The following is a 72089-nucleotide window of genomic DNA, read 5'->3' as shown; positions in this document are numbered from 1 at the left end:
TCTCTCTCTCTACTGTATATTTTAATATATGTATCGGTATACATACATTACGGTATATTATATGAATAAATACTGTGAATAAATACTGTATATACATACATACATATATATATATATATATATATATATATATATATATATATATATATATATATATATATATATATATACACACAGACACACACGAGTATATATGGGGAGGTGACTGTAGCACCAGTCGAACAAGGCGGTACTCCCAAGGTGGATGGCAAGCTAATGCCATGGATAGCTGGAGCTTCCATTTCACCAGCCCTCAGGGCCAGATCCTGACCATCCCCCTTTGTTGAACATTTTCAATGCTCTCATTTACACGGAGAGTAGGCCATCATACTGTCTTAATACATCTACCTTCAACTGTCTACACGACACCACATGCACAAAAGATATCAACTATTTCCATTCCCTCTTAGCAATGGCCTCTGCATCTGGTGTGCCACAAGGATCAGTTGTGGCGCCAGTCCTATTCCTCGTTTATATTAATGATCTGTAACCCACAATTCATTCCATTTACATGCAGATGACTCAAAACTTCACAGTTCATTCACACTCATTCACAAAGTTTAATATCTCTAACTCTCAACCGAGTGCAGCCATCTCCATTAATCAAGACTTATCTGAGATAACTGAATGGGAACAAAATAACCTTTCTCTATTTAATGCTAGTAAAGCCAGATATATGCAATTTTCTAATAGATATTGCTACATTCGTATATTACCTTCACTGCTACAAATATTCCTATCTCCAAAAGTATTGAAATTCTCGGAGTTTCACTTAACAATGCCCTCAGCTGTACCTCTCATGTCAGATCACTTGCTAAAAATGCCTCAGAGAAACTTGGATTATTGTACAGAGTCCGTAACTTCATCACTGATGAGCAGTTAGCTCTAATTTATAAGAGTCAAGTGTGCTATCAGCTAGAACATTGCTCACTCTTGTGAAATGGATGTGGAGAGGTTGCAGTAAAGTAACTAGACAAAATTCAAAACAAAGCTGTTGGAATTATTGATATACCTGCTATTACATTAAACCACCTCCCCGACAAGTAAGAAGTAATGCTGTCTCCCTTGCATTATTTTACAGATACTATTATGGCAAATGCTGAGACGAAGTTGCGTCCATCGTGCCACCTCTCCATGCCTTCCTTCGTGCTACACGGGCATCTGGTAGGTTTCGTGACTGGAATGTCACAGAGCCATATTGCAGAACTTTTGCCTATAAGAATTCTTTTCAAGTCCAATTATTACAGATTTTCTTTATGAATAAAGGACTCCAGTAATCTGGTGTATGGTTAATATTTTTATTCATTTGTTTTTCCTTCCTCTGTTCTGTTATCATATATATATATATATATATATATATATATATATATATATATATATATATATATATATATATATATATATATATATATATATACTGTATAGTATATGTGGGGAGCCTCTGTGGCACAGCGGTAAAGTGTGCGTTTTCGTACACTGAAGAACAAGGGTTGGCGCACCGCCAGGGTAATAAACTTTGGAAACATTCTTCCGACTACTTATTGCCTTGGCGGACATAAGGGGTGCTGTGGTTGAACCAGTGTCGCATACCATAAAGTATGCTTACACCCAGTCGGCTTGTGCGGGCCGATTACACGTGGTTCATAGACTATACACACATCCAAATCCATTCCAACACTACAATCACACTTACAATCACTTCTCACCTTACATACAGTCTCTACCAGACAACCTAAGCCACTTGGTAGAGATGCATAGGCTGTATCGTCTCCACTTCGGTCGGGATAGGCGGGTCCTGCAGTGGACTCTTAAACGGCTGAGGAGGAGTATATATATATATATATATATATATATATATCCAGAAAGAGAGAGAGAGAGAGAGAGAGAGAGAGAGTCATCCTTCATGAGAAATATACCCATTCCCCCATGGACATGCTACTCCTTCAATGAGTTTTGCATAATCAGCATGGAGCTATGTTCTCCTTACGGTAGGATTTAAAGATTGCCATGATGGACATCCTTCCTCTCCAAGGGATTACATACTCCCACCAAGGACCCACTGTACAGTCTTCGTGCGGCTGTTCACCAGTGAACCTGTTATCTCCGTACCCAACCACTATCAGCAACACATATAATACTGTATGTCCCAGCATTAGCAGTAGAACCATGATGTAACGGATTCGTTCCAGACATGGACACACACACACACACACACACACACACACACACACACACACACACATACGGATAAAGATACAGAGAGAGAGAGAGAGAGAGAGAGAGAGAGTAGTTCACAATGACTTCACCTAGTAACCTAATGATCCTCAATGTTTGTTTTTCCCCAGAGTGAGATTGGACTCAAATCTTACGAATTACTGTTTGATGAATGACTGTATAATCTTTCAACACTATGAACATCAAGTAATAATGAAAGTCGTATATTTACAGTTTTCAATATTTTCCCGAATAATTCGTTCGTTAAAATTATTGCCTACTGGACAACAAATCACAGAATCGTAGCGGAAATACGTCCATAACATGACTGAAATAAAGGATGAATGTCAAAGTTATGAGTCATTATACTGTGGAAGCTGCCATTAGAACAATATTGCACACCTTCTCATCTCATCCTCCCCTTTCACCTTTCCCAAATACTCCTTCCTCTTCCTCCCTCTTTTCCCACCCTTCCTCCTCGCCTTCCTGACTCATCTGCTTGTCTCAACTCTTACTTCAAAATCTCTTCGCACTCTTCAAATATTCTCAAGTTTCAATTCCTCCCTTACATAGCGAATCAACAGTGTTGTCTGCAATTAATCACTGATAAGAATGTTGATTTATACCCTCTTCTGTTTGCTTTACATAATGTTTAACTTTAAAGAGGATTTTTTTTTTCTTATGCATCCGACTTTGGGTGTAGAACAAACAACCTCTTGCCTGGGGCCCAGCAGTCTTACGTTTCACACATCGATAACCCCTTATGACATACGATTTCAATATTATTATTGTCGACACCTTTTATAAGCCTAATCATATATTAGCATAAGTTTTGACAAGTTTGTATATCTTGCCTGTCGACTCTTCAGAGTGCGAAACTATCCCAACATGATAACTATAAGAGGTGGGATATCAGCAGAAATTCAAAGGGTCTCTGAGGCTAATTCACCCGAAATAATGTTCAGTATGGTTCAATCAATAGCACAGTTGGCTATCACCTGAAGTGCTGACCACACGAGCTGCTCTCCCTCTGCCCGACACTAAGGACTGAACACAACTCCCCATCTCTAACTGCATGCTCATGATTGCCCTGTGCGGTATACTCTCATCCACATACGAAAGCGCGAACGAAATATTAACTTGTTTGATGTTTGCATTATAGTCTGTGTGTCTGTACATCCGTCCCTGTGTGTGTGTGTGTGTGTGTGTGTGTGTGTGTGTGTGTCTCTCTCTCTCTCTCTCTCTCTCTCTCTCTCTCTCTCTCTCTCTCTCTCACCCTGTGTGTGTGTGTGTGTGTGTGTGTGTGTGTGTGTTGGAGTCGGTTCGTTGGGTGGGTGTGGTGAATGAAATTGAGTTGGTGGATGTGGTTGTTCGGTGCATTGCAGGATGGGTAGGCAGGATGCTTGGTAAAGGTGGGGGAAGGGTTGTTGGGCGGGATGTGTGGAATGGCTTGGGGTGGGTTGTAGGGACAGATGAGTTAGTCAGTGGATGTGTGGGGTGGACTGGGTGGGTGAGTTGTTTGGATCGGTGGATGGTCGGGGAGGGTTCGGAAAGTTAGGTATGAATGAGCTGAGTTTGGTGAATGAGTGAGGCTCGAATGAGTGAATGGGATGGGGTTTATGGGGATGAGTAAGAAGGGTGGTTGGGCATGTGGGTGTGCGAATAGGTCGGTAGGAGGAGTGAGTGGATAGGATAGGTTGGTTCCCAGGGTGGGGTGGGTGAGGGTTCAGGGAGAGGTATAAATGGGTGCTGTGGGAGGGTGGTGTGGGTGGATGTGATCGATGGCATTGATGGGTGAGCATGGTATTTGGAATTCGCAGGTGAGGAGAGCGGGTGTTAGGGGTCTGTGGACAACATGAGTCGTCGGAATGTAGGGCTAGAGTGGGCCGCCAAGGTGAGTGGACACGTTGGATCGCCAAGGCCGGGGTGCTCTGGGCGGGCAGTTGGGTTAGTGGGTTGGGCGGCTGGATGGGTTCAGGGTGGGTAGGTGAGTGGTTGAATGTTTTGCTGGGCATTATTAGGTGAGCTTCGTGGGTGGGCAGGGTAGATGACGGAATCGGTAGGCTGGGTGGGTCGCTCAAGTGGCTGGGCAGAGTGAGTGGTTGGGGTGAGGTCGGTGGGTAGTGTTGTATGCGCTGAGTGGGTATGTGGACGAGTGGGTGGATGGATATGTTGGCCTCCAGATGGCAAAGCAGGAGAGGGACTTACGAGTATATGGCTAGAAAATTTGTCGCTGTTCCTTTTTAGTTCATCGTTAAGATGATGATGGATAAATATTCTGAAACCAAGCTCTATAGATCAGAATCAGTGTACTGAAATCTGCTATAGCTTCGATGTAATTACTTCTAATGGATCTGATGTATGATCAATGCACGTAATAATACACCTAACTGATGGATAAATGCAAGTAACATTACATGCGGCAACAAGTGAGTGATCCAAGCTTCTGATCTCCGATCCATCAGCATAAAAAAAAAAATCAGTGGATTGGTGAGGGTAAGGAGCGGGAGTTGGGTGGACGTATGCGATTAATCTTTCCTATAGCGGCAAACTACACTGTCACTTTATTACTGTTCATGACTGTACTATACTGTCTACTAGCCATCTTTCCTGTAATTTTTAGGTACTTTTCTTTACTTTTCAGGTGCTTTTACGTTAAGTGACAAGCCAGATAGTTTCCTAAAAGCAGGGATACCATATGGTAGCCTTATAGCCAACTGAAACGTTTTCATACATGTCAACAAATGGGTTCACTGAGGTTTAGTGCAACTTTCCGTAAAATAACTAACAAAATCAAATGACCATCCCTTACGGGATTCTGGCTTCTTGAACCAGATAAATATCTATTTCTACATCTATATCTATATCTATCTGTCCATCAATCTAACTATATCTATATCTATCTATCTATCTATCTATCTATATCTATATCTATATCTATCTATCTATCTATCTATCTATCTATCTATATATATATATATATATATATATATATATATATATATATATATATATATATATATATATATATAAATATAAAATATATATATATATATATATATATATATATATATATATATATATATATATATATATATATATATATATATATTATATATATATATATACACTGTATATATATATATATATATATATATATATATATATATATATATATATATATATATATATATATATATATATATATATATATATATATATATATATATATATATATATATATATATATGTGTGTGTGTGTGTGTGTGTTTGTGTAATTTGTACTCGTTTGTATGTATGTATGTATGTAGAACAGGAATATAAAGTTACTTGTAAAGTCTAGGGCTTGTTCTCTACTCTCTCCACAAGTACATTGCATTAACTTTTTTTTAGAGCAAATCATTCCTGAAAAACATAACTCTGGGAATAATTCGAGAACGGCACATTCAAGAACAAAACCGAGCATAGTTTCCATTTCTTTCATACTCTTTGCTAATTCTGTGTCCATCTATTGGCCACGTCTCATGAAGAATTCCCTATAAGTAGGTAGGTAATGTTTTTTTTTTTTTTTTTTGTTATCAGGCACTTATGAGTAAAAGAAATTAGACACTGAAACCTAGTTTAAACCCATAGTAGATCCACGTCAAGCAATTCTAATCCTGAAAAAACCACGATATCTGTCCAAAAAGGGGGGGGGGGCTGCTCAGGTAAAATAAAGGGGGAATAGTTATAAGCAAAGCCTACGAGCGTTTCACTCCTCCTTCAATAAGTTCCCGTTCATCTAAACCAGTCTTACTGGAATGTTGGTCTGGAAAAAAAAAAAAAAATGGGATATCTTGAAAATGGAGTATAATCATCACAGGGAAATAGGTTATGGGTAATTTTGTAAAAATATCTACTCTATGGGTATGTATAGGAAATACTCATTGATGATGAAACCCGCCACCAGTATGTATATGAATACTGATCATCAGAGACAACTAAGTCTATATCTGCGAGCTGCATAGGTTGAGTAGGGTTGACAAGAACCGCTGTTAAACTAGATGTGTGTACCCCTCGCTTCCTTGTATAATTATTCTCTGTCTAATCCCCTAACATTCGAGAATCTGGGGTTGAAAACAGTAAATGACAAATATTCGACACACACGCACACACACAGAAACACCTAGATACCCAAACACGCGATCAGAAGCACACCGCTCGTTGTCTCTGTCGTAACGTTCTCTCCTGCCATCTGGAAGACTGGAGTTCGTGCCTTGCTCGGGCTGCGAAAAGTTTCTTTGACGAACCGGGTGGTTACTGTCCGCCTTCAGCAAGGAGATGGGTGTGTGCGTGTGAGAAGGTCACAAGGCTTTCCCTTAGCTCGCATTATATGAACTCTCAGTTCTCTTCCGGGAGGGGAAAAGCTGGCGATTACGTTCCCATCACACGATCCTGGACAACCCGGTGAATTACACACATTATAATGCGTGCGGGCATCCACACTTATTAATTCCTCACACATAACCTCCCTCTACACACACACACACACACACACACACACACACACACACACACACACACACACACACACACACACACACACACACACACACACTGAGACACTGAAATTTCGCACACACTCTACAATTTTTGAAAATTAATTTGGTATGGTGGGCGAGATGGGTGGAGTGTAAGGGGTGGTTTGCTGGGTGGGGTGTGCTTATTGGGTGGGAGGATGGGGTGGGCTGGATGGGTTGGCAAATGAGATGGGTGGGGATGGTGGGTGGCTGGAGAAGGTAGGTGAGTGGAATGGGTAGGGCCATCAGATTTGTTGGGGTCGGTTGGGCGGGTGGGTGGTTAGGGTTGGTGGGTAAGGTGGGTCGGTGAAGATTGCCAGATGAGTGAGTGGAAGGAATGAGTGAGTTGGGTGAGTGGGCTGGATTGGATGGCAAGTGAGTTTACAGGCAAGGTGGGAGGAGTAGGGTGGAATGAATGAGAACACGGGATACGAGTACATGCATGAGTGTGAGAGACTGTTGGGAATGGCCATGTGTATGCATAGTAGTATGATAATTGTGTTGCTGGGTAAGAGTGTGGCGTCGGTGAATGGTGGGTGGGGAGTATGGGCGAGCAGAGAGAGAGGGTTTGCTGGTTGGGTGGGTGGATAGATGTTTTAGAGGCCAGATTATATGTGCGGAGTGGCTAGGGAGGGGTGTTTGAATGGATGAGATGGGCGTGTGACTGGATCGGATGAGTGGGTGGGTGAGGGGTGGTCAAATGAGTGCGTGGGTGAGTGGATGAAAGGAGTGGAATAGTGATTAAGGGAAAAGGGATAGGTGGGCGGATGGGTGAATGAGTGGACGAGGTGAGTGAGCTGGATGGGGAAGTCTGGTTGGTGAGTGCGTTGGTTTTTAGTGTCGGTGGGTGAGTGGATGAGCGAACAAGATATGGTTGAAGTGGGTAGAGTTGGGTTGGTGTTTGAAGTTTGGATTGGCTGGGTGGTGGGGATGATTTGGTGAATGGGTAAGTAATTTATAAAGCAGGGGATGTGTGTGTGTGTGTGTGTGTCTGTGTGTGTGTCTGTGTGTGCGTGTGTGTGTGTGTGTGTGTGTGTGTGTGTAAGCAGTTAATGTACCTAAGTGTTTGCTATGAGAGAGAGAGAGAGAGAGAGAGAGAGAGAGAGAGAGAATATATGTGCGTGTGAAAGTGTATGTTCTTACCTACCTAATTGTATCTTTACACGAATGAGTCAAGCTCGTACTGTCCCGTGTCTTAAACCATATTTATCGTACATATCCTTAAATTTGTGAATTGTTTTGGCACACACTATTTCATTCGGTAGTGCATTCCATTGATCAATTGCTCTGTTTGGGAAACCGAATTTCCTTACGTCTTTATCACCTCTCTTCTTATGCAGTTTTTTGCAGTGTCCTCTTGCTGGTCCTTCTCCATATGTTAAGTAATCATTTATGTCTATTTTCTCCTTTCCTGATATGCATTTATATAACATTATCATGTCACCTCTTTTCCTTCTCTCCTGTAGTGTTGGTAGATTCAGTTTAATTAGTCTTTCTTCGTAGCTTAGATCCCTTAAGCTTGGTATCCATCTTGTAGCGGCCCTTTGAACTTTTTCAATCTTGTCTATATGCTTTTTGAGATGAGGACTCCAGACTACTGATGCATATTCCAGGGTTGGTCTAATGAATGATGTTATTATCCTTCTTAGCATGTCTTCATTTATGTATGTGAATGCTATTCTCATATTTGCAAGCAGTGTATACATGTTCCGTACCTTCTCGCTGATGTGGTCAGCCGGAGATAGTCTGTTATTGATAATCACACCTAGGTCTTTCTCTCTTTCTGATGTGTATAGGGTTTTATTTCCTAACTTATAATCCCAATCTGGTCTTTTTCCACTTTTACCAAACTTGATTACATGACACTTGTCCACATTGAATTCCATTTGCCATGTATTACTCCATTCATGAAGTTTATTTAATTCTTCTTGTAGCTCTTTACAAGAGTCTGTGTTAGTAATTCTCCTTTGTATTTTTGCATCATCTGCAAACATATTCAGATAGCTCTCATTTCCAGTGTTACTGCTTATATCATTTATATACACTAAAAACATGATCGGTGCCAGCACTGAACCCTGTGGTACTCCACTAGTCACTTCTTTCCATGATGAGTAGTTTCTTCTTAGTACTGTCCTCATTTCTCTTTTTATGAGAAAGTCTTGCATCCAACAAAACAGTTTGCCTCGAATTCCTCCTTGATGGTACAGTTTCCATAAAAGTCTTTGGTGTGGTACTGTGTCAAAAGCTTTCTTGAAATCTAAATAGATACTGTCAACCCATCCTTCCCTTTCCTGTATTGTGTTTGTTACTCTGTCATAGTAGCTCAACAGATTAGTAACACATGATTTTCCTTTTCTGAAACCAAACTGTCTTTCTGTTATCATACTGTGTTCTTCTAGATGATTTACCCAAGCTTTTCTTATAAGTTTTTCAAATACCTTGCTTACAACACTGGTCAGTGATACTGGTCGGTAGTTGAGTGGATTTTGTCTATTTCCTTTCTTGAATAAGGGGACAATATTTGCTTTTTTCCAAATATCAGGTAGTTTGCCTTGACTCAAGGATTTCTTGAAAATTAAAAATAATGGTTTACTTAACTCCTTTGCACATTCTCGTAATACCGAACATGAAATTTCATCAGGACCACTTGTTTTTCCTCTGTCTAATCTAGTTAACTCCTCCTGTATTACTTTTTCTGCTATTTGTATATCTGGTAGTATGTGTGAACATGCGTGTTCCACACAGTCCCTCTCAAAATTTTTTTCTTCTGTAAAAACTAATTGGAAATTCTTATTTAGTGCTTCACAAATATCTTTCTCTTGTGTATAAGTGATTCCCTCGTCCGTAATGGATTGTATTATATCTTTTACTTTAGTTTTGCTTCTGATATAGCTGTAAAACAGCTTTGGTTGATCACTACTTTTATTTATTGTATCCTCCTCAAACTGTGTGTGTGTGTGTGTGTGTGTGTGTGTGTGTGTGTGTGTGTGTGTGTAACTTGCACAGTTGCAGATGTGACTGTGTACGGATGTGTATGTATAAATACACATAAGATTATGTACGAGAGGGGCACAAACAGCTTATAAACGTTACGGCTAGTCTTCTCCTATTTCGGTAAATATCTGGCATCTGAAGTATTTTAGGCCCAAATCATGATTGACAAGCTTAAGATTGTTAATATCTCAAAAACGATGCATCCAGCAGGAAATGAAGCGGAGTTGCCGCTCCATTTATCATTCATAACATGCTAATTCTTTCTTTTCCATTCAGCAGCCACGTCCCATCACGAAACATACTTAGGAAACTAGATAATTTGGACGCGTATATTTTAGAGGTGAACTATGGAGGTATTTGTTCCTGAGTTTCATACCAGCTGCACCCATCTCTTAACTACAACGGACAACAAGTCTGAGCCCTGGAGGTGGGATAGGTACAGTACCCACTGTAGAATAGGGCGTCTTCCACTGCTTGTAAATTAGCCTTCGTCTCCCGCCTCCTTCAAGAACGGATCCTTTACCCGACCCTGTCGCATTCTGGAATCTGATGCTGCAAACAGAAAACTTTGTACATCACACACACACACACACACACACACACACACACACACACACACACACACACACACACACACACACATATTGTAGAATTCGCTGAGCATTAGTTGGACAGGGTGGACGAGGTGGGTTTGGTGGGATGGGTGGTTGGATAGGTCGGGTGGGCAGGGTAGGGGAGATGGAAGAAGCGGCTGGGGAAGGTGAGTAGGTGGGCTGTCTGGGTTGGTCAGGTGAGCAGGTGGGTTGAGTGGGGTGGATGGGTAGGTAAGTGGGGACCAGGGGAAGGGTGGGTGAAGTGAATGATTTGAGTAGGTGGTGTAGATGGATGGGTGGGGATGGTGGGCAGGAACGATGCATGGGTGGGGATGGTGGGCAGGAACGATGGGTGGGTGGGTCAGTCCAGTGCGTGGGTTGGTAGGTGCGATGGGTGTGGGTGTGAATAAGTGAGTGGACAAGTGGGGTTGGTGGGAGGAGTAGCGTGGAATGGGTGTGCTGGATGGTTTGGAGACTGGACGGGATGAGAGGGTGGGTGGAAGAGTGAGAATGATGAGTAGGTGAGTGACTGGGGTGAGTAAACGAGAGATTTGGGTGGGTGGGTGTGGTGGAAGGAGTGGGCATGGTAGTCGGAGGGAGGGGATGGGTGTTTTGGATAGCCGAAGTGGGTTGAAGGATGGGAAGGGTGGGTCGCGTGAGTGGACAGATGGATGAGTGAGTGAGTTGGGTATGGTGGGTGGCATAACTTTGTGGGTGGGAGGGAAATTTGGATGGAAGGATCGGTGGATTGTGTGGGTACCTGGGTGGGCAAGGTGGATGGCGAATCGGGTAGCTGGACAGGCGGGGTGGGTGAAGGGAGTGGGGTAATTGAGTGGGCATGATGGTTGGATGAGTTGGTAGTATGGGTTTAAGGGTAGGTGAGTGTGTAAACAGGGTGAGTTGCGAGAGTGAAGTGCATGGTGTGCGTAGGTGGGTGCGTAGTGGGGGGGGGGTTGACAATGCTGTTGGGTAGGTGGGCAGTGAAGATGGGTGGAGGCTCGGTGTGGTGTGTGGGTTGGAAAGCAGGTGAGTGGATAGGTGGGATGGGTAGAATGAGTAAGTGGGATGGTTAAGCGCATGAGAAAGTTGTGAGGGTGGATGGATGGGTGGGTGAAGATGAGTCGATGAGTGAGTGAGATGGGTGGGTGGGTGTGGTGGGTTAGGTAAGCTGGGCAGATAAGTGGGTGGGTTGGGTAGAGTAAGCAGAATGTTTGGGGTGAGTGAGTGGTTTGGGTGGGAGGGGTGGGTCGGGTCGTGTTAGTTGGCCGGGTTATTGGAGTGGATGGGTAGATGGGTGGGGTCGGTGATGCCAATTGGTAGGCGAGTGGTGTGGGTAGATGGGTGGGTCAGTGCTGTGTCTGGGTAGCTGGGTATGTTGGGTGGGTGGGGGAGCGAGTAATTGGATAGGCAGGGTGGGCAGCTGAGTGAGGTATGGTGCAGGTCGAGTGGGGTGGGTTAACTGAGGTCAGTGGGTGGGGATGAGTGAGTTGGGCAAGGTGAGCTGATTGAGTGGGTGGGGTGAGTAGGTGGGAGGGAGGGATGGATGTCTAGGTAAGTGGTCAGATGTAGGGGAGGAGTGAGTGATGTGCAGTAAGTGAGTCAGTGGATGAATGTGTGGGGTGGGCATCAGGCAGGGTGGGTGGGGTCGGTGGATGGGCAGGGTTGGCAGGGTCGTTTGGGTGGGCAGAATCAACTGGGTGGGCAGGGCTGACAATGTAGGCAGTGGTTAAGGTGGGCAAGGTTGGTGTGTGGTTGAACTCAGAGGATGAGTTGATGGAGTGGCTGGGATGGTGTGGGTAGGTGGAATGGCTAGGATGGGGTGGGTGGGTGCAGTGCATATGATGGGAGAAGTGTTGCCAGAATGGGTGGGATGAATGGGTAGACAGAATGTATAGGTAGGTACGTGAGTTGGTGTGTTGATGGTGATGGTGGTGCTTGGGGAAAAGTGGAGTGGGCGGAGTGGCTGTGCAGGTTCGGCAGAGTTACTGGGGTGGGTGAGGTGGGTGTGTGGGTAGATGGGCAGGAGGGGTGAGTGGGTGGATGGATTGGTGAGGAGTCAAGGTGGGATGATTGGAATGGGTGGGTGAGAGAGTAGGTGAGGTGGCTTGTTGAGTGGACGAGGTGGGTGGGGTGGTAAGTGGGTGGGTGGGGTGTGGGGTGGTGAGTGGTTGGATGGGGTGAGTATTTATATGGATGTCGCGACATGTCAGGGTGTGTTCAATGAAGGACTACTGGGCTTCAGAGAACAGACTGTTAAATCTATGCACAGAGGCGAACGCTTTAAAAAAAAGAACTAAGTAAATGAAAGAAAAGTAAAATGCAGTATAGTATCACCGAGGGCAACCCAACACCTCCAGAAGGAGCCTACAGAGGAACAGATACAGCGCGACTGGACTTCGGGTGACGGGGACATAAGTCCGCCCAGGCCACGTGCCCCTATGACCCGGAGCTCACCCGCCATCACCATAGCAGGAAAGGGAGACTACCTTCTGGGCGAGCCACCCATCGACAACCACGGGGTGGAGCTATTACTCTAGCTCCAGTCAGCACCCCTGAGACGGCCAGTAGCTGCTCCTGCCTTTGTCAGGAGACGACCAGAAGCCGCTCTGAAGGTGCCCCTCAAGAGACAGCTGGTAGCCGCTCGACCCTCCTAAAGGAGATGGCCTGCAGCCGCTCCAGAGGTAATAAGGAGACGGCCGGTAGCCGCTCCGAAGGTGCCCTTGAGTTGGGCTGTAGCTGCTCCCTCCCCCAGGCCACGGCCAGTAGCCGGGCCTTTGCGATGGCTGGTAGCCGCGCCCCTAGAAGGCCATGGCCAGTAGCCGGGCCCTACGGCAGGAAACTGCCGGTAGCCACTCCTGCGTCAGGTGCTGACTCCTGCTTACCAACCTACGACCCAGAGGGAGACCACAGCCCGGAGGAATATTGGTGAGGGCTCTGTAACTACCACCGGGCTCTTCTCACTACAGCCTGTTCCCAAGAGGACACACCTGATGGACCGCAATGGAGGCCGACGCCGCAGCCCACTCCTGACGGTGTCCCCAACTGCCAGAGACTGCATGCCACCTGGGACGTCCTGACTGTCCCCAGGACCCCCGGGCAGGACATCCCTTCACCCCGACGCCGGAGATCTACGTCCTCCATCAGGTGCCCGAGCAAGAAGTTCAGGCAGCTGTTCGGCCCTAGCCCTGAGGGCCAGACTCCCGCCCCAAGCCCTGAGAGTGCGGGACCCTCCTCCACCAGCAGCCCCAGATGAGAGAGGACGCCCATACTCGTGATCCCGTGGCCCCTGAATACGGAGGCCCCTGGCAGAGCTCAGCCCCGTCAGTAGTGAGGCTGAGCCATTCCCGCCGCCCTTGTACCTGACAGCCAGTACTCCCAGTCCCAAAAGTGAGTGAAAGTGAAAGCACAGTGTTCGTGACATAGTGAAACAAGGGCGGAACAGTGAGTTATCAGAACATGGAAAGTCAGTGAGAAGCATCAATAATAATATCAGAGAGGTGGAATACATGAGATAACAGTGTAACAGTGAACACAGCAAGGCAGTGAAATAAGGGTCTGTCTTAAGTGAACACACTACCATATGTAGTGACTCCGCATCACATTAAGATCATACAGAGGCCCCAGTGTAAGAGTAATAATTAACGACACAACAGACAAACCAGTTAGCTTGCCAAGAGTGAAAATAGTGCCACAAACTCCACCAGTATACAGAACCTAGCCTTTCCCAAATAGAAGTGTTTAACTTCACTGCCCTAAGTGCTATTCACCTTACCCGACATTGCTCTAAAGAGTATCCTTTGTGATACTAATATCTGATATCTAAGCCTTAGAATTATATTTGTTCAGCATAACTGTATTTGTGACATCTGCCCATTCCACTGTAGAATTTAGCAATACACATGTAAGGTTGTTGCCTCGAGTTTTTGTGTTCTGCCTCTCTCTTATTTGTCTAAGCTCTGGTCTAGAAAGAGAACCCAGCTATACACTAGGCGTTAGAGGGATGGGAAGCCGACTCTAAAACATCTAGCATTACAAGAAGCACTCAGGAGCCGAATGCTAATAACCCGCCAGAATATGCTGTTGGCTAAGTTACAATACAAGCGCGGCCCTCTCTAGGGGGGCCTGGGGGTGGGCCCCCCACAGGGGTGCAGCTTGGGGACGGGGCCTCACCAGGAAGGGGCTTGGGGGTGGGCCCCCCACAGAAGGTTGGCAATGGGGAGGCACCTTCCCGGGAGGCCGTGGGGCTGCGTCCCCCCCCCTGGGGCAGTGGCCCCTCCTGTTTGGGCCGGGGGGCGGGGTCCCCGCGGGGGGGTCCGGAGGGCCGCGCTCCCGCGGGGGGGGGGGGGCCCTGAGGGTCCGGAAGATTTTGGCCATATCTTGATACCCTGAAGGTTTCATGTAGATAGTTCAAGCCTTTCATGAGATATAATGATGCGAAAGGCTGGTGATAAAAACTAGTTGACCTTTGGCAGCCATTTTGATGACCTTGACCTCGACCCCTAGTCCCTATTCTCGAACTCGTCCAAGATTTTGGCCTTATCTTAATACCCTGAAGGTTTCATTGAAAGCTCAAGCCGTTCATGAGATATAATGGGAACACACACACACACACACACACACACACACACACACACACACACACACACATACATTCACGCATATATATATATATATATATATATATATATATATATATATATATATATATATATATATATATATATATATATATATATATATATATATATATATATATATATACAGTATATATATATATGAAAAGATAGAACAAATATACCACACATACACACAAAGAGGCGGGCAAAAACATCATCGATCCGCCTCGGTAAAGGTGTGTGTGTGTGTAATTCACCGGGTCGGTCAGAATCACTTGATGGTCGCGATGGTCAGCTTTTACCCTCCCGGAAGGGAGCTGAGAGCTCATATAGTCCAATCTAATGGCAAGGCTGTGACTTTCACACACGCACACACCCGTCCCCTTGCTCAAGGGGGACAGTAACCACCCACTTCGTCAGTGAAACTTTTCGCAACCTGAGCGAGGCGCGAACTCCCGTCCACCAGTTGGCAAGCGGGAACGTTACCACTGCATCAGCGAGCGGTGTGTGTGTGTGTATGGTGAAATCAATTCTCTTTTCCGCTGTATTTACAGTGTTATTTGCATCCTAATATATAAACTGGCTGAATACCATCTAATATCTGTAGTATCACTCTGGAGTCATAGAGAATGACATTTATTGAAAAAAATAAAAATAAATAAATAACAAGCTGGAACCGAGTGATTAGTGTACACAGGCTTTTAATCCATTTAGTACAAAGATGTAGCCTACTCTTTTTAATCTTTCTTCTTGCAACCACCAAAAGATTTTGCTCGACTCATGAAAAACGGGATAAAGTTATCTGTGAGTGGCAAGAATAGTGAAAAATGCCTCATGTAAGTAAAGTTAATCCTTTCTTGGTCAGGAGGTATTTCCTGCAATTCATTGATGCTGTCGGTTAAGGAGGTTCCCTAGCATCTTTTCCTTACTAGATGATTTCTGTATCTTATTCATTAACACCTTATATCATTTTCATAGTTCATATCATACGTGATAAGGATATAAGCCTTAAAGAAGAGAGAACTCTAATGTAGTATTCGAAGCCAGTCATTCAGGAAGAACTGCTAGAGAGCCTCCTAAGCTGACGAGAATAGTGGCTTTGCTATCGACGTACAGTACATCGATAGCAGAGCCTTGGTAAATGTGAAAAAGAAGCTGGACCAGGTGGCCTCTCTAAAACCTCTTTTTCACCAGAGTCCGTTTTCTTGTCGGATTTTGAGGCTTGTACTCCTTTCTTAATTATTTACTATGGTCAATTTTATTTCATCTGACAGAACTAGGCCACTCCCATACCTTATTGATTAAGTCATGGTTGAATAATATTTAGTGAGTGTTAAACAGCATGAATGCGTCTCCTTGGTCAACCCTACCCTCCAGTTTGACTACACCTGGGCACCAATTGAGTTGAAAAGATTTACGGATGTTTAATAAAAATAAACTGACTATAGGAATATAAGCCCGTCTCCTACCCTGTCCTCACGGAATCCCCGTCCCCGTCGCCCACCCATTCACATTAAAGCTTCGGCAATAGGATGACTCAATACCGGTAAGTTTCCATTCACAGCCAGGCATCTCCTTTTTATCTACATTTTGCATATTATAATTACTTTGGTCTCTTGTGACTTATTTATTTATTTTTTAAGTTGACACAGACTGCATAAGCAACATACAATATCTCGTATTGTACTAGTTGTAAAAATATATTGGTATGAAAGAAGTGCTGGGGTTTCCAAAACCGATAGGATTATGGTCCCAGCTTGCTTTTTCCAGACGATTTTACTCACTCAGAATAGACAATTCAAGCTAGGAGGATTACTAGGGGGTTTCCTACGACTGTAGAGACGCATGGGGTAACAGCAAAAATAAAATGCAAAAGCACGTCATTCAACTAATGAGGATAGTGTCTTACCGCCACGTCAGGAGACTAATGAAAAAGTCTTAGCACAAACTCAATACGCACTACCATTTTCTTTAATGGATTAGTGATCCTAATAGAAAACTAAAATAATGGAGGACGAACTATATTAATTTTTCTCCTAATTTTTCAGACAACAGTTCCAACCTTGCCTTCGTCAAGGACGAACATGTGTGTGAGTGTGCGCTGCCCGTGACATCAGTTCTATAGTGTTGCTTTTCTCCCCTCCGTCGTGCACTGGTAATTCACGTGATCTCCAGTGAGGCTATGGGGAGGAAGAAAATTTCCGTGTCACGCCCCACAGTGCCACCCCACCTGTCACTCATCGTCGCAAACACTGCCCCACTTACAAAGTGTCAGATTTGTCCACTGGCTGGCACAGCCGACACTCCCTCATCATCTGCTTCTTCTGGCTCTGCTTCTGCCGTGAATGACGCACCAGGCACCTCCGACCGAATCCAGCTTGATGGTAGTGCTGATGCTGTCTTTGGGAGGAAAGCATGCAGTCGTACTACCCTGCCTCACTGGCGCCCAATGTCAGCTACCCGGAACAAACCCCTGCCATTCTTTTTCGACTCTACAACCCCGACAGATCAGCTCATACCCAAGCCCCATACATACCTCCTGTGGACCCATGACCTTCTCCCTGGTTCCGTTTCCCACTTGTTGTATCACCGAACCACTTTGTCAGGCTAGCTTTCCTTTCAACTTGTTCCACTGAAATCCATGGCACAGTACAGTACATGGAGCCGCCATGCCTCTACATTCGTCTTCATCATTAAACACCTGAAACTGTTAGCCTGATGTCTCCTGCCTCTCCAAACATATGTACGTCAACAGGAACTATCCTGCCATCGCTACCACCCAAACCACGGAGGGACTGTTTGGGATTAAATCTGACCTTCATGATGTATTACGTCATACTCACAAATGCTCCCTGAATATTTCATCGAGCGTTTAGCTCCTGTCTATGGTGAGAGGGATCGGACTTTCCAGCAGACGAGTACAGTTACAACCCACTGTTGTCACCATGCACCTTCGAAAAATCCAGGATCTCGCCAACTCATTGTAACCAATGTATTGACACCGGTCACACTTCACGCTACTGCTGTGCTGCAGAACGCTGTGGGCTGTAGTGTGGCCCCCATACAACCAAGTCATGCCCTGTCAGTCCCACTGCCATTGCTTAAACTCCCACCTCTTAATGCACCTGACCCCACAGTCATCTGAATTCTTGGAATTTAATCCATAGCCCATCCTAACAGTTCCCAATGACCCCATCACTGCCTATCCTCGCCTCCTACAAACAATGCACTTCCGATGTTCCTGGTGTGGGCGTGAGGGTTTCACCGCATGACACCTAGACTACCCCCGGCGGCACTCTGCCCCTTCCCTCGTCGCCACCCCCCGATCCTGCTGGTCAGCTGGTACATCTTCACTCTGCTTCCTCCTCCACCACTTCTCCTAACCGTGCCCCACAAAATGCTGCTCCTTGCTCTCCCTTCCCTTCTCGCTTCCTTATCCTCCGCCCTAACCATTCGACGCCTGCTGTAGTTTCTGCAACAGTGTGACCACCTACATCGTCTCCTTTTGTATATATTGCCTCACTTTAATCTTCCATCTTTACTTGCTAGCACCAGACAGCTCTCCTGCTCCTTCCCACCCTCCCTCCTCCCCACCCTGCCCCGCCCTTCCACTTGTGTCCCAGCCTTGCACACTTACACAAGACCCCTCAGTGTTTCGTCACCATCTCGCTAATCCTCTACAACTCCACCCCTCCATCACCCCCTTTCCTCCTACACACTGTTCCCGCTATCATTTCTCTCTTCCCCTCTCTCCCTTTCCCACCAACCCTCTTCTTTCCCTCTTCCATTTCCCCACCACCCACTTCTCACTGCATTTCCTGACATGTTTCCATCTCTCTCCACCTCATAATGGACCACAAACACAGGCAATACAAAATATTGTGGAACATACGAAGCCTGCATCGCCGCCTGGCTGATCTTTCTCATTATGTTTCGTCTTATCACCCTGTTGTCATATGCTTTCAGGAAGCTTTCCCTCACTCTCGTAGACACAGACCTACCTCCACCTAGGCTTCGGGGATACCACTGTTATCATACTCATTCTAACCAGGGCCTTTTTATACCGTTTGTATTCGTCGTTTTGTTCCTCACACTATCCTTGGTACCTTATCTGTCTAATCTTGTTCATTCTCTTTCATTTATTTCGTCTTCCTGTCTTTGTACATCTGAAATATTTATGTCAGTCCAATTGGGAATGGCCCCACCACTTTACCTACCAGCCACTCCCCCGCTAGTTTCTATCTGGACATCTGAAATACCTATTATCCATCGTTTGGTAGTTCCTGTGCCTCACCTGCAAGTATTTGCCTCCATAACTTTGCCACCAAGCATGGTCTGCATCGTTTCCCTCACATCCCACTCATATTGGGAATGACTATCTCGACCTTGTCTTTGGAGGTAGTGGTACAACACCCAGTCGCTGTCGACAATGTCCCCGCTCTCAACTCTGACCATAAGGCCATGCTTGCTACGGATTCCATTCTCATCCTGAGTTCTTAGCGCTGATATGTCAGGGGAAAAATTAATTCCCCTCCGTTGCAGCTATCTTTTAAGAACATGCTGATCACTGGCCCACCTGTCATTCATGTACATCATCCACTGCAATTTATACCTCCCTAGTTGCCGTGGTACAGGAATTTTATGAAAATTGGGTACTGCAGGTTACCCATACAAGATCCTCCACCCGTAAATCAAGTGATCGGGTGTGGAATCGCCACCAACATGACGTGAGGGGGAGGTGTGGCTGGCTGAACACAGTGCACTGACTGACATTCTCCATGCTTTTCACACTCCCGCAAAGTCCTCTCGTGATATCAAATACATTATTAGAAAAGAATATTAGCATGACTATGTCTAGCACACTAATGCTCACGCCTTTCGATCTACAGGGTGGCGACATGTTAACGGATCTGTTTAGTCACTTGAATCCATCTCCCCTCATCTCCACCACAAACCTGTGGAATATGCCCACAAAAGGTCCAGACAGTCCCAACTGAAGGCATATCTATCTATCTATTAATTTGTTTCGTTTCGTTTATAAAGAACCCAACATGATTGTATACGTCGCCCTTAGTCACGTAATGCGGCTCTTCATGCTGCTCGATCTCTGGCAGCTTCCCTATTCAGTCCCTTATCTCTGAGGTCACACTGTATGACCTCGTCCCAGGTCTTTTTCGGTCTACCTCTCGCAACCCTACATCAACGTACATACTTCTCACTTTCTCTACCCATCTATCATCCCCGAACCTCTCCACATGCCCAAACCATCTCATCACAACACCAATACACTCCAGTCCCATCCTTCCTACATTCTTTTCTCTTATCGTGTGATTATTGAAAAAAAAAAAAAAAAAAAAAAATACTTGGTTTAATCACGCCTGTTCTATTGTTGTCAACAGCAACGAGAGGGCCTGCAAAAGGTACCAGAGCCAACTCACCCCTGAACCTCATCTTTTTCATGTTTCTGCCCGGAATTCTGCTAAGTCTGTTCTTCTCTCTGTTAAAAATTATTTCATTCATACTACATGCTCTGAGCTCTCCAACCTAAATTCTTCCTGCTTCTGCTGGCATCGTACCAAAAACCTTTCTAATAACTGTCTCATCATCATCCCTTCCTGTTTCCCACTCTGGTGGCTCTAAAGCTGTTTCTTCTATTGATAATGCAAAATTCTTCGCTCAGACATTCACCTCCAATTCCACCTTCGATGATTCCAGTGCTGTTTCTCTATCACTTCCCTCCTCTGACTACCTCATGACTGACATTAAAATTTCTTCAATTGATATATTTTCTTCTCTCACTTGCCTCAACACGAACAAGTGTAGGGGCCACCATTATGTACTGATGGAAAAAATAGCCACCAAAAACCACTTACATATAATCATAAGTGACCAGTACATTTAAATTAAAGAAGTTTAAGAATACATGAAATATTTGAGCAATAATTATGAGTAATACACTCTAAGATAAAATAATATATGTACCTAACATAAATGGGTGTCCACACTACGTTTTGAAGAACGGTGTAAGATATACATGGTAGCATTGACCCTTCAGGTTTTCTGGGAAGGAGAATAGAGTGATGCAGGAGGTTGACGAAACACCCTGACTGTAGAAACTGGTCCTTTATTTATGTACAGCTTCTCCATTCATGCCAGGTGACAATAGGGAGGTTGGACTGGTTACCAGGTCTGGGCAAAACATGAAGACTGCATAACAAATAGACAATGGCCATACTGGACACAGTGTCAGAAGTAAAATACTCTGACAGAACTTGAATGAAGTCCACTCCCAGACTAATATCAAGACTTGCTCCAAGACTGGTTCCAAAACTGGTTCCCATGAAAGTGTTAGAACTTTCAGGTAGTTTCAAGCAAAATAATAAGATAAATGTATTATACTTTTGTAAAAAAATTAAACTTTTCATAGGAATATTCCAAAGAATTAGATAATGCAGCCGCCCTTTGACCACCCTAACCTTTAGGTGTTAGGATTATACCGCACAGGATAAGGATCCGACACCTTAACATTACTAGCATAGGCACAATACAATCAGAATATCCTTTAGCGGAATAGAAGTCGGTACACTAAATCATAGTGGAGCTAGAAGAGAGTAATATTCAAGCAGGAGGCCGTGATGCTGCCCGCTTAGAAGCCAAAACAGAGAAGGCCTTGAATCTTCCCTTTTAGGGATCCTTAATATAAAGGAACTTTTAAAATCCCTATGATATTTTCTTTTAAAATGGTGGATAAATATCACAAAATGTATAGGAACTCGCTGGTAACATATTAGCCTCAAGTGTCATCGTTCAATTGAAAAAATAAATACTGGATTGATGTAGATAATATACAACATTGTCGTGAAAATGTATAAAAAATGGGATATTACAGTGCAAGGTGCAAAAATATTAATGGCATTATTTTCCATCCAGTACATCTGACCATCCTCCCAAAAATTTATTTTTTTGGTTGTGCGATGACACTGGAATATAATAACTGAAAATGTAAAGAGAATCACGACTGAGGTATTCAGACAAATACTGCAACATGACATTGGGCCAAAGATACTTAAACAAAGGAGAATGTTCTCACAAAAAGCAAGGGTGCTCTTACTAATAATAACATGGAGGGAATAAAATACCAGATACAATCAATGCACAAACAAAATCCTCCTAAACTGGCTTTTGTATATCACAGTACACAGTGTCCCTTCGAGACACATCACAGAGATGTCATAGTTCCCAGGGTGCCTGTATCCTTTCCCAAAGTAAACTGCCAGACGAGGCAATTAGTGCACGCTCAGAAGACTGAACTGAGCCTCATCTAGGAAACCTCATACAATTTCATTCACTATTCATACTCTCCATTAACATACTATCAGTTATACCAAAGTTTCCTAGTGGAACTAGACAATTCCGTTAATGAAGGTTACTCAAAGTCAGCCCACGTCCCAACGGGCCAGTGGGAAAAAGGCTGGCAGCCTGTAAGTGTAACCTGTCTCCTACAGATTATCAATTAAGAGAAGAGACTTATGAAAATCACAAGTGAATAAGCCATCACCCAAATACAATTCAAACTTGAGAACAATTCTCACTAAAAATGAAAGGTACATCATTACCTGTAAAATCACATGACACCAGTCAAAGATAATAGCACCTTCACAATGGCATTAAAGTCCAAAGTATTCATTACAGCCAATGGTTCCTGGGAAAAATTAAGTACGTAAGTCACATGAGTATGGAGATGAGTATATATGGGTATATATTTTGTGTAACTATTACTATCACACGTAAGCATGGCTCATGCAAGAATACCATTTTACACCTTAGGACAATGATTTTCCTTAATAAATACTTTCAATACAATCATACATCCAAAGGCTGTTCTAAACCTAGAGTTCTTCGATCAGTCTCGATGGAGGTTTCCTCACTCTTGGCTGGGATCCAATGGCACAGTCCCAACCCACGTCACTACACATTTGCACATGTTCCTGTAGTTTAGAGAGCCACTCCTCAGTTCCATGGCATTTCTTTACCTTGTCGGATGCTTGACAGATCACCACATTGTCAAACATATTCAATAGTTTATATGCTGAACCATCTCTAATGATTTCCAACATTCGGAAAGGTCCAAGCCACTTTATGTTCAATTTCGACTTGTACCTAACAAAGGATTTTCATTTTTCACCCACACTAAACCATCCTTTTCCACAACTTCATTTTTCTGGGTCCTGTTTGCTCTGTCAAGAGTCCTTTTAGATTGCTGTTTTGAAGTTTCTTGGATTATTTCATGGGCTACTCTTAATGCCTCTCCCTCATCTGTGTCCTCAATCTCTGGAAGAGTTGCACTAATTTGTCTTGGGGCTCTCCAAGAGAAAAACACAAAATGTGGTGTCTCTTTCAAAGTGGTGTGAACGGCAAGGTTTAAAATTCTTTGACACTCCTAAGATATTTCGGCCACCTAAGAGGATAACCTTTACACAGATTACGCTAGGGCTCTAACATTGTGCGATGTAGGTGCCTGCACAGGCTATTGTCCTGTGGGTGGTAGGGTGTAGTGTAGCCAGGTTTAATATGGAACAGTTTGCAAAGACTTCTGAACTATTGACAGGTAACCTCAGTTCCATTATCAAGCACTAACACTGTAGGAGTTCCAAAGTCAAACAAATACTCCTTAAACTCTGAACACACCTCTTCAGTGGTTTTGATCCTTAATACATAAAATTTAACATATCTACTGTAATGATCTACAAAGGTGAGAGCATAACGGTACCCGTTTGTTCCGTGACACGTCTGTCAGGTCTACATTAACACGCTCAAGAGGTTTAGTGACTGGAGGTAGCTCTTGCCACTTATGTTGCAAACCTTGGGTACCCTTATGTACCTGACACTTAATACATTCTTTCACATACAACAGGGCATCAGTTCTAAGAGATGACCAATAGAAGTAAGTCTCCAGTTTGTCAATAGTCTTCTTAACTCCCAGACGACTAGACTGTTCATCATGTGCGAACTTTAAGGCTGTTTTTACCAAAAAGTTTGGCACAACTAAACAAAGTGAAGACTATTGTCCTTCTTTGACAGAGAGAGGTAAAGCAGATCCTCATGTAATGGAAACTGATTTAAAGTGGATCTAGGATATTGCTTCTTGGGAACTGCTCCACCCTCTAAGTAAGTGATAAGATCATTCCACCTGGTCTCCTTTCTCTGTACATCCTTAAACTCTTCCTTGGTCAAGCCAAGCCATGTCTCGGACTGACTGTGAACTATAGGCCGAACTGGTCTACTAAGCTGATCAGCAACAACATTGAGGCGTCCCCTCTTGTAGTTTATGTCAAAGGTGTAGTCTCTCATGTCAATTATTCACCTATTCATTATGGGGGACTTAGTTTTTCTACGGAAGACGGAAACAAGAGTCTGGTGGTCTGTCATCAATGTAAAGTAAGTTCCCCACAAATAATGGTGAAATTTTCTACATACTAGCACAATGGCTAATGCCTCTTTGTCTGTGGTACTGTACCTAGTTTCAGCTGGTCTGAGTTTCTTGGAGAAATAAGCAATGGCACTATGGCTACCATCATCTTGCTGTTGCATTAAGGCTGCACCAACATCTGTAGCACTCGCTTCAGTATGCAAAACAAAAGGTTTACACAAATCAGCCTTCACCAGCACAGGTGACTGGATTAAAGCTTGTTTCAGGTCTTTGAAAGCTCTCCGACATTCTGGAGTCCATGAAAATATCTTATCCTTCTGCAACAACTGTGTCAATGGGTGTGCGATCCTTGCAAAATTTTGCATATGTTTCCTGTAAAATCGACACATAACCAAAAATCTTCTCACCTCCTTTACATTCTTTGGGGGTTTCATATGATGAACTGCCTCAACATTTTCTGAATCGGGGATGCACCCTTCCTCAGACAGCATGTGGCCCAGAAACTTTACGTGTCTTTGACCAAGATGGCACTTTGTTACACTGAGTTTCACTCCTGCTTGGTGTAAATGGTGAAAGAGCTTATCTAGGCGCTGAACTAGCTCCTCAAAAGAAGGGGCCCACAATATAACATCATCTAGATAGTTCTTCACCCGATCTTCCTTCAACAAGGGGGTCAACAACTTTCTCATCACTCTAGAAAAAATAGCAGGACTGTAAATCAATCCAAAAGGTAAGCGCTTAAATCTGTACAGTGTGATGCCATCTGTAAAAGTGGTTAAGTCTCTACTGGCTTCATCTAAGAAGATCTGGTAACATGCGTCCTTAAGGTCTAATGATGCATAACATTTCTAGCCAGCTGCACTTCCTACCATCTCTTCCAGTTTGGGAAGTGTGTATAGGTCCACTTCCAATTTTGTGTTAACTTATCTGTAATCCAAGCACATCCTCTCTGACCTTATCTGTAATCCAAGCACATCCTCTCTGACCCATCCGGTTTACTGACTAGTACAATTTGGCTTAACCAAGCTGCTGTGGATAGCTCTGTTATGTCTCTATCCACCATCTCATCAAGCATAGTGCTGAAAATTTCCTTAGCTTTCTCTGGGAAGCAATACGCTGGGGCTCTAACTGGGGAATTGTGTCTAACTGCTATCTTCGCAGGAGGTCCCTTGATTGTTCCCAATTCTGACTTGTCAGCCATAAACAATTCATGGTGTTGTTGTAACTGTGACTTAAGTTGCAATTGCTGGTCTAATGTCAGATGGTCCAATTTCTTTGTTATAAGCAACTCCTCAAACTTTTCCTCTCCACTGGCTGTAGTAGCAACACTATCAGTATGAGGGATCAAATCATTTGAAACTTTAGGAACAAGACAAGACTGACCAAATTTTTCAATGCCATTCTCACTAAGGATCCGGTAAGTTGCTACAATAGTCCCAGGTTTAAGTACAATGTCTGCCTGGCTCTGGTTGATAAAAGGTAAATGGACTTCTCCCATAGTGGAGACTGTAGTACACAACAATGAATCAGCTAAACTCAAAGATGTTTTAGGAGAGATTTCCAAAACTGTGTTGGGGTCTTCACTAACTTGAACAGGAAACACATAGGCTTGCAAACGTCTAACAACAAGTTCTTCCCGTAGGCGAAGATACTCAAAAGGCTGCTTAACTGGGCAGGTCAGTCTCACCCTACGTGCACTTCTCTTGTATGATGGACGATAAAGGTGCCTAAACGGGTAAACAAATTCATCCCACTTAAATGTTTGCTGCTAATGATCCCATTCTAAAGGAGCTTTGCTCAACACATCTACTCCTAATAAGAGATCGGTCTCAAGAAAGTGATCGGGGACTACTAAAGTTAGGTGTCGAACAGTCTTCGTACTACCAATTAGAATATCCAGGTACACAAAGCCTAGTACAGGAAGTGGGGTTTTTGATATCCCCATCACTGGTTCTTATTCTGGGACAATTCTAATCCAAGTTGACTCACAAATTTCTTTGAAGCAAGGGTTACTTCGCTTCCCCTATCTACCAACGCAGAACTCGATCTTTGGTTCACAATCAATGAAATGGGGGGACATCGAATTGTTCACACTTTACCTAGTCATTTCGACTGTCTCAACTGTCTTCCTGGGCAATCAGCTTTTCCCTTCCTACAAGGTATTTTTAAGCAGTCAAAACAGGCATTCCTTTCAGGTGTAAGAGGGCAAGTTGCTGGCGTATGATCCGACTTTGCACAGTAACCACAATACATTTTCTTAGGAGGAGATTTAGGGGTTTTCATCTATTGAGTCTGGTTGTTAAGTGCTCGCTTAATTTTATCAAACCGATCCGTACTTGGAGGCCTTGTCTCAGGTGGCTTTGATGGAGTCGTGGGAGTCATATCTTTCCTTGCACTCACCCGCTTGATGTCTCTGTTAGTTAGTAGCACAAGTCTTGTCTCATCCTCAACCCGTTTAAGAAACTCAGTTAGGAAGACTGTGTCAAAGAAATCACCAAGCTTAAGGTGGGCAACTTCTGGAAGTCCCTGGAATAATTTTCTCTTTATTAATTTCTCTGCATCAGGGATAGGTTCTTTGGGGAACTTGGTCTCTAGAGCTGCCACTTTACAATTTAATCTGTTCACAAAGGTTCTGGGTCTTTCCTCTATATCATAGGTGATTTCCTCAATAATCTGCCAAGCTTCTGTAATTTTTGGAGTACCATAAAACTTAGCACTCAAAACTGCCTTGAAATCATGCCATGTAGACATTTTTCCCTGCTTAGTGAGACTATAAATCATGGCACGTAGTGGCTTGTCAACTCTAGTCTGAGCAACCTGCAAACTTTCCTCATCAGATGTCAAACATGACTCAGCTAGACCATACAGCTCTGCCAGGATACTTTCGGTTTCGATCCCATCTAAATCAGTTAAATTTACTACCAGAATGTCACTAGGTCTAATAGCCGACCGTTTGGGCAAGAAAGTACCTGGTTGTTGGGGATCATGTGGAACAGAGGGAGTTGATGTAACTGAGGGAAGGAATGGATTAGTATTAGTTTGGTTAGGACCAGGGGCTGAAGGTACTGGGTTCTGTGATGCACTTCTTAACTCTAACATTTCATCCCTCAGTGTTTCGATTAACCCACCCCATCCCGACGTTTTCTGGGCAGTGGTACGCCCCAGTCCCGACATTTTTGGACCTTTTTTTTTGGGGGGGGGGCTCAAACATCCACTTTTGGTGAGAAACATCGAAAATTCACAGAGAAATCGCTCACCTGAGGTTTAAAATACTCGATTCAGGTACGAGTACCTCCTTACCTGACTGGGTTTTCTAACAGGCTGGCACCACAGAAAACGAGTTTTATGGGAAGGTAACTATTTTATCCACTCATAAACTGTATTTATTTATTTACTTGGTACGAATTTATATGTAGTACAAGAGTATATTGGTTTTCAAACAGTAATATAGGCATTATAAGCATTGTTTCACTCACTAACTCATCACCATTCATGACCTTTTTTTCCTACATTAACTGATCATCATTTCTGACTGTTTCTTCCTCAAATGCTATGTAAACTTTGTCCTCCACATTGTCATCGATTGGGGAATCACTCTGGCCCTGAATGTCTTTATTGGCCAGGTCAGTGTTAACAGGTGAATTGCCGAGACAATGGCGTGTAGGGGGGGGGAGAGGTTATGCGGTGTAAGGCATTGTCCCTGCTTGGCATCTTGTAGAGGAATAGAGGAAGGTGTCCCATGTATACGTGCCAAAAATCACTCGCAAAATCACTCGCGAAAATTGAAAATTGTGCAAATTAGGGACCTTGCAATGTTGCCACATTAATTCACGTCGCCGGGACATGAGTGCACATCATGTGCGGACGTTAATTCACGTCGCCGGGACATGAGTTCACATCATGTGCGGACGTTAATTCACGTCGCCGGGACGGTGCAGGTTAAAGTTTGTTGTTGGTTAAACATCTGCCACACATTTGTCATGAAAGCATGTTCTGCATCAGGACTGTCCCGAGGATCATCTTCGGCTCCCCTAAACTGACTGTCATCAACCATTTTGACTTAAATAAACCAAAAATAATGGCACAGCTGAAACATATGGGAAACAAGAGTATAAAGGGTAGCTGGTACTTCAGCAGGCATGTACCATATGGTTGGGTTAAACACGTGGGTTCGTCGGGAATCTTTAAGCCTTAAACAGAGGAAAAATTCACAAAATATGTATGAAAATAGGCTTAAATCATATCATTAACCTACAACCAAATTGTACTGAACACCATTATGTACTGATGGAAAAATGTAAAAGTGTGCATGGAAACGATTGGAAGGAATGAGAGAGTGTTTTTGATTGGTGATATGAATGGTAAAGTTGGGAATGTGAAGGTGGATGGAATAGTTGGTGAGTGGGGTGTGCCTCCTGAGATAGATGAGAATAGGAGTGCGTTAGTGGACATTTGTGCTGGGAGGGGGTTGGTGATAGCCAATACCCTCTTCAGGCATAAAATGATCCACAGGTATACATGGCGAGTGATGAGAAGGGTGGGTGGTGAACTGAATGAAAGGAAGGCAATGATTGATTATGTGTGTGTGGATGAAAGGATGCGAAGATGTGTAACACATGCAAGAGTTTATAGAGGTTGGGGGAGTGGACTTTCTGACCACTACTTGGTGGTGGCCAGAATTAAAATTCAAGTAAGATGGAGGAATAGAATAAGGGAAAGACGAGAGGAAGGAGTAGTTGCAAGGAGAGTGGAAAGGTTACAAGAGGATGAAAAAAAGGCAGAGTGTAAGAGAGAAGTGGAGGAACGATTGGGCAAATATGAATTGGAGCAGATGGGAGACGTGGAAGGTGTGTGTATGATATTTACAGAAGAAATATGTGCAGCATGTGATGTGGTGTGTGGGAGGAAGAGAAGACGGAGGGGGGTGCAAGGAACAGCGTGGTGGACTGAAGAGGTGAAACAGGCTGTGGCACAAAAGAAGAAAGCATACAATGATTGGATGAGAAATAGGGGCGTGGAAGAAGTTGAGAGGCGGAAGAGAGAGTTATATGTAGAAAGAAAGAAAGAGGTGAAAAGATTAGTAAGAGAGAGTAAGAAGAGAGTGCATGAGGAATTTGGAAGGAATTTGAGTGTAAAGTGGAGGGACTGTAAGAAAATTTTTCTGAAGAGAGGTGAAAAGAGTAAGACAGGGTGGAAGTGAAGTTAGCAGGGGAGTGAAAGATAAAAATGGTAGATTACTAGTGGAGAAGGGAGAAAAAGTGAGTAGATGGAGAGAACACTTTAAGGAATTGTTGAACGTAGAGGATGGAAGTAATGCGAGTATAAGTGGCTGGGGAATGGCTGGGAGAAGAAGGGAGGTGAGAAGACAGGAAGAAATCAGTAGGAGAGAAGTTGTGGAAGCAATGAAGAAAGTTAAATCGGGGAAAGCCCCAGGAATTGATGGAGTGTGTGGTGAAATGTTGAAGCATGGGGGAGAGATAGTAGTAGAATGGATGTGGAAGATGTGCAGATTGGCCTGGGAGGAAGGTAGAGTCCCGGAGGATTGGAAGTCAGGTATAATTATTCCCTTGTACAAAGGAAAAGGGGAAAAAGGAGTGTGTGGTAATCATAGGGGCATTTGTCTTCTTAGTATAATAGGAAAAGTGTATGGTAGGATACTTATTGACAGAGTTAGAGAAAGAACAGAGAAATTAGTTGGAGAAGAATAGGGAGGCTTTAGGAAGGGAAGAGGTTGTGTAGATCAGATATTCATTCTTAGATCTTTAGTGGAAAAGTTTCTAGAGAAGGGAAAGAAGTTGTATGCGGCTTTCATGGATTTGGAGAAAGCATATAACAGGATGGATAGACAAGGATTGTGGAAAGTGTTAAGAATATATGGAGTAGATGGGAAGTTGTTGAATGCTGTGAAGAGTATGTACGATGGTGCGAAGGCTGCAGTGCGTGTGGATGGTGAACTAAGTAAATTTTTCTCTTTGAAAGTTGGTTTGAAACAGGGATGTGTCATGTCTCCATGGCTGTTCAATCTGTACATGGATGGGGTAATAAAAGAGGTACAAGTTAGGGTAGTGGATGTTGGAGTGGCCCTGGTGAGAGAGCATAGTGTCTGGAAACTCCCTGTACTGTTGTTTGCAGATGATACTGTGTTGTTGAGTGAAGACGAAGGGGAGCTGCAAGGCTTGATGGATGAGTTTGAGAGAGTGTGTAAGAAACGGAATCTAAAGGTGAATGTAGGGAAGAGTAAAGTGATGGTCTTTGAGAGAGGTGAAGTCAGTGAATGTACAGCGAGGTTGGATGGTGAGGAATTGGAAAATGTGAGTACGTTTAAGTACTTGGGTAGTGTGATGAGTAAGGATGGAGGTTTGGAGGGTGAAGTGCTTGAAAGGGTACAGCAGGGAAGAAAGGTTGCTGGTTCTTTGAAAGCAGTGATAAGAAACAGGGAAGTGACCATGGAAGTGAAAAAGTTACTACATGACAGTATTGTGATACCAACTCTAACGTACGGAAGTGAAGCTTGGACGTTGTTGGAAGGACACAAGTCAAGAGTGAGAGCAGTGGAAATGAGTTATTAAAGAGGAGCCTCTGGAGTCACATGGAGAGACAGGCTGACGAATGAGGATATAAAGGAGCGTTGTGGTGTTGATGTGGATGTGATAGGAAGCGTTATGAGGAACACACTGAGGTGGTTTGGCCATGTGGAGAGGATGGAGGGTGAAAGACTGACGAAGAGAGTGTATGTGAGTGAGGTGGAGGGGGGAAGAGGGAGGGGGAGGCCGAGGATGAGATGGAGGGATGGGGTGGAGAGGTATATGAGAGAGGGGGGTGTGAGTTGGGAGCAGGGCAGTGAAATGGCGGGGGACAGGGCGACTTGGAGGCGATTTGTTTGTGGCCACCCCAAATGGGACTGAGGCGTCTGGCAATAGATAGATAGATAGATAGGAAAAATAGCCACCAAAAACCACTTACATATAATTATAAGTGACCAGTACATTTAAATTAAAGAAGTTTAAGAATACATGAAATATTTGAGGAATAATTATGAGTAATACACTCTAAGATAAAATAATAAATGGACCTAACATAAATGGGTGTCCACACTACGTTTTCAAGAACGGTGTAAGATATACATGGTAGCATTGACCCTTCAGGTTTTCTGGGAAGGAGAATAGAGTGATGCTGGAGGTTGACGAAACACCCTGACTGTAGAAACTGGTCCTTTATTTATGTACAGCTTCTCCATTCATGCCAGGTGACAATAGGGAGGTTGGACTGGTTACCAGGTCTGGGCAAAACATGAAGACTGCATAACAAATAGACAATGGCCATACTGGACACAGTGTCAGAAGTAAAATACTCTGACAGAACTTGAATGAAGTCCACTCCCAGACTAATATCAAGACTTGCTCCAAGACTGCTTCAAGACTGATTCCAAAACTGGTTCCCCTGAAAGTGTTAGAACTTTCAGGTAGTTTCAATCATAATAATAAGATAAAAGTATTATACTTTTGTGAAAAAATTAAACTTTTCATAAGATATTCCAAAGAATTAGATAATGCAGCCGCCCTTTGACCACCCTAACCTCTAGGTGTTAGGATGATACTGCATAGGATAAGGATCCGTCACCTCATTCTATAATTATAAAACAGATTTTAGTATCACGGTGGTGTACGTGACTACCTAGCCTTACCCCTGGGCGTCGTAATGTTGACACAAGCAGATTTCTGTCTCTCCTCACCCACACAGAGAGAGCTGCTCTGTACTCTTCTCACATCTAACAATTTCTAGGGCAGATTTCACTTTCAAAACATTACTAGCATAGGCACAATACAATCAAAATACGTTTTAGGGGAATAGAAGTCGGTACACTAAATCATAGTAGAGCTAAAGGAGAGTAAAACTCCAGCAGGAGGCCATAAGGCTGCCCGCTCAGAAGCCAAAACAGAGGCCTTGAATCTTCCCTTTTAGGGATCCTTACTATAAATGAACTTTTAAACTGCCTATGATATTTTCTTTTAGAAGGATGGATAAATATTACAAAATATTTAGGAACTCACTGGTAACATATTAGCCTCAAGTGTCATCGTTCAACTGAAAAAATAAATACTGAATCAATGTAGATAATACACAACATTATCATAAAAATGTATAAAAACATGGGATATTACAGTGCAAGGTGCAAAAATATTAATGGCATTATTTTCCAACCAGTACACAACGTATATGGGCCTGATGGGGTCCCCCCTGATGTTCTCAAGAACTGTACTTCTGCGCTTACACCATGCCTAAGTAACCTCTTTTGCCTTTTTCTGTCAACGTACACCTTTCCTTCTTGCTAGCAGTTAACTCTCATTCAGCCTTTACCAAAGAATGGTGACCATTCCTAGTTCTCGAACTATCGCCCAGTTGCTTTAACATCCTGTATTTCAAAAGTTTTTTAATCTATTCTCAACAAAAAATAAATTAAAGCACCTTTCCTATCACAACCTTCACTCTGATCGTCATTATGGGTTCCGTCAGGGACACTCCACTGGGGATCTTCTCACCTATCTTTCAGACTCCTGGTCGTCCTCCTTTCGGGACTTTGGCGAAAGTTTTGCCATTGTTCTTGACATCTCAAAGGCTTTCGATCGATTCTGGCATAAATCTTTAATATCCAAACTTCCCTCGTAGGGTTTCTATCCTTCTATCTGTGCCTTGATATCTAGCTTCCTTTCTGGTCGTTCTATAGCTGCTGTTGTAGGCGGCCACTGTTCTTCTTCTAGTGCCATCAATAGTGGTTATTCGCAGGGCTCTGTCCTGTCACCAACTCTCTTCCTTCTATTCATCAATAACCTTTTAAGCTGTAAATCTAACCGTATGTACTCACACACTCATGACTCCATCCTTCACCTAGCCATTCGCTTCCGCGGGGTCCATCTCTGCAATTACTTTAACAAACATGGGATGAGGTTATGGCACACCTAAAGTCTGACTTGGCTCATATCTCTGTTTGAGGTAAAAGTAACCTTGTTGTTTTTAATGTATCAAAAACTCAGATCTTACATCTTTCAACCTGTCAGAATCTTCCGCAAGAGTATCCTCTAAACTTTGACAATATCCAACCCAATCCTGCATCATCTTTAAGAATACTTGGAGTTTCATTCTCTCGGGATTTGTCTTGGAAAGAAAATATTACCCCTCTTGAAAAATCAACTTCCAAGAGATTCGGAGTGCTAAACCGACTCCATGCCTTCTTTACCCCTGCACAGTTGTTTACAGTATGAACGGATATTGTTCGCCCCTGTGTGGAATACACTTTCATGTATGGGGAGGCTCCCCATATACAGCTCTTCTCAACAAGGTGAAGTCAGAATACCCCCTTCAACCTCTGTCTCTTCGCCGCACTGTTGCCTCTTTATTTTCTATCGCCACTCCACTGGTCACTGCTCCTGTGAACTTTCTGCTTGCATCTCTCTCTACCACCACGGCGGGCACGTATCATCCATTTAGCAAAAATTTTAATCCATTTTCTGTCCAACTCTCTAATGCAGGAGTTAACCGTTACTCCCAGTCCTTCATGTATGCAACAGGTCAGCTCAGGAACTGTCTTCCTCCGTCTGTATTTGTTACTGCCAATGACCTCCAGTCTTTGAAATGCAGTGTGTCCAGGCATCACGAAATGAACGGATCTTGAATTTGACTCTAAGTTATCTTGATTTTTTTTTTTTTTCGAGGTAACAATCTTGTGGACTTCTGGCTTTTGGTTCCCTCTTCTTTGCATTAAAACACACACACACACACACACACACACAAGCGTCGTCCTATTTGTTGAAGAAACACACATTACACTTGCGTACATATGTGGAAAGTTTTTGACGCTTCAACCGAGAATGGAACTCGGGACCTCTAGTCAGAAGTCAGGCACCGTTTCACGGCGTCATAAAAGGCAAGCCAACTGAATTCTATGAATAACCAGGCAAATCTGATACAGGAGAATATTATTCAGTTCCAACCCATATGATGACTCATATTTCAGAAACAAAAGGATTTTTGCTTATCCCTACGCAAGTCGGCAAGTGACAGCAGTTTTAATCTGTCCCAGGCAGTACTCAAGCGTCTTCCTATATGTTGGAGAAACACATATTACACGTACGTACATATGTGGAAAGTTATCTACCCCCCCCCGTGTGTGTGTGTGTGTGTGTGTGTTTGTGTGTGCGTGTGTTTTGTCTGTATATAAGTGTGTATGCATTTGTATACGTGTATGTGTATATTTAACAAATAGGTGTATATATCTATATCTATATATATATATATATATATATATATATATATATATATATATATATATATATAGATATATATATATATATATATATTGTGTGTGTGTGTGTGTGTGTGTGTGTGTACGTTTGTATGCATTTGTATTCATGTACCGGTATGTGTTTATCTAAACAAATAGGCGTGTACATATGTGCACGTTGATATGCATGTATGTACTATATGTATGTATGTATATATGTTTCTTGACTGATTTACAGTGTGTGTGTGTGTGTGTGTGTGTGTGTGTGTGTGTGTGTGTGTGTGTGTGTCTGTCTGTCTGTCTGTGTGTGTATTTATGTACTTACGTGTACTAATTTCCCCTCAGGGTTTACCCCTTCCTTCCCCCCTCGACCCTGGACAGAGGGAAGGGGGGAATCGCGAACAAGTCTACCCCGCCTTCAGCCCCCAACTCCCACCCTCCACCTCCAGCTGCCAGTTACTGATTAGACGCAAAATTTTCTCATGTCCTGTAAACATGACTAAACTGTCGTCGCACACGCTTTCAACGGCCAAAATTTGGACTATATTTAAGAATAAATTATTACCGTATTGAACTACATTCTCGAATTGAAAATATTCACCATCATTGTAATCCAGTGTCGGCCGCTGCACAATTCTGGGTTCCAGTGCTTACCTTTTCACCTCCCCCAGCTCTCTCTCTCTCTCTCTCTCTCTCTCTCTCTCTCTCTCTCTGAATTAACTTTTTCCATTCACTCTTTCTTTTTAAATTTATATAACTTTCTTTCTCTTGTCTGCTTCTCTCCCCCTCTCTCTCGCTCTTTGTCTTAAGTCTTCCCCGCCTCTCACCCCTACCCACCCCCACCTTAGGCCTGATCAGTAGTCAAGTTATACCGTCACCGCTCCTTCATGTATCATATGCAGGCAACATTATCACACACACTTAGGTCAGATGTATGGAAAGCTATTTTTTTTTTTTAAATTGTATTTCTCATTATGTGCCAAGTTCAAATAGAAAACACCAGACCAATATTTGTAATTGTTATCAGAGTGACCGTTCCATTTCACATAACTGGGTAGCTGGGCTTATAAATTGCACACACACACACACACACACACACACACACACACACACACACACACACACACACACACACACACACACACACACACACAACTTAAATTTTGCAATGACAACGTTGCTACTACAAATAGAGTCATTCTAACAAATGACGGTCAATTCCGAGGTTTCGGTGTTCATGCAACCAGGACCCATATATGTATGTCGGTCCTGCATGCAACCTTTGGCCGAAGCCGTGCTGGGAGCAGTATTTCAAAGGCCTGCACAAGTAACACTTGGATCATTTGACGGGTAGGAGTGATGGGACTTACAGTTCCGTGTTGTAAGTTCAGAGTTCTAGTTTCCATTTTTTTACAGAATATGATTTACGTCATTCATATATACTGTATATACGTCTAATCAGTAATTGACAGCTGGAGGTGGAGGGTGGGGGAGTTGGGGGCTGAAGGCGGGGTAGACTTGTTCGCGATTCCCCCCTTCCCTCTCTCCAGGGTAGAGGGGGGGAAGGAATGGGAACCCCTGAGCAGAAATTAGTACGTGTGTGTACAGGCTGGAGTATTTGTACACATTTCTAACATACTCTTGCATAACTTCTTATTTGCTATGTACTTTTTTCTGCAGTATTTGTCTGCTTGATTAATAGTATTATATTTTCTACTGTGTTAGTAACTGCACTCAGTATAATAGTTTTTGCCTCTGGTATGCCTCGCTGTATCCCATTGCTCCTGTGTAAACTCGAAAGCAATAATCGATATCCCGACTATAAGCTATATGCACTTGACGTTAAATGCTTGTGGATTACTGATCATGCCAGTAGAACATGGTTTATATCAGAGCTACCCAGCTACAGTTTCCTCTCACCACCAATACGACTTTGCCCAACACAAACCATACTTTATAATGCAAGTTGAATTCGAGATATTTAATCCTCCTGTACTGCATGTGCATTTTTGAAGCCACTTGCTTTATCATAGGTTTATAAAGGATTAGTATAACTATTGACACTCATTATGCAGGTAAAATCTTCGGATGACTAGCACCGATATTGCAATCAATAAATTTAAAATGTAGGGAAAAAATTAAATACACATACAGTAGAGTATACATAACTCTATAGATTGTCAGTGAAGTAACTGTACATTTGACGATAATTTCCCTAACCTTTTAGACACAGTTCTATCCGTGAAGATACCGGTACCTACTCAACATTACATGGATTGAGAGGTAGGTAAATGAGTGTGTGTGTGTGTGTGTGTGTGTGTGTGTGTGTGTTGTATCAGCAGCATATCTCGCCACTGTAATCGTTTCGGCTATGGAATTCCTCACCTGTGGTGGTACCATTCTTAACTGGCGGTTTGGGTGGGGCACGAACCTCTGTACAGTGTTGCCACGTTTTCCATACCCGCGATGCCTCTCTCTCTCTCTCTCTCTCTCTCTCTCTCTCTCTCTCTCCTGGGGGGAGATGTGCGTCACCCTAGGAAATTTTGTTTCTTTTAAGTCTTATAAACTTGTGCTTTCATTTCTTTATTTTGTTTTTTATTATATTATTGTTTTATATATGGCGCCAGATGACCTTGGTGTTGCGGCGCCTTGATTTGTTTTCATTGAATCATTCTCGCCCTCCTTCCTTCCCTCCCTTCATCTTTCCCTCAGCTTGACAATGCACTCAACACTGCCCCTGGCCTGCCTCCTTTTCTCTCTCTCTCTCTCTCTCTCTCTCTCTCTCTCTCTCCTGGAGGGAGATGTGCGTCACCCTTGTGAATTTTGTTTCTTTTATGAGTGACATAAGCCTGTGCTCTCATTTCTAATTTGTTTTTATTATATCTAATTATATTTAAAAATATTATTGTTTTACATATGGCACCAGATGACCTCACTATTGTGGCGCCATGATTTGTTTTCATTCAATCACTCTCTCCCTCCTTCATTCCCTCCCTTCCTCCATCTCTCACTCAGCTGCACTCAACACTGCCCCTGGTCTGCCTTCCCCCCCCCTCTCTCTGTCTGTCTCTCTCTCTCGTCTGTGGTATTTTAGGATACATTTTGGTTGTTTTCTTTTCCTCTATAATGTACATATTGTAAATTTGATTTTATTTCCACACCACCCAGGAGGTAAAAGTCTTGGCACTTTTTTTTTTAAAGGTGTCCCCAAACAGGCCAAGGATAGAGGAAGCTCTGGCCAGGTGGGACTGGGTGTGTGTGAGTGTTGCCGCTCACGAGGGTTTAACCCGCCCCATCCCGACGTTTTCTGGGCAGTGGTATGCCCCAGTCCCGACATTTTTGGACCTTTTCTTTTTTTTCTTTTTTTTGGCTCAAACATCCGCTTTTGGTGAGAAACATCGAAAATTCATAGAGAAATTGCTCACCTGAGGTTTAAAATACTCGATCCAGGTACGAGTACCTCCTTACCTGACTGGGTTTTCTATCAGGCTGGCTGCAAAGAAAACGAGTTCTATGGGAGGATAACTATTCTACACCACTCATAAACGGTATTTATTTATTTATTTGGTACGAATTTATATGTAGTACGAGAGTATATTGGTTTTCAAACAGTAATATAGGCATTATAAGTACTGTTTCACTCACTAACTCATCACCATTCCTGACCTTTTTTTGCCACATTACCTGATCATCATTTCTGACTGTTTCTTCCTCTAATGTTTGTCCTCCACATTGTCATCGATTGGGGAATCACTCTGGCCCTGAATTTCGTACCGTGGCATGACATGGCTTTACTGGCCAGGTCACTGATAACAGGTGAATTGCTGAGAAAAGGTCATGCAGGGGGGGGAGGAGGTCATGCTGGGAAAGGCATTGTCCCTGCCTGGCATCTTGTAGAGGAAGGTGTCCTGTGTATACGTGCCAAAAATCACTCACGAAAATTGAAAATTTTGCAAATTAGAGACCTTGCAATGTCCTTGCAATGTTGCCGCATTAATTTACGTCTCCGGGATATGAGTGCACATCATGTGAGGACGTGAATTCACGTCTCCGGGACGGGGCGGGTTAATGTTTTATTTATTTTTTTTACTAAGAAATTGACATTTTTACTTATATTCCTGCACATTATCTTATAATCATAATTGTGACATTATTACCAACCCCAGAAATACGGTAACAGCCAATAACAGTGACTACTTTTTTTTTAAGCAACACTGTAAAATATTTATGCCACGTTTCTGTATTGCTGTATAAATATTTTACGCATAAGTTTACTGTTCTTTCATATATTATAATACACACGTTACCATTATATTCTTATCTGTTTATCTTATTGTGATGCCTATTACATATATCAGAGCCGTTCACATAGCGGGTATGGAACACGTGGCAACACTGTACAGAGGTTCGTGCCCCACCCAAACCGCCACTTAAGATTGGTACCACCTTAGTCACTAATACATATCAGCTTGGAACCCCACAGCTGATCACCAATTTATTATATATCAGCTGAGTCGTGACCTCACAGTTCCAAGCAAGATTATAACGTTACTCCTGGTTAAGTCACCTCCGGCTGACACACTCCACCAAAACGTCTTTTCACACACTGGAGATGGTGGGAATCGGTGTAGAATCCTGTTGAAGGAATGTAGAAGCAGCGTGTGCAGGTGAGACTGAAACTGAGCAGATTAAATCTCTCTTTATTGGCCACAGAAAGATACAACTGCGACACTGAGAGAGCTCAGAGTTTATAAGTCCCTCTCGTTCTAGTGATACGTGCTTTCTGCTGTTAGCCGCCTTCCCCCACTGGGGAGTGGCACTGGAATCAGCATAAAATAGAGATGCCAAACCCCACAGACACCTGGGATTTATACATGAATAGAAGCATCATAATTATTCCATGTTCATTATACACCTCAATAAAATAGTATTGGTTACATTAAGGTATACCAACAAGGTAAATATTTCCCCCAAGACTTAAACATATATACAATTCATTTTTCTCTATCGCCTTCCCTTTACTCTAGCTTTTAATTAAAAGAAGATGTCTGAGTGCACATCCCATCCCAAGCCACACTTTACAGTGAAATGGCGTTTGGTTGCTTATCATTCACAGTATCTTATACATTGTTAATTGTGACTAAACAACTTTGTATGTAATAGGTAACAATAGTGTGAAACTACAACTAGTCATGGGAAACAATATTGGCACCAGAACATCGCTTGGCCACACCTTTCGACGTCCCCGTCGACATTGTTGTCCTAACTACTGTGTAGCCTAACCAATGTGTAGGGTAGCTAACAATTTATCCATGTCCACTTGCAATCCGCGAGTACGGATCCGTGGTTTTAATGGGTTTCTCATTTGGTTTCGTAGATAGTAGCCCCAAACACAAACACAGGACAAGACCACAACAAGTAGAAGACCAATGCCAGGACCAAATAGGAAGGAGAAAGATATGAAGGGAGATAGGACAGTACATATGGTTCTAAACCAGTCTTGTTCAGGTGAGTGAGGAACTGTATCTCTTTGAGCACATGAGACAGCCTGTTTACATTCAAGGTAGAAACACTGAATGAAGGTAAAAAGGGTCGTAACTGGGACGAGAAGTTCACCGACAAGGTTATATGGTGCTTGTTAGGTAGAACTGCTATCTCTTTACTGTGTAACTCACAATAATCAGGTGCAACATAGTAACACTTTACCGTAAGGAACTGGTTTTGTGAGGCACATGTGAGTGTTACGTCCTCTGTCTCAGGAAGGAAGAAATATTGTTTATCATGTACAATACATAAGCATGGAAAACTGACTTCAACTGAATGGGTTGGAAGGTGCAATGTTGGAGTGTAGAGGAAGTGTTTGTGTCCAACAAGGTTATCTTACATTTCTCTACCCTTAACGGAATGAAGACAAAACGGAGAGTAGGGCATACATGGAGATTAAGAAAACACTTCTCAAATTCATCCACAGTCGTTTCGGCTATATACCATTTGTCATCCGACATAAGAAGCACCTCTGGTCCCTCATTCAGAATAACAATGTATTGTTAGTAGTAGCAAAAGGGAAAGGAATAAACCGCCATGCATGGTATTTTACAGCATTCCTCATAGGTTCCAATATCAGGATGCCATCATGGGTCAATTGGGCCTCTAACAATGGGTAATAATATTCCAGTTGACTCATATCAAAAAGTGGAGTAAATCCATGCTCAGCTACGTCAAGAGCACTGATCAAAATGTGAGTAGGAAGCAATAAAGCATTAACCCTATTCAAACTTGCATCGATTAAGCCGTCCACTATATTGGCTGCATGCAACTCTAAACCAGTGGTTGACTCGTCAAGAGCATGTAAGTACTCAGTGATTAACACTAAGTTAGCCAGGGTTAGTAAGGTGGTTTGGATGTTGTTCACAACTCCTACGAGATGGTTGTAGTCTTAATTATCTCGTTAGCTTTGTTAGTGAACTCACCTAATTGTTCATACATGTGTACGATTGGCCTGTTATTCGCCTTTGCCGCCAATGTCAAATCATGCATCTGTCTACCCAATTGCACTACGTCCTTGTCTAGCACTTACCACAAGGCTTTTGAGACAGGATGCTTAGGAGATCCACAAGTCCTCTCTCAGTACATGCATGGACAAGCTTGGAAAGATCAGAATCTGCATTAGGTAATGCGACATGCAATTTAATGAGTCTGTCTGTGAGCCTAACTATATATCCAGTGTGAAGCTCAGTTATACTATGCAAGGTTTGTACCAAAGCTTCATTACCTGAGGTCGTCAACTGCGGGTTCCAGTTGAAAAACTTGCTGACTTTCGACAGTTGTCTGAGGTGAAACAATCCCTTAGAGACCTCTTGTATCTGGAGCTTGGAGATATCCTTCCAAATGGGCTCTTCAGTGCTCCTGGCATCAATGCAGTCGTGTTCGTGTCCGACGTTGTTCCATAGGTCCACTCCAAGCAACGCGAGAGGAGTACAAGCCACATGTTTGTAAGAGAAGATACTCCCTTAATCACTCTTACTGTGGGATCGTAGCTTGCTGCGATAATCTTGGTTAGGGACAGATACGGACGACAACATAGACTGCGACGAAGACAGAGGGGACAACACATCAGACAATTGGTTAGTTAGGTTTAGCTCTTGATTTACTGGTTTGATCTTGTCAGCATGTACTGCCTCCTGAGTTCCATCAGCATCATTCCATATTCGAAAAGTAGGTCCATGCACGTGTTCCACAATGGTATATGGTCCGTGGAACTTAGGTCTGAGCTTGGAAGTTCTCTCAGAGTTATTGATCTTAACCTTCTGGCCTATCTCCATCTTTTCTTGACTACCTTTGTGTTGTTTCACCATCATCTCCACTCTTGAGGCTTTTAATCTTTTTCGTACTTCAGTATGTATGCATTGAAACTTTGCAAGCTGTACTTTTGGTGTAATTCTCTTGATTATACACTAGGGTAAGAGGTTCAGCTAGCAAATCGTAGGGTAACACCTTCTCCTCTCCATAAAGGATATAATGAGGAGATTTCCCCACTGACGAATTTTCTGACGAGTTGATGGTCGCCGCTACATGTGGCAACCAGTCTTGCCAGTCAGGTTGAACCGAAATTGCTGGTCTCAAGACTTCCAGTATCTTCCTGTTTGTCCTTTCCACCGGGCCATTGCTCTTGGGACTGTAAGGCGTAATAAAGACTTGCCTTACTCCATACGTAAGACAGATTTCCTCCAACACTTGGTTACGAAATTCATTGCTATCATTGCTGAGCAATACCTTAGGTGTTGAGTAGGGAGAAATCACTGAGGTTATAAAAGTGTGCACCACCTCCTCTGCAGTTTTCATCTGTAAAGGTGCTAAACTAGTGAATCGCGAAAAATGGTCCACTGCCATCAATACATAGCTTGAGCCTTGATGACTCCTTGGCAACGCTAAGAGATCAATGGAGACTATCCCACGGTTTTTCCGGTAGGGAAATATTCCAAAATGGGAGTCGGAGGTCCCGTTGTTCCTCACATTTCCGCGCACTTGACACATTTCCGCGCACTTGATACATTGACTAACGTGGGCTTCTATGTCCTTCTTCATGGTCGGCCAATAGTATTTCTTTCTTGCCTCATGTATGTATCTGTCGCGTCCAGGATGACCCGCTTGAGGTACGATGTATGTCATGAACCAACTGTAACATGGCTTGCTGTGTAGCAGGAACAACCAACTGATACACAGTATCCTTCCCACGGGGCTGTTTATATAAAGGCCCCGTTGAAGATGGAAGTGAGTCATCGGTACTGCTGTCCAAACTCCCTTGCTATGGACTAACGTCTTTTGTTCCTTTGATTTCTTCTTATCTTAGTGACAGGAAAATAAGAGTAAAAGTAGATGATGTATATTCGAATTTCCACTCAATTAACGCCGGCGTGCCGCAGAGATCAGTTCTGGCTCCAACCCTATTTCTGGTTCATATTAATGATCTCTTATCTGTCACTCACAATCCCGTTCACTCATATGCAGATGACTCAACACTACATAGTTCATTCACACTCAGACATCCATTTACAAAGTCTAATATCTCTACCTCTCAACTCAGTACAGCCATCTCCATAAATCAAGATCTATCTACAATCAGTGAATGGGGACAAAACAACCTTGTCTCTTTTAATGCTAGTAAAACTAAATATATACAGTTTACTAATAGACAGATATTGCCAGATTCGTACGTTACCTTCAGTGCTACTAATATTCCCATCTCCAAAAGTATTGAAATTCTTGGTGTCTCACTTAACAGTGCCCTCAGCTGGACCTCTCATGTCAGATCACTTGCTAAGGCCGCCTCAAAGAAACTTGGATTATTGTACAGAGTCCGTAACTTCTTCATCGATGAGCAGTTAGCTATAATTTATAAGAGTCATGTGCGCTCTCAGCTTGAATATTGCTCATCCTTGTGGAATGGTTGTGGAGAGGTTGCATTGAGACAACTGGACAAAATTCAGAATAAAGCTGTTAGAATCATTAACAACCCTGCCATTACATATAAACTACCTCCCCTGCAAGTAAGAAGGAATGTTGCCTCCCTTGCATTATTTTACAGATATTTTTTTGGCAAGTGCTCAGACGAGGTTGTGTCCATGGTGCCACCTCTCCATGCCTTCCCTCGTGCTACACAGGCATCTGGTAGCGCTCATGACTGGAATGTCACTCAACCATATTGCAGAACTTCTGCCTATCAGAATTCTTTCATTCCCTGAACTGCATCTCTCTGGAACTCGCTTCCCCAGAGTTGTTTTCCTCCAAATTTCAACCCACAACTGTTCAAGTCTAACTGTTGCTGATATTTTATGAATGGAGGACACCAGTAGTCTGATGTATGGATTAATTTTTTCCCCCCATTTGTTTTTCCTTCCTCCGTTCTGTTATTTAAAAAAAAAAAAAAAAAAAAGGTCAGGTAGACATGACTCGTCACCAGCCTCCAAGATGACTCGAGACCACATCGTATCCTTACATTGCTCTGCCTTTACCGTGTCCAGGGAATACCCAGAAAGAGGGATATCCTTAGAATGGCAGCAGCAATATTTCTACTCAGCGCGTCGCCAACAACATTTTGTCGGCCTGGTAAATATTTAACCTCTGGATCAAACTCCATTACCTCGCTGAACCAACACACAACTTTTACCGTGCAAGTTCTTCCCTTAACCCCTTAACCGTGGGGCGTCACTTTCGTGATGCTTGGGAGCAAGGGATCATACCGTGGGGCGACATTTTTGTGATTCTGTGTTATTTTGAATTCCCCCGGGCTTTGAAGTGGTGGCTTGTATCATCTATCAGTACTGCCAATGTCCAACACTAGTCAGCACTCCTAATTTCATCTGTACTCCCATCCATTGTTGACAATTTAGCCATTTCTCCCCATTCTTGACTCCCCTCCCTACCTCCCCTCCATTACCCTATCCTCTCGCCTGCCCGGCCGTGCTACACTAAGTAAATCTTCCCTGGAATTTTTCATAGATTTCATCCATTGAAATAAGCCCTATGCCCTATTCTTATACCAAATAATATATACAAGAAAGAAATAAGGTGAGTGAGAGTGCCATACACCTAGAATTGGCTAATTATCACCTGACAACACCTCACGTGCACTCGTTTGCTAATTTTCGGTGTTTATTTCCCCTTCAAATATGCCATATAATCTATTCTCGTAATAAAAATATATATAAGAAAGGAAGGGAGAAGCCTAAGTGATATTTACATTCACCTGGAACTACCTATTTATTGCAGGCCACCACACCGTATTCTACGCTAAGTAAATCTTCCCTGGAATTTTCCACTGATTTCATCCATTGAAATAAGCCCTATGCCCTATTCTTATACCAAATAATATATACAGAAAAGAAATAAGGTAAGTGATAGTGCCATACACCTGGAATTGGCTAATTATCACCTGACAACACCTCACGTGCACTCGTTCGCTAATTTTCGCTGTTTATTTCCCCTTGAAATATGCCGTATAATCTATTTTCGTAATAAATATACATATAAGGAGGGAAGGGAGAAGCCTAAGTGATACTGTATTTACATTCACCTGGAACTACCTAATTTATTAGGTATTGTCTTGGTTTCCTGCCAATCATTTCATTGCTATATATTAGCACGTGTCACAGGGCTGAAGTTGGTAGTATTGCACTCACCCTAGCTAGGCAGCAGGAGGCCACTACTATCAGTTCACTGTCGTCTTTGAAAGTGGGAATATGTCTGATTTGCTCCTGCTAACTTCTGCCGCTTTATAGCCCCATGCAAAGGGCCCTGTGACCTTTACCCCCTACTAAACCTCGTGTGGAAAGAGGTAAAGGGCTGCCAATTGATAGAGAGTGACTATGATCTTTTTATTGAGTAAAACAGTGCAAGTGGAATTGTAAATAAAGTGTAAACAGCAAGTGAAAGCAATAAATGTAAATATAAGTGAACAGTGGAAAATAGTTTTATAAGTTACTTCAAGTGACAGTGCATAACACAGTGTAAATAAAATAGAATTGTAAATAATGTAAGTAAAGTAGAGAATGTAAATAGAAATGTAAATGACTGGTATTATAAGAATACGAGTATATATACTAGGAGTAATGAAAATGAAAGTTTCACTCTAGCATGTATGAATACTATGAGTTATGAGAGTGAAGGTGAAAGTGACATTCACTCTCAATGCTAGTATACAGGACGAGAAAGTGAATGCTACGTATTTTACTAAAAGAAAATGAATCCCTACAGTGACAATAAACTACTATTACTGAAGGAAACTTATGGATAAAGACTGTAGATATATATAAGTGTTATATAGTAACAGAAATATAAACTGTGAGTGTTTTTATGAATAATAGACAACACTAGCGGCGAACGATCGGAAGTGGGATGGTCATACGCCCTCGTAATTTTCATTGCTTTCACAGTGTTTTTTTTGGGGGGAGTATGGATTCCAAACTATTTGAGAATCATAGATTAGTGTTTCTAGTGATAATATCAGGCTGCGGTAATCACATTACGAGTTGTCGGGAAGTGTAAAGTGGAGACTTCGTTACCCAACTTCAGAGGTCTCCACAAGTCCTACGGTACTCGACGAAGGCTCAACAAACACCCAAGGAGAAAGCTGAAGGTATGTGCCATAAGTATATGTGATTTTAATATTCTAGAACTAATAACTGATTTTTGGCAAATATTTTTAGAGAGTCTGTTGGAGCGCGAATATGCCCGCGGGAGCCGCAAGTCAAAGCAAAACAAGCCCGAGGTTTAAGGGTTAAACAAGTCGTGTATGGGTGCATAATCCATTAAAAACAATTATCCGGTACCCGAAAATGATATCCCGGAAATGTCCTAACGCCCACACGACTGCTAATGTCTCCATATGCATTACCACGTAATGCTTGTCTGGGGGTCTTAGTGCCCTACTGGCATACGCAGTGGTGTACGTTTTGCCTTCCTCATCCTTTTGCTGTAACACCGCTCCCAGTCCCAAACCTGAGGCATCCGTGCACAGGTAGAAAGGTTGAGTATAATTAGGAAATGCTAACACGGGAGTCTCTGTCATGGCTCTCTTGAGGTCGTTGAAGCTTTTCTCTTCTGATGGTCCCCATTGCCATGCAGCATCCTTCTTAAGTAGCGTCGTCAATGGTGATGCGATAGCAGCATAATTGTGGACAAAGCTCCTGTAAAAAAACAGTGAGCCCTAAGAATGAGCAAGCATCGTCCTTGGACTTGGGCGTAGGGAAATTTACCATGGCTGTAACCTTACCCAGCAGAGCCTTGATGTCATCGCCATCAACTAAGTGCCCTAGAAATAAATCGCACTTCGATAGCTTGATCTTCAGACCAGCGGATCTTAAGGTTTCCATCACTCGTTTTAACTTACAAAAATGAGTGTGGATATCCTTGCTTACAATTATTAAGTTATCTAGATATGCTAGGATGCCCTGCCCAATTGTCACCAAACAACTAATTTATCATCCTCTGAAATGTCAAAGGAGCATTACTCAGTCCAAAAGGCATCCGGAGAAATTCAAAGTGCCCACGGTGAGTGCTAAAGACAGTATGGGACGCGACTCTTCGGTCAGTTTCACCTGCCAATACCCTGACGCTAGATCCAGGCAGGTGAACACTCCTTTACCCAAGGACTAGTAAGTCTCTGAGATTCGGGTAACGATCCGGTGGTTACCTTGTTCACTTGCCGAAAATCTACAACAGCCCTCACACCACCATCCATTTTTTAGGTACTAGAAAGAGTGGTGCTTCCAAGGTGAGGAAGAAGGCTGAATGACTTCATCATGAAGCATCTTTTCAACTTCCTCTTCCACTGCTTTCCTTTGGCTGTGTGGTAGGTGGTATGCAGGTACAGTCGTCAGCACAAATTCGCTGCAAGCCTGCTCGTGTGATGTGGTTGTTTTGTCTGGCAACATTGTATAGGAACTAGTCGCCACACAGGCTTTTCTACGCTTTAAAGACGTGTTTGTAAGAATTAGTGCTATAAATCGCCCAGAATGCAATGGTCTTTATATCTGATTAGCATACAAGTGAGCAAAAGACGACAGAAAAATGTTGTAGAGTGATGAAATTTCTGCTCTCTCCCTCGTTCCCACCCCATGTCCCTCCCCACCCACCCTACCTCTCAACTCCCCCCCCCCCATGCTCCTTCATTTCCACTCCCCTCTCTCCGCACCCTGTCTACCTTAACCACGACGCAGATCTACGTAATGAACTGAACTCTTCTCCATTTCTTGTCTATTCCTGTAACCTTTTAGCTCCTTACATTCGAGAGTATCTTGCCATGCCTCAGTCTTTTTCACCCACTCTTTACTGCAAACGTGATACAGTAGTTCGAAACAAGATGAGTTCTGATCCTGCTTCATGAATCAGTGAACAGTATGAGGAGGATGGGAACATTTTCCTTGAAACGAGAGAGAGAGAGAGAGAGAGAGAGAGAGAGAGAGAGAGAGAGACAGACAGACAGAGAGAGACAGACAGGCAGGCAGACAGACAGACAGAGAGTGAGACAGACAGAAAGAGAGAGGAAGTAGGAGGAATGGGCACAAATGTTTGTTTAATTTCGCCTACTGAAGTAATAGCCACCAACTGCCAGGCTTACTAAACACACACACACACACACACAGTAAGGAATAATACATCACAAGAACGAGACCTCAAACGTTTCTGTATCTAGCGGCTGTTGGTAGTGACAAGGGGTAGAGAAAAGAATGACAACTGGAATAAAAAGAGTGGGAATCAGACGGGGAGGGTGAGAATGGGATTAGAACAGGAAGGAATATTGGTAATTAGCCTTGGATACATTTTATTAAAGCTTTTCGAGCAATTGAGAACAGGACAATATTGGTTTAGTAAACAGTCAAGAGAGAATTGTGATGCACCAGTCGGGTTAGTGCCGTGGATAAATGAATGAAGGTAGAGAGAGTGAGGAAAAGAGAAAGTGGAGAGGCATGAACGTGAGTGGGGAGTAGGAGGGGGAAGGAGGGGTGGGGGGACATCAGGAGGAGAAAGGGGGAGAGAGGGGAAGGGAGTTTAGACACGGTTATGAGGAATGTCAGAGTATTACGTTCGTACGTCGTTTCATAACATTCTGTCAGCTTTTGCACTTTTTTTTTTATACTGATTAAATACGGTATACATAATATTGTACTCTAGCCAGCCACTAGTACCATTTTTTAAAAACACGTCGTTAAAGTGTATAAAAGGCTACGTGGCAACAATCCCTTTACACTGTTGCTAGACAAAAGGACTCACATCACACGAGTAGACTTGCAGCGAATTTATGCTGACGACTGTACATAAATCGGATTTATACCAGGGCACAACCCAATGATGCTTCACCTTGTCCGTCCTACCCAGCGGTTCTCCTGGAATTGCCACTACATCGGAGAATTCTTTAAGAATGCTAGTAACTGCGTTTTATGAGCAATGTTATCTGTTACCTTCACGTATTGTTCTAGCAGCTTTTCTCTCCCAAGACTTGTAGGTTCCGACTGAGTCGTTGTTTGCAATGTAACTACGGGAGAGATCACTGGTACGTCGTTGACTTCTTTTACAGGGGCACCATAGGACAGTCGCCTATATAACATCCATCCCTGAGCTTAACTGCACCACCACTCATATTTGCGATGAAGAGGGGCGTCTTCTGATCTGGTCCGACATTACTCAGGGTGGATAGCAACAATGCCTTATGTTTTACGGTCTTTGTTAAACATACTACATCAATTCCCTCCGATACATCAGGTACTCGGACAGGAATTTTGCAGACAGTTGACTGGGTAAGTGGTGATTCCCACTCACTTAGCCCTGACCTGCTTCCAATCCATACCGTCTGTTTCGTGTGCATCCGGGGACTCCCTTGATGCTTCACTTGTCGGGGTCACAACTGGTTGAACGGCTCCTGATTGGATGCTAGTTCCAGCTTGTGTTGTTGAGGGACTAAAGTCTAACTCCTTTCCATTAAAGGAAATTCTCTGATGGTGTATAATTACGTTATACTCCTCCATGGATTCAAAGCCCAATAACCCATCAGTTGGCAGAGGGAAATCCTCAACCACATAAATGTAGCACATAACATAGGAGATCATCTGCCCTCAGTGTCAACGGTACCTGGCTTACGATCTTCATTTTACTCTGTCACACCTGTCAAAATCACGTCAGGTGCTGACAACGTCCAATGAGTTCGAGGCATTTCATACTTCAGCCTCTCTAGCGCTTTACTAGAAATAATATTTGCACATGCTACAGTGTCCACTATCAAAGACACCTGGCTTTTCCCTATGATCCAAGGTATCGAGAGCAAATCCACCTTTTTAATAGCTGCCACACACGCATCGGTGGACTGTACGATTTTGTTTACTTCTACGTTTGGTCCTGAGCTTTTTCCAAAGTAACCTGGTTGCCCAGTTTTTCCTGATTTGCAAGAACAATTGGGCAATAGTCCGTAGAATAAGGACACCGCCCATGGATGACACACCATCTTTGCAATTTTGGCTTTACAGTCTTGGTCTTTTGCTGTGGAGAACTAGTAGGTGTATCTCTCCAGCCCAAAGTTTGCAAGGCTTTGCTAGCTTCTGCATAGCATATGCCTGCCTTCGCCAAGGCCTGACTTTCAGTACAGTTAGGATGCTGCTGTGCTATATCTATGAACCTAAACATCCAAGCATCCAACATGTAGCAGTCGCTTGCAAAAGTGTTTAAAGTTTCCTTAAACTTATGGGCAGCAGGCCCGGTTTGAAAGTTGTATTCATCTTCCCCAGTAAACTGGAAACTCAATTGGGCTGTAGGTAGCACCTTACAATCTGGGTTCGTAGGTATCTGAACAAACTGTCCTTGGGACTTAACCGGCGCTACAGGAGGTAAATTTGAAGGAACGTTAGCAGTAGCCAGATTAGTGGTCGCCATATTAGGTTCATGCCATGCAAAAGGAAAATTCACCTGAGTCTGCATGTCAATACTGTTAGTATTCATGCCCCATGTATTAGCTGAAAGATCCCGGGTTTGCACACCAGTACTGTTAGTATTCATGTCCCATGTATTAGCAGAAAGATCCTGGGTTTGCATGTCAGTACTGTTAGTATTCATGCCCAATGTATTAGCAGAAAGATCCTGGGTTTGCACACCAGCACTGTTAGTATTCATGCCAATACTGTTGGTATTCATGCCCCATGTATTAACAGAAGGAACATTAGCAAATAAATGGTCTTGTCCTTGCTGTCCAAGGGTTAATGGTGAACTGAACATGCCTGAGGTGTAAGTGGGTATGTGAGTGTTTACATTAATGTCAGAGATTATTGGACCTTGAGTAGGCTATCTGGTTGAGAGGCCAAGGGTGCTGTTGTAGCCTGTTCAACATCCACAGTCTCTTCGCTAGGAGTACCCTTATTAGCAAGACTTGTTGCCATTTTGGACCTAACTGAACTTTCAGGAACTGTTGAATAAGAACGACCAGAACGCAAATGTAAAGTGTTTAAGTCCCCACTATCCAGTTCCTCAGAAGTGTCCTGACTATCTTCAGCCCAAGATATCCTTCACTGTAGAGTTTGAATACTCGTAACCAAAGTCTCAATTCACTCACAAATATCTGAGTCTTATTCACTAGACTATTCTTCCGTCGTGGTTGGTTTGTCTGAATATCCCCTTAATTTGTTCCCACTTCTTCACTGTATCCATCTAACCTTATCAGAATTTATTCCCTCCCCAGTACAGGAAAAAAATTAAACTGACACATAGATTAGTTATGGCTTTGAGCAATAGAGAATGGGACGCAGACAAGACGTACAAAAAATGTATGTATTGAGGGGAAACTGAGAAACCTTTATATATATACATATATATATCTCTATATATATATATATATATATATATATATATATATATATATATATATATATATATATATATATATATATATATATATTCACACATTATCTAACTAACATGTGCTGCAAAAAGTGTGTCTGAAGGTTCACTGTGCATGTACACTACCTAGGTGTCATATGAGCTGAAGTTCCCGGGTGGATTCGTACTGCAAGTCCACACGCTCTGCAAGGTTTCTCCTCCAACCACTCGACGATCTATCCTCTACACTGGTCTTCGGGTGACTGCCAGTCTTCCCGCAGGTGTTGCCAGGTCAGTGGGTGATGTTGGCGCCCAATCCATCCCGAAAGCGCGCTCAAAAAGCGCAGACAGCAAAATGACACATACACACACACACACACACACACACTTCTCCTTCATCAGTCTTCGAAGTGATGAGAGCAACTTATAGTAATAGTTCTCTATTATTAACCCGTAGAGGTGTGTGTGTGTGTGTGTGTGTGTGTGTGGTAGTAATAGTAGTAGTAGTAGTAGGTGGCGGTCAGAAAGTCAGACCGAAGAGTGGGGTCAGGTGAGAGAGGGTCAGACGACTTCGCCTGTGTAACATTTACAAGGAGGTGGCAATTGCTCTTTGGGGAAGGGTAGGGGGATAATAGGATGAGTGGAGACGATTCAATCTGGACGAGAGAGAGAGAGAGAGAGAGAGAGAGAGAGAGAGAGAGAAGGATGGTACAGAAGTAATGGAGTGGTAGATGGGGTAGAGGGAGAGAGCTTTGCGTTGTCAGTAATTATGGGTTCAGGGTTGGGTTGGGCAGGCTTGGTAAAGGGTGTAGGGGAGGAACTGGGTGGTCATTAAGACTCTGGTGCTAACTGTACTGCACATCAATGATGGACATTAGCACTGTAGTAGCAGCAAATAGGAATGGATATAAAATCGTTCGAAAATGCTAACAAGAATGACAAAAATGAGACATGATATTCGGAACCTTCCATATGAAGACAGACTAACAAGACCAACTTTGCACTCACTATAAAGGCGTAGCCTTGCGCCTTGAGGACTTAGGATTAAAACAAAAGGCACACACACATACACACACACACACACACACACACACTTGGGGTCATGGAAACGCAGGTCAGGTAGAGATGCTAATTATAGTAGCTGGGGCTTCACAATGCGTTTGGGGAGTGGCAGGGAAAGGATTACTGAGTCATACGAGTATTATAACGCCATATCTTCTTTTTTTTTTTTTAACATTGCATCCATATAACAAAATCACCCAATACACTCTTAGTCATTTCAAAAATCGCCCAAAAAAGCGCAACGCGCATCCGTTCAAATTTAAGCGGAAATCATCTTCCAAAGTCGCCCAATCTGGCGCGAAACGCGCGCACCTGGCAACCCTGCGGCTTGCGAGACGGAGGCAACCGCACCGCGTACAGCCACACACACCACCCTGCCGCGCTCCAGCCTCCAGAGTTGCTAGATGTGTCTAGACGATCCAACCCTTCACCGCACTGGCCTCGGTGCGAAAGCGAGATAATTGCCAGTTCGCTCTTGAAGGTAGAGGTATCTCGCCAGGCAGAGATGGAGAGAGAACGAGTTTTACTCTGATTTCTGCTCTACTTACTACACAATTAGTCCCTTTGCACAGGAGAGTAAGATTTTCTGTTTCACCTGCAGGATCACGAGCGGTTGCACCTTGTCGTATCCCAGCACGGAACACCAAGTGTCGTTGCACCACTGGCACCAAAAATAGGTTTCGTCGCACCGCTGGCACCACAATATGTATCAGCAGCATATTTCGCCACTGTAATCGTTTCGGCTATGGAATTCCTCAACTAGTCACTAATATATATCAGCTTGGAACGCCACAACTGATCACCAATTCATTATATATCAGCTGAGTTGTGACCTCACAGTTCCAAGAAAGATTATAACGTTACTCCTGGTTAAGTCACCTCCAGCTGACACACTCCACCAAAACGTCTTCTCACACACTGGAGATGGTGGGAATCGGTGTAGAATCCTGTTGAAGGAATGTAGAGGTAGCGTGTGCAGGTGAGACTGAAACTGAGCAGATTAAATCTCTCTTTATTGGCCACAGAAAGATACAACTGCGACACTGAGAGAGCGCAGAGTTTATACGTCCCTCTCGTTCTAGTGAGACATGCTTTCTGCTGTTAGCCGCCTTCCCCCACTGGGGAATGGCACTGGAATCAGCATAAAATAGAGATGCCAAACCCCACAGACAACTGGGATTTATACATGAATAGCAGCATCATAATTATACCATGTTCATTATACACCTCAATAAAAGAGTATTGATTACATTAAGGTATACCAACAAGGTAAATATTTCCCCCAAGACTTAAACATATATACAATTCATATTTCTCTATCGCCTTCCCTTTACTCGAGCTTTTAATTAAAAGATGTCTGAGTGCACATCCCATCCCAAGCCACACTTTACCGTGAAATGGCGTTTGGTTGCTTATCATTCACAGTATCTTATACATTGTTAATTGTGACTAAACAACTTTGTATGTAATAGGTAACAATAGTGTGACACTACAACTAGTCATGGGAAACAATATTGGCACCAGAACAGTGTGTGTGTGTGTGTGTGTGTGTGTGTGTGTGTGTGTGTGTGTGTGTGTGTGTGTGTGTTATAAATCGACACCTTCGTTATAAGTCGGCCTTATTAGTGGCGATTTGGACCATTGGTTACGATTCGTTCGCTAGGTTAGATATTGACCCCTTGGTTACGAATCGGTCACCTAGTTGCGAAATCAGACCCCTGTTTACAAATAGGGCCATCGATTAAGAATCGACCCCTTGGTTACGAATCGCTACCTTGTTACGATTCGCTTCTTTTGTTACGAATTGCCTTCTTGGTTGTGAATTGCACGGAACGCCTCATTTATTACGAATCGCTCTCCTGGTTATGATTGGCGCCTTTGAATATAAATCACCCCCTTGGTTGCGTATCGCTCCGTTGGTTAAGAAGAGTACCCTTGGTTACGTATCGGTTCTTCGACTACGAATAGCCCCTTGGTTACAAATCACCCCATTGTTTATGAATTGGCTCCTCCCTTACGAATCGGTGCCTTGGTTATAAATCACCCACTTGGCTACTAATCATCCCTTTCTTTATGAACCGGCCACTTGACTGCGAATCGGCGCCTTGATTTCAAAGTGCCTCTTGCGATTACGAATGAGCCCCTCGGTTACGAATGGCCCTTTTGGTTACGAATCGGCTCTTGGTTTCAAATCGCAGCCTTCGATACGAATCACCCAATTGGTTACGAGTGGCCCCCCTTAGTTATGAATCGTCCCATTTGCTGCGATTCACTTGCTTGGTTACGAGTTGACCCCTTGTTTTCGTTTCTTGCTTTCGTTTCAGTTTGTTGGTTACGAACCGGCCTCTTGCTTACGAATCGGTACTGTGGTTACTAATCAATATTTTCATTGCAAATCAACGTCTTGGTTAGCAATCGGCCCCTTGGTTACGAATCGGCACTTTGGTTTTTTACGAATCACCCCCTTGGTTGCGAATTTCCCCCTTGTTCACAAATGTCATGCATGGGTAAAAATCGCTCCCTTTGTTATGAATCGCCTCTTTCATTACGAAATGCTAACTTGGTTATGAATCCCCAATTTGGTAAAGAATTGCCCTTTTGGTTACGAAATCGTCACCTTGTTACGAATCGGCCAATGGTTACGAATCAGCTCCTTCGTTGCCATGGTTATGCCTTGACGTTTTGGTTAAGAATCGGCCCCTTGGGTTTGAATCGCCCTCTTGTTTGCAAATCCCTCCTTGCTTATGAAGCGCCACCTTTTTTAACACATCAGTCCTTTAGTTATGAGTCGGTCCCTTGGTTACGAGGCGGCCTTTGGTAATGAATCATTTCCTTGGATGAGAATCAGCCTCTTCGTTAACAATCGGCCCTTTTGTCACAAGTCAGACGCTTGGTTACGAATAGTTCCCTTGGTTGTGAGTCGACCCCTTGGTTACTAATCGGCTGATTGGTAACAAGCGGACCGATTGTTTTCAGTCAGCCCTTTAGTTACCAATCTCCCTCTTGATTACCTATCAGCCCCTTGGTTACTAAACGGCCAATTGGTTACGAATCAGCTCCCTGGTTTCGAGTCGATCTCTTGTTATGTATCGGCACCATTGTTACAAATCAGCCTGTTGGTTAACATTCAGCCTCTTGGTTACACTTCGTCTCTTTGGTTAAAAGTCAGCCTCGTGATTACGAATAGGTTCCTTGGTTAAGCATCAGCCTCTTGACTAAGCATCGGCCCCTTGGTTACGAGCCATTCTCTTGATTACGAGTCAGCTCACAGTTGCTAGTCGGTCCACTGATTACAAGCCAGCCTCTTGGTTTTGCATCTGTCCCTTGGTTACCACTCGGCCTTTTGGCAACGATTCGGCCGCTTCGTTATGAATGGGTGCCTTGGTCACGAATCGGCTTATTGGTTACTTATCGACCCCATGGTCACCAACCCCTTTTGGTTAAGAATCGCGCCTTTGGTTAGTAATCACCCCATTGGTTTCGAGTCGGGTCTTTGGTTACGAGTTGGTACCTTGGTTACGAGTTGGGACCATGGTTACGGATAACCTCCTTTGACAGGACTCTGCCCGTGGTTACGAATCTCCTCCTTGGTTACGAGTCGCCTACTTGGTTACGTATCTGTCCCTTGGTTACGAATCTGCTCCTTGATTACAAATCAGTCCTTTTTGTGACGAGTTTGCCCTTTCATTATGAATCGGCTCTTCTCTTACGTATCAGCCTCTTGGTTACGAATTCGCCCTTTGGTTACGGACGTTTCCCTTTGTTACGAATTCGCCCTTTGGTTACGGACGTTTCCCTTTGTTACGATTTGCCCCTTAGTTATGAATCTCACCCTTGATTTTGAATCGGCCCGTCGGATACGAAACGGTCATTTAGTTACGCATAGGCACCTTGGTTCGGAGCGGTCGCTAGGTTGCAAATATACTTCTTGGTTAGTAATCGACCACTTGGTTACTAATCGACCGCTTGGTTACGAACCGACCTTTTGGTTATATTTCGGGCCCTTGGTTATGAAACGGCCCCCCAGGTACCAACCTACCCTTTAGTTGCGAATCGTTTATTACGAGTCTTTCCCTTGGTTAATGCACCAACATAAGATCCCTGGCAGTGATTGAAATAATCACCCAAGCCAGAAAGTTGGTTGCATCGAATCAGGTTGGTGCCACTCTACCTGTAAAATCTTCGAGGTTACTGAGAGAGCTGAGTGTCTGTGAGCATGTGAACCGATTTTAGTTTTTTCTGTGGGTAAATGGGCTTAATACATCAATATGAGATCCCTGGCACTAATAAAAGTAATCACCAAAGCCAGAAAGTGGGTTGAATCAAGTCAGGTTGGTGCCAATCGACCTCTTAAATCTTCAAGGTAACCGAGAGTGCAGAGAGGTTGTGAGCCTGTGACGACTCAGGCTGGTAGTATTAAACAACCTCTTCCCCCGAACAACCTCTTCGTCGCTGCAGCCGTAGTTTTAAAGGGAAGAGGTTTCTCACACGGCGTGCGAAGGGGTCTCTCGGGGTTAAAAATACTGGAACATGAAGTAGGAGCGTCACCACTGGTTTCAATACTATGAATAGGCTATCTCCGACTTTGGCCGCCACATTGAAACACCCGCACTCGTCGCCTCCATCATGGTAATATAATTGAAACACTGTTCTTAGCTTGCTGTTTCTGTTTCGTTGTTGCTTACATAAGGTGAGCAGTGAGCCAAGGTACTATATTTTAGCTGCGCAGTGGACCATGGCAGTATATTTTCTGAATACATCGGCTGATTTCAAAAGGCGCGGGCATCGGATGTAGTGCATAAACATCGCCAGCGTCGCCCTGGGCTCCTGGCGGCGGGCTCACAAACTACGCAGCGGTACCTATAAGAAAGCCTCTTCATATTGTAAACCTCGGTGAGCATCACCCGCCTCTTCCCAAATATCAGTGCATCCTCTTTTTTTATGCTGATACCATATTCATGTAACTAGTTAGTACCTTAACATTCACGAAATGCATTTGCAATTTTTTAAGAAGTTTATTTATTGTGTGTGTGTGTGTGTGTGTGTGTGTGTGTGTGTGTGTGTGTGTGTGTGTGTGTGATATTATCTTTATTTATATATTTTTAAGAGACCGGTGTTACACTTCTACTGCACACAGCCCAGTCTTTGACATCTACCATTGCCATCTGTGGTGATCCAGGCAACTTCACCGCTTATTTCCTATCTGGATATAACTTCTCCAAACCAATTCCTACAGTTACACCAGATTTACTAACATTGCGATAAAGTATCAGCTAAAGTGGAGAAGCAAATTAATGTCAGTTGATTTTGTTGCTCTTTGTAGGTGTCTATCATGAAGGCCAGGCAACAATATAATTTGCAAACAAAAAAAGCCTGTTATTAATTAAAATAGTGGGAAACCACCTTAGAGCGGTTACTTATCAACAAAAATTATTTTGTATATTTTGAATAAATATCACCGTCCATTCACTTGATGTAGTGCTTCTCTCAGGTGTCTGCCCTTTCCTCTCCTCCATCCTTGATTCTTTATATCATCATCTCCTTTCCTTCATTCTTTCCTCGTGCTTTTGCTTACGGGTGACTTTACACTTCCTCTTCTGTCTTTCTTTCCTTCATTCTTTCCTCTTCGTTCTGCCTGTGAGTGACTCTGCACTGAGTGACAAGTCAAATGTTTCCTGTACACCAGGAAACCATTTACCACGCTGGGTGGTAACCATATAATCAACTAATGGCACCTGGTGGTGTAGTAAGTAGCTAATTAGGGCGCTCCAGTCGGATTGAGCCGGTGAAGGTTTATATCCAAGGGATGATTTGGGTTTATTGCTCACGTAATGCCACTCAGGGATGAGTGAGGCTGGTCATTCTCATCTTAAATGACAGGAACAACTTGCCTCGCCCTGGGCTCCTACGCTCTTCATGGGGCAAAGTAGGATTCGATGATGGATGGATGAAATATATCATCACACCAATTTTATTACAGATACCAGTATTTATCCAGATGGATCGACACCAACGAATTTTGAATATCTTGGATGACTGGGATCGCCAAGATCAACTTGATGCCGAAATTGGAGCAGAGAGACTTCTTGCAAGACAAATTCGTAGAATTATTCCAGGTACAGTAATAATGGACGATACCTCCGAATAATTTGTCCCTACATTCATCTGCACATATTACATGCACCCTAGAGCTTTAACTATAGTCTTTGCTTTCTGTTTTCTACATTCTTATGTTCAGTAATGTATTGTTATGAAGGTTTTTGAGCATTACGGTACTTTTAATATTTCACACCTAAGTATAGAGTTATCAGGTCTTTCTGTGTACATTGTATTTCTATACTTTGGATTCTTCTGAAAGTTTTGGAAATTCCATTTTGTCCTTCAATGCTATGTATTATTATCTCTCAGTAACATGAATATCGTATTTAGCCTGTCCTTTCCCCAGATCAGATGGACGCTTTTACTGCTATGAGTGAGGAGGAGTTTGTTAATCGCTTCAGACAGACAAAACATGTGATGCCTGAGCTTATTCAGGAAATTCGAATCAGCTTCCTGTCACTCCTGATAGAAGAGGTAAGTACATCCTATTAATTACATCATAATAACTTATGCAAACTTTCAATGGCTTGGACACTTCTGAGTCAAGAGCAATTAAAAAAAAATGGATTTTGTTCGAATAAAAGAGGCCCTACTATTATGTTTTCCTGTTCAGCATCTTGACCAGCAGTTGATGCTCATACTGAGGGAGGCTCATGAATTATTTTTCAGTGAAAATAAAAAGAAGCATTTTGGGTTTGATCTATGAACAGATTCAGTTTAAGAGAAAAAAGTGAAAATTTCATCCAAAAAGTTATGGAGATACTGTTACCACTTTTCTAATGCACTCATTATTTCTCAGTATCGTAAATTTTAAACAAATCCATGGTTGGGGCAGCATTGGGTTGTTTTGTTTCACCCATTAATAGACCAAAATTGGCCCTTTTCTTTAACCCCCATTTTATAATATTTTCTTGCTTTAATACCTTCAGTACATCTGTAAGCATAATATCTCTATTTTTTTAAGCTGATAAAATTTTCAATGGTATTTTGTTGCCCTTTTTTTTGTTTAACCCTGGCCGGTTTTATTTATCCCAAATTTATTTCCATGTTATATTATTGTCCATTGAAGAGTTTAAAAGGAGAAATTCAATATATATTAAATTATATTGTGATTTTACGTTGTTATGATGTATTATGTAATATGGTATAGTTTTCTGTTGTCTTTTGGAAAAAGAAAAACATTAGTTTCTGCTCAGAGCTGATGGTACAGCACTTGATCCTCTAATAGTGTTCAAAGGCAAGAACATGCATGATATTAGAAAAGGTGAAAAAGCATAACCTGAAACTCAGCATACTGTCGGTGACTCAGGCTGAATAACAACCAATATATTCCACACTTGGTTTTGATACTATTTGATATTACTTTCTTTCTTTACAGGTTGTCCTGTCTCCCCTCCCCCTCCCCACCTTCAGGTATAGATAGCTGTTCGGTGTATGGCAACTGGAGGTCACCAGTTGTCCATTGGCGATTGCTATGAAATGAAATGAAAATGTAGCACCAAGTAACAAAGACCATATGGCACTACAGAGTGAAAATATGGTAAAGGATGAAAATAAAGGAAAAACGAAAGATAAAATTAAATATCATACAAAATCCTTAAATGAGTTAAAAGGACATTAAACGGGTAACAGAAAAATACCGAGACTTACTTAAAATATCGCTTAAAACTGGAGGTCGGCAAAGGGAGGATAAAAACGGGAATAGTCGAAGGCGAACTCCTGTATGTCGACGGCAGGCAATAAGAATGTGGTGTACTGACAAAAGAACACTGCAAGCAGGGCAGAAAGGTGGCAAATCATCACGTATCAAATACCCATGAGTAAGACAGGTATGGCCAATCCGTAAGCGAGCGAGGGCAGTCTCCCAACGGCGGTTACGATGACAAGGATTGGACCATGGAGAAACAGAAGATTTAACAGTCCGAAGTTTATTACCAGTCAACAAGGACCAGCAAGACTGCCACCGCTGTCGGAAGAACGCTCGAAGGATAGGAAAAAAATCAGAAACTGGAACAGACCGAAAGGGAACACAAGGGGATTGGAGGGCTTTGCGAGCCAAGGCATCCACAGTTTCGTTACCAGGAACGCCGACATGACCTGGCACCCAGCAGAAAGACACTGATTGTTTCTTGACAGACAGACGAAACATCCACTCTTGAATCTCTAAGACGAGAGGATGGAAGAGCGAAGTTGACTGCAACAGAAGGAGTGCACTAAGGGAGTCAGAGAATAGAACAAAGGACGATGAAGGATGGCTGTAACATTTACGGGCTGCAAGTAATAAAGCATGAAGTTCAGCCGTCATAACTGAAGCTACTGCAGGAAGGCTATACTGATATGAATGATCAGGGAACTGAACTGCAAACCCAGTACCGTGTGCCATTTTTGATCCATCTGTATAAACATGGGCTGCAGAAGCATATTCGACAAGATGTGCGTAAAAGGAAGATCTAAGAACTATTGAAGAGGTAGACGACTTTGAGGAAGGCAATATGGATGGACAAACAGAGGGACGTGGCAGCAGCCAAGGTGGAAACCGCCCAGGGTGGAATAAAAGAACATTGTCTATGGAAACTGGGAAGGACGAGAGGAAGGACTGAACACGGAGTATGAAAGGGGGTCGACAACGGGGATGGGTTAAATAATAATCTGCAACAGAGGTTGATTACTATGATGTCTCCCTGACCAGAGTCAGCCAGTGCCTGAAGCTTGCGTCAAGAGCGATTGCCAGTAGGAGTGGCCGCTACATGCACTTTCCTGCTGCCAGTGATATTCAAAGAACAGTTCATGAATTCTACAAAATTGCCAGGATGCCAGGAGTAATAGGTGCAATTGATGGTACCCACATCCCAGTAGTGACGCTATCTGTTGATAATTCAGAAGTTTTCAGATGTACTGTAGGAAAGGTTTTTTCTCTCTCAATGTCCAGGCCATATGTGGCCCAGATTTGATGCTTAACAATGTTGTTTCACGATGGCCTGAGAGTGTCCATGATAGCAGACTCTTTGTAAATAGCAGGATTTGTGCAGGGCTTGAAGACGGATTAGTATCGCGCCATCTCCTAGGTGACAGCGGGTATCCATGCAGGAAATACCTTTTGACACCTGTTGGCAACCCAAGCAACCGACAGGAAAAGGCATATAACTTAAGCCACAGCAGAACTAGAAACACAATTGAAAGAGCATTTGGTGTTCTCTAAATGAGATATGCGTATTTATTAATACCTGCCAGGACAAATTTGGTCACCACTAAAGCAATAATCGTTGCCTCCATGGTTCTCCACACTCTGGCTGTTTTGACCAGAATAATAATGCCGTAGTATGGAGAAGTAGATCTAGGGAATGATGAACATCTGTTACCTAATGAAATTAATGTAACAGTGCAAGGAAGAGTGAAGAGGCAACAAATAATAAGAGAATACTTTTGAAGATATCTCCGCTGTACTACTGTGCCCCGCTGTACTACTGTGCCTCATGTACTATTTTGGAGTACTGTACTGTAATTATATTTTTCACAAATTTGAGCTCATAATTGCTTACCCAAATAGTAATGCCTGAGGATGGAGATGTAGATCTAGAGTATGAGCGTCTATTACCTGATGACGTTAATGTAGCAGCGCGAGGGAGAGTGAAGAAGCAATAAATAATAAGAATTATTTTGAAATCTCTGCAATACTACTGTACCTCACACCTTAATTGAAATGGTTATTTTTTGGTCCACAAATTTGAGCTTTTTTTTTTTTTTTTTTTTTTGAGAGAGAATTTGTTTTGAACCCTGAATTTTGTAAATACAGTTTATGAATTAAAGTAAATTCCCGTAACATTTTGTAATGGAGTTCATTGTATCTGGGTCAGATATTTAAGAGAAATCTGTCCGAGAATTAAAAAAAAAAAAACGAACAACTAATTATCCTATTAATCTAATTATATGTACCGTATATATACATGGTAGGCGGGGCGCTCACCATCCGCTTTGTCGATGGTTCCAGTTCCATTGGAGGTACATTATCATCATCAGGACCTATCACATCCTAGGGCACAGTAAGGTATAGCAAAGTCAAAATTTTGCCAATTTCAGTGGGCCATGCTTCTGTTCACTCGTCATTCAAGTCCCTGGCATCCTGGCTCATCTGATATGTCATACTTTGACCACATTCTACAGCCTCTCATAAATGTATCCTGCCATAAGGAAGACAAAAAAAAGGTCTTTAACACTTAATTTATATCGAACTTTTTCCATTGGCGCTTTCAACTTTCATCACAGCATCCTCATACACATGGACATATCACATAGGTAAATGAAAAAATTGTCGCTTGTATCAGCTTTTAAAAGCAGACAAATCACATGGGTAAATGAAAAAATTTTCACATGTATCATCTTTTATCAAGAGTTGACAAAGGGGGAAGCAAACTGAAATGAAAAGGTGAAACAAGCTGTTACACACACACACACACACACACACACACACACACACACACACACACACAATGAAAAAATTGTCGCTTGTATCAGCTTTTAAAAGCAGACAAATCACATGGGTAAATGAAAAATTTTTCGCATGTATCATCTTTTATCAAGAGTTGACAAAGGGGGAAGCAAACTGAAATGAAAAGGTGAAACAAGCTGTTACACACACACACACACACACACACACACACACACACACACACACAAAGTTGATTAAAAGTAAAGTGAAAATTTTTAAAAGACTAATAAGCGAGAGGAAACAGTGAATGAGGAACTCAAATGAAAGCAGTGCAAAGTGGAGGGAATGTAAGACATTTACTTAATACAGTATCATCTGCAAACTACAGTACAGGGAGATTACAAATGCTGCCCTCTCTCATTAGAGTCGCTGCCATACATCCACCGCTCTACCTTGTATCTTTTACAACCCCATCCAATAACAGACTGAACAACCATGGGGACATGACACATCCCTGTTTCAATCCAACATTCAAATAGAAAAAGTCACTCCGTCCACTAACTACATGCACTGCAGCCTTACCACCCTCATATATACAATTCACGGCATTCAGCAACTTCCCATTTACTCCATATTTTCTTAATATTTTCCATATTCCTTGTCTATCCACCATGTCATATGCTTTCTCCATTTCCATGAAGGCTGCTTACAACTTCATCTCCTTCTCCAGAAACTTTTCCACTAAAGACCTATGAATATCTGACCTACACAATCTCTTCCCTTCGTAAAAATTCCCAGTTCTTCTCCAACTAATTCCTGTTATTTCCCTAACTCCGTCATTAAGTATCCCGTTTCCTTTTGGCCATTTCAACTTCAGTTTCTGTCATTTCGATTTGTCTCTGAACTAATGAAAGTCTCATTTGAGACTCTTTCAATCCACCTTGCTTTTTTCATGGTTGATTTCTGCAGCTTTCACCAGAAGTTCAGCTTCTCGTGTCCTAACATCTGTTTCTTCTATTTGTCTGTCCAACAGGTGTAGTCTTCTTTCCCACGGCTGCTGCTGTTGCTCCTCTTCCTTCATCATCCTGGCTGCCACAGCCTGAGATGATTCATTAAGTGGCAATAACCGTCGTGTGTTCCTTCTGCCAGAAGAGCCAACAGCTGTTTTGTTGCTGAGGTGGAAGTGGGGGTGGTGGTGGTGGGACTGGGGATCATGATGGTGGGAGTGATGGTATTGGTGGAGGAAAACTACCTGCCGCCAGTGAGGGCAGAGGCTGACGGGCAACAATAGTCGTGCCATTCGAGAGACGGCAGAACAAATGGCTCCTCCCCTTGCACCTCCACTGTTGTTGTCAAGGCTGCTGTTCTATCAGCTGCCATTGGAAACTTGAAGTAGCATATATACTTATGAGAAGAATAAATCACAAATACATGTGATATATGAAGTATAACTCTGTGAGTAAATTAGGGGAAGTTTTTATTTGCACTCCCACGTCATTCCTTGTCGGTGATTATTGTTAAGTGACTCTAGGGTGCATTGCCTTTTGTCGTATGTGCTCCTTGAAGATGTCTCCAGTGTCATGTCACTCCAAGGATCATATCAAAGAGAGTATGTGGCACATCATCAGTATTAAGTATGTTGTTATGGGTGTACGAGAGCTTATATATAATACAGTAGCTACATGTAACAGTTCTGGTGAAAGTTTGTTTAGGTACTGTATGTGCCAGCACTGAATACCTGCTGAATAATTATGAAAATTAATGCCTCTAATAAAGTACAATTATAAAATAATAGTGAGGAAGCATTTGTGTCAAGTTAGAGGCATACATACTGCAGACAAACTTTATCCAATAATAGTGAAGGCAGTAGTACTAAATTAGCTCCCCCTGTTTTTTCACAGAAAAATCAAACTGACTTATAACATTACTAATACTATCACAAGGTGTAATTCTATGTTGGCGACTACTAAACAATATTATTATCATGAGGAAAGATAGCCGATAAGACATCACCCATAACTGTTGTTATTATTCAGTAACCCAGGTCTGTTTCGTAAAGCAGACCCATCTACTGTAGACATAGAATCGACCCTGCATGGCTGTCTCAAGCAAGGAACTGAAGCTCTTACACGGCAAACAGCACCTCGTCACAACGAGGTGCGGGAAAGGCTGTCGAGGTTAAGTTCCTGGATGGATGCTCCATTTGCGTCTCTCCACCCTGTTATCAGGAGTACTTTAGCAGGGTTCACTTCACCATTCTGTATTCGTTCATTGTGTCCACCCAGCATTGTAAACTGGCTTAGTTACAGGAAACCATTGGGTTTGTCACAGTGTAGGGTCACCTCTAGTGGAAGTACGAGTAAATACTATATAAGTGACAGGCAGAATGCGAGAAAGTAGGAAATGAGGAAGGAAGACAGAGAAGAAGCATGATAAAAGTGAATGAAAAAGTTAGTAGCTTTATATCAAGTGAGTGGAAGATGGGTGTCCCCATCTACCACCATCACCTCTTTAGTACATGGACCTATATTTAACATCAAATCCTCACCTGCAGCGGCAAAAGACTTGGTAACACCGGTGAGTCGATCATAGTAGTAGGACTTGGCTGGGAGCAGCTCACAGTAGATGTTGGCTGAGATAAGAAGCTTGCTTGAAAAATAAGGAAGCTACCCATTTTTATATTAAGGCAAATAGCAACTACTCAAGACTAGCTTTGGTGATAAGTCCATCATGCAGGCTTATACTTGGTGGGAAAAAAAAGTGGGTTATGCTGGATCAACCTTGACTTAAAGGTGGTAGCAAATAATGAGAGTGTGTGGAAACCCCAAAACCTATAGTAGGACTCGCCTAAGTTTGCGGCTGTGGTGTGGCCCGCACCTGTGTACAATTGTGCCACGTTTCCCCAACTTGCGATGTGAAACGGAAGCTATTTATGTACAAGGCAACACAAATACGATAAATTCAGATGAATAAAACTTACACTTGTGTATTTTGATGGATGAATCAACAGTAATCTTATTATGCATAAAATATTTATACAGTAACACAGAAACATGGCATACATATTGTACAGTGTTGCTAAAAGTAATTGTAGTCACTTTTAATGTTTTTTAGCGTAGTTTTAGGGTGGGTAATGATATTACAGTTATGGATATAAGAGAATGAGCCTGAAAAAAGAAGAAATATGCCAATATCCAAAGTAAAAGAAATAATTCAAATAATTCTTGTGAGTGGCAATACTGACACACCTAGTCTGGCCTAAGGTAAAGTACGCACCCCTCCGGAGACCCAAACATAGCTTGTACAAGTGTTGCTAGGGAAAAATGCTCACATTTACTGGCTTTTACCTTAATTTTAAGGGCGAGGAATAATCACATTTACAATCATAAGCTAATGTGTAGGACAAAATAGTAGGCATATGCCAATACTGAAGTAAAAAAAAAAAAAACATTATTCACTCGCGAGTGGCAACACTTCCACATTCAGTCGGTGGCCTTGATCTCAGGGGTGGTGTGGAAATGATGTGGAGGCATTGTCAGACTGAGAGAGAGATGGAGGAAGGGGAAAGAGAATGAATGAATGAAAATCAATCATGGTATGAGTGTGTTGTCCCAGATGATTGGCTGAAGAGTGTAATTGTAAATGTGTATAAAGGGAAGGGTGATGCCCTGGAAAGAGGGAATTATAGAGGTATAAAGCTTTTAGATCAGATAATGAAGGTAATGGAGAGAGTTTTAGAAGGTATGATTAGAGAAAGAGTGAATATTGATGAGATGCAGTTTGGGTTTATGCCAGGTAGGGGGACCACTGATGCCATATTCATTGTTCGACAGCTTCAGGAAAAATATATTGGTAGGAGAAGGGATCTTTATTTTGTTTTTGTTGATTTGGAAAAGGCCTTTGACAGAGTCCCTAGAGAGGTGGTGAAGTGGGCAATGAGAAAGCTTGGCTTGGAGGAGTGGCTGGTTAGGGTGGTTATGGCCATGTATGTGGGTGCTCACACCCAGGTGAGAGTGAATGGAGATTTGAGTGATGAGTTTTCCGTGAATGTTGGTGTGCATCAGGGGTCAGTCTTGAAACCCATGTTGTTTATCATGGTACTTGAAGCCCTTTCACGTGACTTTAGAAACGGACTCCCGTGGGAGTTGTTGTATGCTGATGATTTGGTGTTGATTGCAGAGAATGAAAGGGAGGCGGAGGAAAGGTTTAGGAAGTGGAGAGATGGTATGGGGCAAAAGGGTTTAAGGGTAAATGCAGATAAAACAAAAGTGATGATATCTAGGGTTGGTGGCGGTACTGTCAAAGACGAGGGAGAGTGGCCATGTGCAGTTTGCCACAAGGGCGTGGGAAGTAATTCCATCTTGTGCGGTGTGTGTGATAAATGGGTGCATAAGATATGTAGTGGTATCAGAGGTAGACTGCGAGATAATGCTGATTTTATGTGTACGGCGTGCTGGGGTGAGCAGGTGGAGATCGTCAGACGTGAAAGAATTGAACTTGCTGGTGAATCTCTTGAGTGTGTGGAAGAGTTTTGTTATTTAGGAGACATGTTGTGTGCTGGAGGTGGGGCTGGAGCTAGCTCTGTGGCTAGGGTGAGAAGTGGTTGGAAGAAGTTCAGGGAGCTCTTGCCTCTCCTGATATTGAGGGGGCTCTCCCTACGTGCTAAGGGGTCTTTGTATGCAGCGTGTGTTAGGAGTGTAATGCTGTATGGCAGTGAGACCTGGGCAGTGAAGGAGGAAGACATTCGCCGGCTCAGACGTACAGAAATGACAATGATTAGGTGGATGTGCAGTGCGTCCCTGCGTCCAAGGCCTGGAGGGGCTGGGTTTACAATGGAAGAGTTGAGAGGTAGGATGGGACTGGAGTGTATTGGTGTTGTGATGAGGAGAGGTAGCTTGAGGTGGTTTGGACATGTGGAGAGGATGGGGGATGATAGTTGGGTGAGGAAGGTGAGAAGTGTTAATATTGGGGGTGGGGTTATGAGGGGTAGACCGAGAAAGACATGGGATGAGGTCATTAAGTGTGACCTTAGGGTTAAGGGACTGAACAGGGAGGCTGCAATGGATCGTGCAGCATGGAGAGCCGCCATTAGGTGACCAAGGCCGACACATGCAAGCATGTTGGAGCCTTTAAAAACGAAAACGAAAACGTACTGCAATAACGGGTCATCTGTCGCCGTATACAAAAAATGATAAATATCACTAAATATAACAAAACCAAATTAACAAATGAAAGCACAATTATAAACAACTTATTAAAGAATCAAAAGTACTCAGGGTGGCTCACATCTCCCGCCAGGAGAGAGAGAGAGAGAGAGAGAAATAACGGTATAGAAAATGTGGCAACACTGTACACAGGTGCGGGCCACACCACAGCCGCAAACTTAGGCGAGTCCTACTATAGTACTGCATACTGAATACCGTACTGAAGTAGGTGTTCAAGTAATGTATACCAGTAATACAAACCTGAGTTAGAAAATGATTCTCCAGCAGGCTTTAGGTTACAAGAATGAATGTTAATAAAGAAAAAAATACGAAAAGAGAGCGAGGGGGGGAGAGTTTGGTAGGGCTGGAAGACAAAAGCAGGGAACAGTACAGTACCGGTACACCAGAAAAAATGCAAAGAATGAATGGTGAGTGACAATGAGTACAGTGACGCACGGGAAGAGAGTTGTCGAGTTGATGGATCAGGAACATTGAAACACAAGCACTGGTAAATCACAAGACTACTTGAAACTTCGTAAGCAAACATCATTCTGAAAAAAAGAAGGAGGGGGCAAACACAGAGACATTAATAAATGGAACAAAACTGGCACCACTGTATACTTATTTAGGTATGGACACTCTACTACTGTACTCAATGTTTGAGTTTCAAATGGTCTGCTAGGGAACAGTCAGCATGTGAAATGACAATAATTGAGACTCAGTGTAAGATTTATAAATTTTCACAAACTAACTTATTAATTAGTATATATGATCTTACTCTTTGGCAAATTGTGATACTGACAGTACTTATCATAGAACACCAAACTTACATTTGAAATTATCACTATCATCGGGACAACCGGTGTCCTTCATTTCCGCTGAACTGATGCTTATAACCTTCTGACAGCTCAGGAGAGGGTGGTAGGGCTGGGCAAGGTCCGATGAATTGAATACTCACGGTTCCAGATCCCAAGGAGAAGGGATCCGTTAGAACCGGTTCCAGAACCGATTCGTTATGCAGTATTGACCCAGACGCTATGCGAGTCACCACGCCCAGTTACCCACGGTCTCCGTGTAGGCTACCGACTCTGGGTTCAGAGTATCGGCTACTTCTCACTTCGTACTCACTACTTAGTGTTTCCCAACTTGTCTCACGGATTTTACCATGTAGCTTTATAAATTTAAGTGATTGATCAGCTGAACACTGAAGTGATTTGTATACTATACTTCTTTCTTTCTTTCCTTATTTATTTTTGAGAAGTTATAATATTGTCTATGAATACAGGAATATTTATTGACTGCGAGACTGGCTGTCCGGATGACGGTTGGTAGAAGTGAAGAGTAGACTTGCTGGCGCCTCCACCTCCACCAAGTGCACTGTCCGCGGTCAGTCGATTAGACTCAGAGAATGATGTTATGTTGCTGGTATCACATTAGATATTTATATCATTGTTACTTTTATGTTATACTTCATTATAAATCCGAATCATGAAAGCTTGCTTATGACTATAGGGTGTGGTCATGGAACTTTTTAAAAGTACCGGGTAGCTTAATCCCTTTCCTACACAACATTAATGGCTCTGAATCAGAGTCTGAGGATCCGATTAGAGGAACAGGTTCCTGTCGAGGTATTTGGTTCCAAAGAAATCGATTAGGATCCGACGGAACCGGTTCCAGATCCGGATCTTGCCCAGCCCTAGGGGGTGGCCCACCACTAGTCTTCAGACTCATGCTTCCTGATGGCGTGGGCGTGCTTGGTCCTGGATTTTTTTTTTTTTTTTTTTGAATAAAATAAATATAAAAGATCTACTCATGAAAGTAGAAATGATATGAATTACTGCATTTCTAGAGAACATTCAGTCCAAAGCTTGTGAAAAATAATGAGAAACTAACAGTGTAGAGTTACTGCAAGGAACTATCATTAACAATTTTTGTATGCACACTAACATTCATGTTTCTTCAAGCATCTACAATATTACTCCAAATAAACATCAGATTTCATTGATATGGGTACAAAATGCTACTCTCTGTACAGTAATAGTTGAGTTTTTATACTGAGTACTTGGTGAACAATACTGTATATCCAATACAACATCCCCACCTGTGGCCATAAAAAAGCGAAGTTGCTTCTCAAAATCTCAAACTAGTGGTTGAGGAAAAATATGCGATCACTGTCTTTTACAATCCACAAGGAGCACTTCAATCAGGGTTTGGCTTGGTCTAGTGGCAGCCAGATGGCTGATGCCAGTGGTGAGTGAAGGTGGGGAAGGGGGGGGGGGTGGAGATTGCCCACCGACATTTAGGTTATGGCAGCATCAGTCATGTTTTCATCAGTATGGATCATTGTATTTAGTATTTGACTTCCTCTTCCCTGACGGGAAGGGTATCATTTCCAGTAATAATGAGTATGAAATGAATTTCAACATGTGTATGAAAGAACTAAGACCTGGATATGAAACAAATTATTGTCTACACAGTTAAACAACTGGTCTACAAAATTGCTTGTAACCATCCATTGTTGGAAACCACCTATTTCTGCTTTCATTCATGGCCACAGATCTCAGGGTACCTAAAATTTTTAGCATTAAGCTGTACATACTGCAGTTTCAAGAACTGTATGAATACTTTTATACGTTCCCATGCTGTGTTGAGCTGTTGGTAAGTCATCCGAACTCCCATCCCTTCTGCATTAAACTTTTCTACTATCCGGTCCCACATCTTTTGTTTTGCTATGACTATCTTTTTATCAATTTTCTCTCATGCTGTACTGGCTCCTCCCTGACCAGTTCCACATGAACATGACGTTCTAGTGAGGTCATGGGGCCGATTCTTGTCGAATCCATCTTTGAAGATGTTCTTGGTGTGACTTTCAGGTACTGTATAATAATTATAAGGGTCGATGGAGCCTTTTCAGTGGTTGTTGCAAACACAAACAAAAGAGAGGTAAAACAAGCACAGGCTGAATGTAAACTTAATCTAGGTTTGGCTTGAGTCGTGATGAAGAACCTTTGAAGTCGAGAGCACACGAGAGTTAACACAGTACAAATGACGAAGGCAAACCGCACCTCTGGCATATCAATCTCACGATTTCTTTCCCAGGATGCACTCTGCAGCAAAACAACCCTTCCGTAGTCTCCTTCTTGGAAGAGGCTTCTCGGCCGGGGTTTAAAGATACAGTCAGGGAAAGTTCCGCATTACCCACTGTTAGGAGCATTGGTGGTCGACGAATAGTCACGAAGCAGCAGCCAGACGCCACTTGTCTGTGTGTGGGAAGGTGGGTGGCCGGGGGTGGGGGGTGTGGTGAGTTACATAGGTGTGTGTTGATGAATATAATTTGACGTATATATATATATATATATATATATATATATATATATATATATATATATATATATATATATATATATATATATATATATATATATATATATATATATATATATATATATATATATATATATATATATATGTGTGTGTGTGTGTGTGTGTGTGTGTGTGTGTAACAGTAGTGGGATGATAAATCATACTTCATTATGAGGGAAGGAAACCAGTGCAATGTAACTGAATTTTGCAATTTGCTTTAAAGAAATGATCATTTAATGTGGAATATGGAATACCCGTTCCAATTACCACATGAGATAGTATAGAAATACTGCAACGATTATGTCAATGAAATATTTTTCAGATACTTTTAATTACCTTTTTCTTATCTACACC

Source organism: Coenobita brevimanus, chromosome 84 (genome assembly GCF_032717465.1).
Source record: "Coenobita brevimanus isolate Jiangsu-jjx chromosome 84, ASM3271746v2, whole genome shotgun sequence".
Classification (NCBI taxonomy): Eukaryota; Metazoa; Arthropoda; class Malacostraca; order Decapoda; family Coenobitidae; genus Coenobita; species Coenobita brevimanus.
Note: the sequence above shows the minus strand (reverse complement) of the source record.